General features: G+C 42.3%; 1 non-coding gene and 2 pseudogenes across 1 annotated transcript; 2 read left to right on the top strand and 1 right to left on the bottom strand.

Annotated features, from left to right (window-relative positions):
• LOC131900445 (small ribosomal subunit protein eS8-like) overlaps window positions 1-7,231 on the top strand; it is a 14,521-nt pseudogene extending 7,290 nt beyond the window's left edge.
• Window positions 7,232-21,175: 13,944 nt separating this feature from the next.
• LOC131900813 (zinc finger protein 431-like) lies at window positions 21,176-58,544 on the top strand (annotated as a pseudogene).
• On the bottom strand, window positions 36,798-36,952 carry LOC131900852 (small nucleolar RNA SNORA43). The gene has a single exon (XR_009376295.1). It is a non-coding gene; the product is annotated as a small nucleolar RNA SNORA43 (small nucleolar RNA).
• Window positions 58,545-72,089: the final 13,545 nt, after the last annotated feature.

Raw genomic sequence — 72,089 nt, 5'->3', positions numbered from 1 at the left:
AAATCAAAACGACTCTGAGATACCATCTTACACCTGTCAGAATGGCTATGATCAAAAACAATGGTGGCAGCTTATGTTGGAGAGGATGTGGAGTAAGGGCAACACTGCTCTACTGTTGGTGGGAGTGCAAACTTGTATAGCCATTTGCAAATCAGTATGGCAATTTCTCAGAAAATTGAGAATCAATCTTCCTCAAGACCAAATTATACCACTCTTGGGCATATATCCAAGAAATGCTCTATCATACCACAAGGACACTTGTTCAACTATGTTCATAGTAGCCAGAACCTGGAAACAACCTAGATGCGCCTCAACCAAAGAACGGATAAAGAAAATGTGGTACATATACACAATGGAGTACTACTCAGCAGTAAAAAACAATGACATCATGAAATTTTGAGGCAAATGGATGGAACTAAAAAATATCCTGAGTGAGGTAACCCAGACTCAGAAGGACAAACATGGTATATGCTCACTCTTAAGTAGATACTAGATGTAGAGCAAAGGATAACCAGACTACAACCCACAGCTCCAGAGAAGCTAGCTAACAAGGAGGACCCAAAGAGAGAAGCATGGATCACCCTGGGAAGGGGAAATAGATGAGATTTCCTGAGTAAACTGGGGGTGAGGGTGGGCAACAGAGGGTAAGGGATGGGGGGGATGAAAATATAAGGGAACAGGATGGTTGAGCTGGAACAGGGTCAGAGTGGGAGAGAAATTAAAGAAATATCATGATAGTGGGAGATACCATGGAGATAGGGAGAAACCTGGTGCTAGGGAGGTTCTCAGGAATCCACAGGGATGACCTCAGCTTAGACTACTAGCAATAGTGGAGAGAGTGCCTGAGCTGGCCTACCCCAGCAATCAGATTGGTGAATACCCTAACTGTCATCATAGAGCCTTCATCTAGTAACTGATGGAAGAAGTTGCAGAGATCCACAGCCCAGCACCAGGCTGAGCTCCAGCCGTCCAGTCAAAGAGAAAGAAGAGAGGGATTCTGCAAGCAAGGGGTATCAAGATCATGATGGGGAAATCTACAGAGACAACCAAACCAAGCTAGTAGGAACTCACGAACTTTAGATCAACAGCTCTAAAGCGTACATGGGACTGGACTAGGCCCTCTTCATAAACAAGACAGTTGTGTAGCTTGGTCTATTTAAGGGTCCCCTGGCAGTGGGATCAGGATCTATCCCTGGTGCCTGAGCTGGCTTTTTGGAGCCCATTACCTATGGTTAGGACACCTTGCACAGCCTTGATGCAGAGGTGGGGGGCAGTGGGGAGACCTGCCTCAACTGAATAATGTACTAGGCTTTGCTGACTCCCCATGGGAGGCCTTACCTTTTTGGAGGAGGGGATGGGTTAGGTTGGGGGGAAGACTGGGGGGAGTGGGAGGAGGGATGAGAGGGAGATCTGTGGTTGATATATACAATGAATAAAAAATTTCTTAATAAAGAATTTTTAGTTGCAGTCATCATTGATATCTTCGTGTTTGCAAGTAAGATGGTATAAATAAACATAAGCTTATGCTTTGAAATTTCCAGATGCTTGGTGTGCTGGAATGTATACCCAGTAGTGTCATCTTGGAAAAGAACTCCATCTACAGCCATACATTACCTATTGCTTTCAGTCTTTTAACAACTGTTTATAAATTGTGACAAAATATCACATGCACCTCCAGTCCATCCAGGGGCTGTTTATGAATATCCAACCACTTATGTGACTCCCCCTGCTAGCTTCTAAATTCAAGTATAAATGAGTAGCCCTAGGAAACTAGATTACTGAGCCAGAAATCATATAGTGTGCCAGACTGAACCTGCCAGTCAAGTGTTAGTGTGGCTTTAAAGAACCCTCAGTGGAAGGCCTGCAGGCAGGACACAGGATGAAATTCCTCCACAGAGCAGTGGAGCACAGCAGTAAAGCAGCTGGACAGGGATTCTTCATGCCATTGCCACTGCTGCTGGCTGCTGCTTCAGCACCATCACAGGTTCCAGACAGGGTGTCAAAAAGTAGACAGTGGACTTGGGGACAAAGGTCAGGGTGCCATAATCCCAGGTGGACTCCAAGACAAAAGCTGACACTAATGATCCAAAAAGCTGGGATGTCAGAAGCTGCACATGCCTTTATATTTGCTCTTTTGAGACAGGGTCTCACGTATAATCCAGGCTTGCCTAAATCTCACAGTGATCCTCCTTCCACATTATTCTCAGCACAGAGTACAATAGTGTACCACACCTAGCTTCTGTTGATTTAGTCTATAAATATGCAGAATTAATAGAAGTCAGGCACCTGTCCCATATCTCCCTTACACCAAAGCAGGAGGTTGACCACAGGTGGTTGCCATCTGATTGGAAGCTTTATGGAGATCCCAGTACCATACGTAAGTGTCATTGGCACATGACAGCAGTGTGGAGGATTCATGCATAACATCCAGTACCTTAGACTCTGAGAGAGTTCTGGTGACATTTTATTTGTGCTGAAATGTGGTGATATTTTATTTGTATGTTAATAAATAAAGTTTTCCTGGAGATCAGAGGAATAGCAAGCCATAAACAAAAGTCAGGCAGTTGTAGCACACGTCCTTAATTCGATCACATGGCTGGCAGAGTCTCTATGTGTTCAAGACACACTAGGGAACAGCCAAATGTAGAGACACATGCCTTTAATCCCAGTACCAACCATAGAGATCTGGAGGTCTGTACAGACAGGCAGTGACAAGGAAGTGAGGTAGCTGGGCTAAGAGCCAATGAGAGGGCAGAACAGCAAGGCAATAAAAGCCTGGGTATACAGGAAGTAGCTCTCTTGGGAAGCTAAGGTTAGCTGGTGGCTCTCACTATTTCCCTGATCTCTATGGCTTTCACCCCTGTATTTGGCTTGGTGTTCCTTATTTAATAAGACTGTTTAGAAATTCGGCTACAGGGAGTTGCTGTCCAGATGTATGGTTAATGGCCCACTCTTGAGATCCCATATTCTCAGAGGTGAGATGTGCCCACAATAAACTATTCCTGTCACAAAAGTGCTCAGTAATGATTGGATGGCAGTAGAACAGACTCAGTCTTCAGTCTGGATACTGTGTAAGCACTGCCTGAGCAGGCCTGAGACAAAGTCCACACACAGAGACAGACCTTGGTACATCCCGCTAAGGGATTGGTTTGACAGACCCTCCCTGTATTCATGATTCTTATTATGAATTTCTTTGCTTTCTGTCTTTCTTTGTTTTCCTTTTCTTTGCCAACTCAGAGTAGAGTTGGTTGTTTAATTCAAAGGAAAATTACTAGGAGATAAGTATTTCTGTGAAAAACTCTTCATTTGGTCCCATTTTACCCTAAGGGAGCTCTGCAGTGATAAATTGATGATTTGGGGAAGTTCTGCTTCCTATTTCCATCCTGGTAGTGTCATAAAGGAATTCTATTTTGTTTGAAGGTTGAACTACAACATAGATAGCTGTTTTGCTGGATATTTTAGTTTTGCTGCTTTTTTTTCTTATTGTTTTCGGTTTCCTTTTTAAAAATTCTGAATTTGTGCAATTTGAGACATGTGTGAACACACAAGCCACAGCATGTGTATGAAGATCAGATGACAATATGGAGGAGTAAGTTCTCTCCTGGGTTGACTCAGGTCCCCAGACGTGGCTGCAAGTGCCTTCGCTCACTCAAGCAATTGGCTGGTTCTTATCATAGCAGTTCCTTCTAATCTACCTATTTCAGTATATTGGTGTAGTTGCTCTATTTTTATTTCTGAAGTAGATAAAACTGGATACTCAGTCTAGAGCCCCTCCCATGTCTGACAAGCATCTGTCCACTAAGGTTAAACGAAAAGTTATTTTGAGGTAGGGTGTGTGTAAGTTGCCCAAGATTTTTGTCAACTCAGTCTGTAGCCATACCTTAAACTTGAGATGCACCTGCCCCAACCTCCCATGTAATGGGATTCCACCACTCTCTGCTTGAAATTCATGTGAGAGATTAGCAATTTGAGTATGCCTTCTTTTTAAAAGCAACAGAGCTAAATGTATATCAATTATGGCACATGCCTTTAATCCCAGCACCCAGGAGGCAGAGGCAGGCAGAGATCTGTGAGTTTGAGGCCAGCCTGGTCTACAGAGCAAGTTCCAAGTTCCAGGACAGCCAGGACTGTTATACAGAGAAACCCTGTCTAGAAAACCAAATAAATAACAAACTTTGTATGTCATTTGTATTTTCTTATTCCCTATTATGTTGATATCATCTCCAATCTCTAAACCCTGTCTTTCTATTAATTAATCCTGTTGTCTCCATTTTAATATGTGTTTTTATTTGTGGGGGTTGAAGTTGCTCCTTTTGGAGGCCAGGCCCATGGAAGGCTTTCTCAGGTACCTTGATGAAAGCACCAAGGAAACACTACTTTGGTATCCTGCCCAAAGGCTGACTTGGCAAGTTCTGGTCAGGTGTTTGATCCACCATCTTGAAGGAGTCAAGGGATCCAGGGTCTTCAGCCTAAGAGATTGTTGCTGTCAGTCTCATGGCCACTATGAGCTCACCTGAGTTATCCTTTGTTCTCCTTGCCAACATTACTAAATTATCTTTCTGCTGGCGTTCTCCCCCTGCAAATAGTGTATCAGAGCTGTGCATCTTAATGAACTTGTTTAACACAAGCCATCAGCTTAAGCAAGACATGCTGATCCTAAACTTTCCGTTTTTGACAGCTCATCCAGCATCATCATCTGGTCACTTCCCCTTCAGGGACTCTAATTGTTGGTGTTTATTGTCATAGACCACAGTGGTTTACACTTTTTGTTTGTTTGCTGGTTCACTGGCTTTTTGTTTGTTCGTTTGGTTTGTTTTGTTTTGTTTTCAAGACAGAATTTCTTTGTGTAGTCCTGGTTGTCCTGGAATGAACTCTGTAGACCAGGCTTAAACTTTTGATGTCCTGCCTCCACTTCCCAAATGGTGGCATGATAGCCCACTGCTACCACAGAAGGCTGGAAAGTGTTAGTGTTTGGATGGCAAGGTGCAGCTGAGAGAGGTGTGAGCGATCCTAGGTGTGCCTCATTGAAATTGCTGATGTCTGGTATGTATGAATCTGGTGGTTTATATTTGACCTGGGTGGGTTTAGCATCATTTCAGCCATGAGGCAGGGAGATCACTCCATTCCACATGAAGTAATGCTTTGTGTACGCTAGAGACCTTGTGAATGGGGGGGGGGGAAGAAGAAATAAAAAAGGAAGGGCATGACTGATCTCAGGCTTAGGCACCAGATGAATGAAAAACAGAAATAAAAAAAGGAAACAACATGACTGCTCCCAGGCATGGAGGAGGAGAAAGTTTATTGTAGATATAAGGGAGAGTGTAGAGAGAGGCAGGGACATCTGGGAGAGTCCAGAGTGGACATGAGTCTGAGCTATGTGGTAAGAGGAGGAAGGGGAGAGGGGAGAGGCAGACCAAGGGGGTCAGGAAGGTAAAGGGTAGATGGGAAAAAAACCAGGTTATCAAAATGATTGGATTATATAGGGAATGGAAGTTGGGGGAAGTATAGGCCAGCCCCTGGGCTGGAGAAGTTCAGGGTAGTGGACAGGCTATCCATCCCAGCCATACCCTGCAACAGGTAGGTACTGCAGGATTCATGGAGAATCTGGCAGACAGTGTCTGCTTTGATATGTTAATTAGGCACCTCAGCTTGGGCTTTGGTTTGAGACGGAACACCCTATGCCCAGAAGGAAAAAGCGCAGGGACAACTTTGCAGCCCGGGTGAAAGTTCTGCTGAAATGCCAATCTCTGTAAGTCTGGGGCAGCTCTGTGCCAGCAGTGGAAGCTATGGCTGGGAACCACTATGTTGTGTTTGGAGGAAGCTGCTCTCCTGTCACTCAGGCCTCACTAGCCAATCAGGGCCTCCAGGCAGACTGTCAGAATAAGGGCAGGCACTTCCAGTCTGTCATGCTGCTGGCTTGGCTCCAGAGCTTTTGAGGCAAAGAACAGATGCAGACTAGAGCTACTACTAATAACGTTGGGAATACTCATGAGTGTTATGGTGCGGGAGTGTCAGTTCATATTGATCCATGGAAAGAAGACTCAGAGGCACCTTAAGAATGAATCTAGGGAGGGGTGGTGGTGCCCTGGCCGAGGAGCAGGAGCAGGAGCAGGAGGGGGATGGAGAGGAGAAGTCTCCTGGGTGGCATGGTGCTCCTGCTCCTCCAGGCGCTGCCCAGCCCCCTGTCAGTCAGGGCTGAGCCCCAGCAGGATCAGGAAGCCTGTGTGGGTACCAACAATCAGAGCTACATCTGTGACATGGGATACTGCTGTGGACAGTCTCAGTGCCCGCTGACTGGGCAGCCACCAAAGCCCCTGGAATGGAGTCCAGTGGCTTAGCTGCAAGCCATGGGGAGCTGGACCCAGGGGCCTTCCTGGACAGAGATTTGGAGTGTAAGGAGGAACTACTGAAAGATTCAAGTTTGGAGCATGATGGTGTTACACCCCTCACCCCCCCACCTCCCCACCCTTCCACCCCCCATCCCCCCACCCTCCTACCCTCTCACCCACCCCACCCCATCCCCCACTCCCCCACCCCACCCCCGGCCGACAGCAAAGATAAGACACCTGGCAGACATTGCTGCTTCACGGGTGACTCAGGCATTGAGGTGTGTGTGTGTGTGTGTGTGTGTGTGTGTGTGTGTGTGTGTGTGTGTAACTGGGGCCACCATGATGATGGTCTCAAAGAGTTCAACACTTATAGATGCCCTGGATGGGCCCCTGGACTTCTGTGACAGTTGTCATGTACGGTCTCCCGTTGACGAAGAGGAAAGGCTCTGACTGTCACTGTGGGAAACTTTTCCTGGGGCTCTGAGTGTTATACTCGCAAAACAAGGATCATTGATGTTGTCTACAATGCATCCAATAACGAGCTGGTCCACACCAAGCTCCTGGTGAAAAACTGCATTGTGCTTATTGATGGCACACCATACCAACAGTGATATGAATCTCACTATGCGCTGCCCCTGGACCGCAAGAAAGGGTCCAAGCTGACTCCTGAGGAGGAAGAATATTAAACAAAAAAACGATCAAAGAAAACCTAAAAGAAATATGATGTAAGGAAAAAGAACACCAAAACCAGCAGTCTTCTGGAGGAGCAGTTCCAGCAGGGCAAGCTTCTCGCCTGTATTGCCTCAAGACCAGGCCAAGATGGCAGAGCAGATGGCTATGTGCTAGAAGGCAAGGAGCTGGAGTTCTATCCGAGGAAAATCAAAGCCCAGAAAGGCAAATAAATCATCATTCATAGTTCATATAATAAAAGTGTTTATTCTTCTATATTTTTAAAAAAGAATGAATATAGCCTTTTGAGGCTGCAGGGGAATACAGTCTCTAAGGACTGAATCACTTTCTCTTCACCCAGGCATTTTTGGTTTTCTCCACATTTACACTTTAGCCAGTTGATGTCCATATGCTCAAAACAACCTGAAATAGGCTCCCAAAAATACAATACCAAGTGCAAATTCCTTGATCCATCAGGTATCAGTTTTCCAGGTTTCCTAAACCAAGTTTTTGCATAGGCTTGTATCCTGGGAGACCTTCAGACAAGATTCACAAAGAGAAGATTCACAACAAGAGAAACAAAAGGTACCCGAGAAACAAAAGATGGATTAGGGGTTGGTGCTAACTCTCTGGAGTCAGGCTGGGTGTAGCCCACCGGGAATGCCACCATACTTGAGTCCTTTTCTGAATGAAGAAGTGTGTGCATTTTAAATTTATATTCATGTATATGAGTGTTTTGTCTCCATGTATATATGTATGTTCACCCTGTGCACACCTAATGGCTACAGATCAGAAGAGAGCATAAGATTCCCTGGAACCGGAATTATATTCCTGGAGCTCACAACGTGGAGGGAGAAAACTGATTCCTTCAAGTTCTCTTGTGTTCTCCACACTATGGTAGAGATGCCCACACATGAACACACACACACACACACACACACACACACACACACACACACACACACACTGAATGTAATTTTAAGGGAAGAACATTCACTTTCTGATGCAGCTCAGTTGGTAGGCTGCTTGCCTTTGTGCATGATGCCCTGTGTTCCATCCTCCACAGTGCATACAGCTGGGTATGGCAGCACTTGTCAGTAACCCCAGTTCTTGGGAGATCATGCAGGTATGTGAGTTTAAAAAGTCACTCCTCCCAAGTCCCAAATGTAGAGAACAGTTTGTTCTGCTGTCTCCTAAGTGTAAAGATGTAGCCATTGTAGTATTCTGACCACTCCTTGGAGACCCACCCAGCATCCTGACGTGAAGTCTCCTTTAAAAAAAAACAAACAAACTCCCCCACCCTTGCTTTCCTCTCTGTCTGTCTGTCTGTCTGTCTGTCTGTCTGTCTGTCTTTCTCTCTTTTGCCACATGGTGTGCACCCTCTCTGTCTCTGTCTCTCTCTCTCTCTCCCCCTTTCTCTAACTCTGTCCCTATCTCTCTTTTTCTCTCTCCCCTCTCTCTTCTCCCCACCAAATAAAACTCTTCACTGAGTCCTGTCTGCATGGCATCTCTGTCTCTCACCTGCCGTGAGGCACCTTGGCTCTACCCACTAAAGCCTCCCATGTGCCGTATCATAACATTGGTGCTAGTAACTCAGCAAAGGCCCTTCTGGTGCATTTATCCTGCCTGCTGGCAGTCTGAGACATGCTAGGGTCCCTGGAACCTCAACACTCAACTTAATCCAACACCACCATAATCAGTAAGCCCCTCTTCTGGCCATTTCCCATGAGTGAGGATTCATCGTCTCAACCTTGGTCTCTCACCTTTTGGCCCCATTCATAAGTCTCAGTACTGAGCAACCATGTGTCCACCAGGCTTCTGCCCTCTGGCCTCTGCTCTCTGTTTGACAAAACATTGCAACTGCCTATGCTGCTTCATTTGGACCTCAATGTCCTTCAGACCCCTGCTCTGCGATTAACAAATTGCTCAGCAGCCTGTGTCCTCTGCCTCACTTATGGGGAGTTAGCCAGATCCAAGGATTCTTGGGCTATACACTTGCGTTTCTTCCTCTCTCCCACCTGCAGCCGCTGCCACTCATGGCGTGGGGGCGAGTGGCGCCAGACACAGCCCCTGCTCCCACTGCTGCTGCTTAGAGCACCCAGGATGCCTCCCTTAACTTCTGCTTCTTCTTGGCTTTTTCCCACCCTGCTGCCTCTCAGCCTGCAGTCCTACAGCTTGTTCTTTATAATCTACATTCTTATCTCTGGCTTTTTTAAGTTGGTCAGCTAACTGTTTCCTGGAGTTTTGCCTGTGTGTTGTTGTGTTAAAACGGTTTATTCCATATGTCCAAACGGAAATGTATGACTGAGGTGGCCACCTGACTGATTTTGAATGTTTGAGTTCATGTGTCCTATATTTGTTCTGTATGCTTGCGTTTATGTGTCCCATATATCTACCAAAAACAAAACAAACAAAATGTGAACACATGGTCAGGTGCCAGAGGGCCATCATGTGGTCAGGCAGTGCCTTCTTTACCAAGGTCAAGGCAGACAGGTCATATGACTCCATCACCATATTTGATAAGGGCAAGCACACGGTCAGACGCCATCTTTACTAAGGTCAAAGGCAGCTCATTTGGCTTCATCACTCTCTTTGATGTGGTCGGGGCCTGCCTCTGCCAAGTCTCTGCCCAGACACCGTCTTTCACTCTTTTACTCTTTCACTGTCAACCCTCTTGTGTGAACTCTGTTGCCTGTGGAGTGTTTGTTTAGTCCATTGGGGTTGCCCACTTCATGCCAGCGTCTCATTTGCCTGCAGCAGATCTGCCCTTCCCACCTGTACCAGGTCTGCTTTCCGATTCACTCTCTTACACTCATAACACATTTGCCTTCCTGCTCACCAACAGCTTTACAGTTTGCCACAGCAGGTGAGCCAGAGATGAGGAGGCCAGCTTCCTCCTGCTCAGTACACACTAGTTCTTCCTTTCAAGATTTTAAAAATTCAGATTTTAGCATTAATAGAATTCTGATACTGCTTGGGCCACAAGCTCAGGATTTTAAACTTTCCTTGGCTGTCTTCTAAATATAAACTTAAACTTCTCATCAGGCCAAAGACAACTCTGTCCAATCTGTACGTGGCTCCCTCTAAATAAAAATTGTACATACTTTTTAACCCAAATCCATAATTTTGCTAGGACTCAAAGGTATGAGCCTAGATACTCATTGCCTGCTTTTCTACAATTTAGATTTCAATACTGATTGATAATACCAATATATCTAAAGCTTTCATGTCCTTTTATAAAATAAGAATTCATATAAGCCTCAGAGGATCAAAAGAAGCCATTGGATCCACTTCACAGAGGTCAAAAGGACTCCAGATAAGTAGTACAACAGTACAGCTTGAGTTTTCAAACTCCTCCCCTTCCTGATTACTAAGACTGTGGGCCTAAATATTCCAAATAAATTCATAAATTTTAACTTCTGTCTCTAGTCTATCTGCTTCAACAGGTTTTCCATTTGGCTGGCAGACACACTGAAGCAGCAGTTGTGGACCACAATCTGCAGGGCTAGATGCCAGGTTTCCCAGCTACAGATGCCAGCAGAGACTCTTGTCTATATGATGTGGACCAGTCCAGCCAAATGTAATTGTTCCCTATCTGTACAGCTAGGTCAGACGACCAGATTCTTCTGATAAATGCCCCATTGCCCAAATTCCCTCCTTACCTTTGACTACCCAGGGTTCTGACCACCTGTGCCCCATTTCAGCTTGAAGTAGTTATGGAGGAGAATGCGTAGTCCTATGCTCCCTGTTCCAAAAACAGGCTAAAGGGCTAAGTTAAAGGTAAAATCCCTTTAGTAGGGGACCATATGGCTACCTAATGCCCATTGATTTATGCAGAACCAAAGAGGTATTATATGACCTTAAGAAATAATTATTTCTATATAAATCATTAAGAATGGAATTTCTGGTCCACCAAGAGGGGCCTTTTCCTTTTCTGAGAAGGTCCTTTTCTCAGAGTTGGACCACACCCTGACTCACAAACTCCTTTTCTCTCATTCCCATTTGGCTCTGGGATCTTCCCCCTGTCACTCTCCTTTGCTTTCTCTGGAGACAGTAAGTCCTACCCTTATGGAAGCTGCTAAGATATGGGAGATTTAGGGAAACCTAGCTGATAGTTGGCTATTTATACCTAATAGACAAGCAGACCTCAAAGATCAGAGATCTGCCAAATATGGCATTTAATATGTTAATAAAAAAGATTATATCAGACAGATACTCCCAGATCCTAACAGTGACCCAAGGTCTCCAAAGAAGATTACAAAGCACCATGATAACTTCATCTTGATGATGGCAGTGCTCACCTCTAGGCAAGATGCCCTAATGTGGTGCCTGCCACCAGAACCTGACTCAGACTGTGGATAAACAGCAGGGCATCAGAGAATTGATTGCACCCCTTTTGCCTAGATAAAGTAAGATCAGTCTTCCCTATGTCCCTCTGCTATAGGAAAAACTCCCACCTTATGGTCCTGATGGCTGAAGATTGATGCTGTTCTGATACTTCTGCCTCCAACGATGTGGAGACCTAGGTATGAACTGGTCCCTGTCATTATTAATAGATTCGAAAGCTGCTTGGTCTGCACTCAGATATGATTTATCCTTCTCACGTCTCTGATTCCATTTGCTTCAGCTGCTTTCTCAGTTCTCTATATAAAATTCCCAGGTCCACCTCTCCAAGGGCTACTACTAGGTCTACACATAATTTACCTTGTTACTGGATCAGATAAACTCACAGAACAGATTTCTCTTTAAAAATTTAAAGTTAAAAATAGTAACTTTTTACTATTGACTGCTCTCAGTATATCCTGGTTTGTTTATATGAGTATAGGAAAGCTGTCTTACTTCTGTTCACTTACACATCCTTCTCAGATGTGATGATGTTTAGGGAAGCCTCCCTCCTCCTTCACTCACTCAACCACTTCCAATCAGTAAGTTTCCTCTGGTTATAGATTTAAAGATATGTTTCATTGGGCTGAAGCCAGGAAATGCTCATACCTTTTAACCTAAAGCCATAGCCTTTGCTAAATCTATTCCAGCTATCTTACAGATACCTACAGGTTCCTTGGAAGAGTTCTGCTACTATATCAAGAAACATGATAAAACCTAACAATCTCCAGAGACAGTTTTTTGACCCCACCAATTTTTTGAGCAAATTTTAAAGTTTCACTCTTCCTGCTTGACCTGCAGAGAAACAGCAGATGCTATGGCTTCTGTGCTCCTCATTTGGTGTGCCATTCCCCTAAGCTCCAGGAAAACTCACTGCTGCAACCTGCCTCCTCAGCTGCCTCAAGGAACAAATGCCTGAGATCTCCACACTTGAGATCTGCTTCTTCATTCACACCTCCTGCCTTGACTCCCAACTACCCGCCTCTCTACTTCTCCCCTTGTCAGCATGAAGCAGTCTTGAGAATTCAGTGTCCTCATTCCCCCCACTTGCTATCCACAACTCACCTTTTATAATAACCAAAACAAAGAAGGGTCTCCACCCATTGGAGACCCACCTAGCATGCTGACATAAAGTCCCCTTTAAAAAAGAAAACTCCCCCCATCCCTGCTCTCTCTTTATCTCTATTCCCACGAGGTATACACCCTCTCTCCTTCTCTCTCTACCCTTCTCTCCCTCTCTTTCTCTTTCCCTCTTTTCCTCTCTCCTCTCTCTTCCCTCCACCAAATAAAACTCTTCATTGAGCACTGCCTGCATGGCTTCTCTGACTCTCACCTGCCATGAGGTACCTTGGCTCTACCCAACAAAGCTTCCCATGTACCGTATCATAACAGCCACGAGCCACCAAGCCTGGATTTTTTAAGAAAATTTTTATTCATGTTACATACCAATCACAGATCCCCCTCTTGCCTCCTCCCATGCCTCCAGCTTTCCCCCCTCACCACACCCCTTATTCCCTCCTACAAGAAGGTAAGGCCTCTCATGGGGAGTCAGCAGAGCCTGGTACATTCAGTAGAGGCAGGTCCAAACACCTCAACCTGCTTCAAGGCTGCCTGAGGTGTCCCACCATAGGTAGTGGACTCCCAAAAGCCAGCTCATACACCAGAGATGGATCCTGATCCTGCTGCCAGAGGACCCCCTTAAGCAGATCTAGCTATACAAATGTCTGGCTTTTACAGAGGGCCTAGTCTAGTCCCATGGAGGCTCTACAAGTGTTGGTCTAAATTTCATGAGTTCCCACTAGTTTGGTTTGGTTGTCTTGGTAGATTTCCCCATCATGATCTTGATGCCCCTTGCTTATAGACTCCCTCTTCTCTATCTTCGACTGGACTCCTGAACCTAGGCCTGGTGTTTGGCTGTGGATCTCTGCATCTGCTTCCACCAGTTACTGGAGAAAGTCTCTGTGATGATAGTTAGGGTATTCACCAATCTGATCACTAGAGTAAGCCAGTTCAGGCACCCCACCACTATTGCTAGTAGTTTAAGCTGGGGTCATCCTTATGGACTCCTGGGAACTTCCTTAGCTCCTGGTTTCTCCCTATCCCCATGGTCTCCCATTACCATGATATCTCTTTCATTGTTCTCCCACTCCATCCCCGTTCCAGCTCGACCATCCTGTTCCCTTATGTTCTCATCGTCCACCTCCTACCCTCCATTGCCCCCCATCATCCTTAGTTTACTCATGTAAATCTCATCTATTTCCCCTAACTAGGGCAATCCATGTGTCCCTCTTTGGGTCCTCCTTGTTAGCTAGCTTCTCTGGAACTGTGGGTTATAGTCTGGTTATCCTTTGCTCTACATCTAGTATCCACTTGAGTGAGTACATACCATGTTTGTCCTTCTGAGTCTGGGTTACCTCACTCAGGATGATATTTTCTAGTTCCATCTATTTGCCTGCAAATTGCATGATGTCATTTTTTTTTTTTACTGCTGAATATTACTCCATTGTGTATATGTACCACATTTTCTTAATCCATTCTTCTGTTGAGGGCATCTAGACTGTTTCCAGAAACTGGCTATTATGAATAATGCTGCTATGAACATTGTTGAGCATATGTCTTGTGGTATGATTGAGCATTCCTTGTGTATATGTCCAAGAGTGGTATCATTTGGTCTTGAGGAAGATTGATTCCCAGTTTTCTGAGAAAGTGCCATACTGATTTGCAAGTGGCTGTACAAGTTTGCACTCACACCAATAGTGGAAGAGTATTCTCCTTGCTCCACATCCTCTCCAACTTAAGCTGTTATCAGTGTTTTTGATCTAAGCCATTCTGCATTTTGATTTGCATTTCTCTTATGACTAAGGATGTTGAGCAATTCCATAAATGTCTTTTGGCCATTTGAGATTCTTCTGTTGAGAATTCTGTTTCAATCTGTAGTCCATTTTTTAATTGGATTGTTTTTTATGTTGATGTCTAGTTTCTTGAATTCTTTATATATTTTGGAGATTAGCCCTCTGTCAGATGTGGGGTTGGTGAAGATCTTTTCCCATTCTGTAGGCTGTCATTTTGACTTATTGACTATGTCCTTTGCCTTACAGAAGCTTCTCAGTTTCAGGAGGTCCTGTTTACTAATTGTTGCTCTCAGTGTCTGTGCTACTAGTGTTATATTTAGGAAGTAGTCTCCTGTGCCAATGCATTCAAGATTACTTCCTACTTTCTCTTCTATCAAGTTCAATGTAACTGGTTTTATGTAGAGGTCTTTGACCCACTTGGACTTGTTTTGTGCATGGTAATAGACATGGATCTATTTGCAGCCTTCTACATGTTGACATCCAGTTATGCCGGCATCATTTGTTGAAGATGCTTTCTTTTTACCATTGTGCAGTTTTGGCTTCTTTGTCAAAAATCAGGTGTTCATAGGTGTGTGGATTAATGTCAGGGTCTTCAATTCAATTCCATTGATCCACATGTCAGTTTTTATGCCAATACCAAGCTGTTTTAATTACTATAACTCTATGGTAGAGCTTGAGGTCAGGGAAGGTGATGCCTCCAGATGTGGCTTTATTGTACAGGATTGTTTTAGCCATTCTGGGTTTTCTGTTTTTCAATATGAAGTTCAGTATTGTTCTTTCCAGGTCTGTGAATAATTGTGTTGGGATTTTGATGGGATTGCATTGAGTCTGTAGATTGCTTTTGGTAAGATTGCCATTTTTACTATGTTAACCCTACCTATCCATGAGTGTAGGAGATCTTTCCATTTCCTGATATTTTCTTCAATTTCTTTTTTTCTCATCATACAGGTCTTTCACTTGCTTAGTTAAAGTTACCCCAAGGTATTTTGTATTATTTGTGGCTATTGTAAATGGTGATATTTCTCTGATTTGTCAGCCCATTTATCATTTGTATATAGGAGAGCTACTGATTTTTTGAGTTAATCTTGTATCCCGTCACATTACTGAAGGTGATTATCAGTTGTAGGAGTTCCCTGATCGAATTTTTTGGGGTCACTTATGTATACTATATTGTCTGCAATAGCAAAAGTTTGACTTCTTCATTTCCAATTTGTATCCCCTTGATCTCCTTTTGTTGCCATATTGCTAGAGCTAGAACTTCAAGTACTATATGGAATAGATATGGGGAGAGTGGACAGCCTTGTCTTGTTCCTGATTTTAGTAGATTCACTTTGAGTTTCTCTCCATTTAATTTGATGGTGGCTGTTGGCTTCCTGTAAAATGTCTTTATTATGTTTGGGTATTTTCCTTGTATTCCTGATCTTTCTAAGACCTTTTTCATGAAGGCGTTTTGGATTTTGTCAAAGGCTTTTTCAGCATCTAATGAGATGATCATGTGTTTTCTTTCTTTCAATATGTTTATATGTTGTATTACATTGACAGATTTTCATATGTTGAACCATCCTTGCATATCTGGGATGAAGCTTACTTGATCATGCTGGATAATTTCTTTGATGTGTTCTTGGACTCAGTTTGCTAGTATTTTATTGAGCATTTTTGCACCAATGGTCATGAGGGAGATTGGTCTGTAATCCTCTTTGTTGCATCTTTGTGTGGTTTGAGTATCACGGTACCTGTAGCCTCATGAAAAGAGTTTGGCAATGTTCCTTCTGTTTCTATTATGTGGAACAATTTGAAAAGTATTGGTATTAGCTCTTATTTGAAATTCTGGCTGAATTCTGTGCTGACACCATCTGGTCCTGTGCTTTTTTGGTTGGGACACTTTTAATGTCTGTTTCTATTTCATTAGGATTAAAAGTCTTTTTAAATTGTTTATCTGGTCTTGATTTAATTTTGGCAGGTGATCCCTATCCAGGGAGTTTCCCATTTCTTTTACATTTTCCAATTTGTGGAGTACAGGTGCTTGAAGTATGACCTGATGATTCTCTGTATTTCCTTGTTATCTAGTGTTATGTCTCCCTTTTCATTTCTGATTTTGTTAAATTGGATGTTCTTTTTCTGCCTTTGGTTAGGGCTTGTCTATCTTGCTTATTTTCTCAAAGAACCAACTGTTTGTTTCATTGATTCTTTGTATTGTTCTCTTTGTCTCTTATTTATTTCAGCTCTCAATTTGCTTATTTCCTGGCATCTATTACTCCTGCGTGAGTTTGCTTCTTTTTGTTCTAGAGCTTTTAGATATGATGTTAAGTCTCTAGTGTGAGATTTCTCCAACTTTTTATGTGGGCATTTAGTGCTATGAATTTTCCTCTTAGTACTGCTTTCACAGTGTCTCATGAGTTTGGGTATGTAGTACATTCATTTTCATTGAATTCTAGGAAGTCTTTAATTTCTTCATTTCTTCCTTGACCCACTGGTGATTCAGTTGAGCATTATTCAGTTTCCATGTGATTGTAGGCTTTCTGTAGTTTTTGTTGTTGTTGAAATCTAACTTGAAGCCATGGTGATCTGATAAAATACAGGAGGTTATTCCAGTTTTTTTTGTATGTGTTGAGATTTTCTTTTTGACTGAGTATGTGATCAATTTTAGAGAAGATTCCATGGGCTGCTGAGAAGAAGTTTTATTCTTTTGTGTTAGGGTGGAATGTTCTGTAAATATCTATTAAGTCCATTTGAGTCATAGCATCTGTGAATTCCCTTATTTCTCTGTTAAGTTTCTGTCTGGCAGAGCTGTTTATTGGTGAAATTATTAAGGCCACTCCATGTAGTTAAAAGGAAGATTTATTTAGTGGGTAACTTACAAATGAAGGGATAGGTAGGTCACGGGGTCTGGGGAAGGTGTATCGCAGTCCAGGCGTGTTCTCTGTAGCTCTGCTCGGTCAACCTCCACCGTCTAGGGTCCAGGAACAGAGAGCGCGCTGGTCCATTCAGATCTCTGGGAGCCTCCCTTGGCCCCGCCTTGTAGGTGTGACAGTTGCTGAAGCCTCAATGGGGATTGGAACTTCCAGATCAAAGCTGGAATGGCTACCCACTACAGCTGTTCATTGGTGAGAGTGGGGAGTTGAAGTCTTTCACTAGTAATATGTGGAGTTTGATGTGTGATTTAAGCTTTAGTAATGTTTATTTTACCTGTGTGGATGTCTTTGTATTTGAGGCATAACTGTTTAGAATTGAGATTTCATCTTGGTGAATTTTTCCTGTGATGAATATATAATGTCCTTCTCCATCTTTTTTGACTGATTTTAGTTTGAAGTCTATTTTGTTATATATTTGGGTAGTTATACCAGCTTACTTCTTAAGTCCATTTGATTAGAAAGTCTTTTCCCAGTCTTTTACTCTGAGGTAGTGTCTGTCTTTGAAGTTGAGATGTGTTTCTTGCATGCAGCAGAAGGATGGATCCTGTTTTTGTATCCATTCTGTTAGCCTCTGTCTTTTTACAGGTGAATTGCATTCATTGATATTAAGGGACATTAATGACCAGTGATTGTTTATTCCTGTTATATTTTGGTAGTAGTGTGTGTGTTTCACTTCTGTGGGTTTTGCTGCTGTGGGGTTATCTATTGCCTGTGTTTTCGTGGGTGCATCTGACTTCCTTAAGTTGGAGTTTTCCTTCTTGTTCTTTCTGTAGGGCTGGATTTGTGGATAGGTATTGTTTAAATCTGTTTTTTTCTTGGACTGTCTTGTTAACTCTGTCTATGGTGATTCAAAGTTTTGCTGGGTATAGTAGTGTGGGCTTGCATCTGTGTTCTCTTAGTGTCTACATTCCATCTGTCCAGGACCTTTTGTCTTTCAGAGTCTCCGTTCAGAAGTTGGTGTTCTTCTGATGGTTCTGCCTTTGTAAGTCACTTGGCCTTTTTCCTTGCAGCTCTTAATATTCTTTGCTGATTCTGTATGTTTAGTGGTTTAATTATGTGGTGAGAGGACTTATTTGGGGGGGGGCGTCTAGTCTATTTAGTGTTCTGTAAGCTTCTTGTATCTTCATAGGTATTTCATTCTTTGAGTTGGGAAAGTTTTCTTCCATGATTTTGTTGAATATATTTTCTGTGCCTTTGAGTTGGTATTCTTCTCCTTCTACTCTCCCTATTATTCTTAGGTTTGTCCTTTTCATGGTGTCCCAGATTTCCTGGATATTTTGTTATGACTTTTTGGTTTTAATGTTTTCTTTGACTGATGAATCTATCTCTATTGTATCTTCTATGCCAGAGATTCTCTTTTCCATCTATTATATTCTGTTGGTTATGCTTGCATCTGTAGTTCCTGTCATTTACTTAGAATTTCTATTTTCATCATTCCCTTGGTTTGCATCTTCTTCATTGTTTCTATTTCAATTCTCAAGTCTTGAACTGTTTTCTTCACCTGTTTAATTGCTTTTTCATGGTTTTCTTGGCTTTCTTTAAGGGATTTATTGATTTCTTCCAATTTTTTGTCTTTTCCTCAATTTTTAAGGGAATGTTTCATTTCTTCTTTAAAGACCTCTATCATCTTCATGGTTAGTTTTAAAGTCATTTTCTTCTGCTTCTTCTACATTGTGCTGTTCAGGTCTTGCTGTTATAGAAGTGACAGTTTTTGGTGATGCCATATCGCTCTTTATGTTGTTGTATGCAGTTTTGCATTGGTGTCCACCCATCTCTTCCTCCAATAGGTGGAAAATGTGCCTGTGTCTGAGCAAGCTGCTCTTGGTCCAATCTGTGCTTGCTGTGTCTGTGTCTCAGGAAACCCCTCTGGTCCCAATCTTAGCTCTTGGTCTAAATGGAGCTGGTGCATTCTGTGTCTCAGGGAGCTGCTCTTGGTCCAATCTAAGCTGACTGAATCTGTATCTCAGGGAGCTGCTCTTGGTCCTATCCCGGCTCTTGGTCCAATCAGAGCTGGTGGATGCTGTGTCTCAGGAAGCTGCTTGGGTTTCAGGGGGATGGGTAGGTCTTGTAGATTGCCGGGTCCAATGAGATGTTTTGGTGGGGGAGCCTGCTCACAGGTGTCTTCCCATTTGGCTGGCAACTGGGGCAGTGATGAGTAGGGGTTCCCAGGGAGTGGTTGTGTCCCATGGCCTAGGTCCTAGAGATGGGACTCTCTGAAGTCTGGATATTTTAAGAATTTAGTGAAAACCTGAGAAAACTAGAGTGATAACTCCACACCCTAAGGACCATACATCTTACATACAAAGAAGTGTCAGTTTTTTAATTAAAATTAAATTTAATTAATACAAACTAGACATTAATAGTGGCCTTGTCACATTTCAACATGTGAACATATTTGATGTTTACATCAGGCCACAATCATCTCAACATTTGTCTCTTTCTGCTGACAACTTCCCAAATGCTTTCCTGCAGGTTTTGGAAACATAAAAGTACATTATCATTGTCTATAATCACCCCAATTTGCAGTAGTATAAGGCATTTTTGTGTGATCTAACAGTAACTTAGCAGTCATTCACTGTCTCTTCCTTTCCCTGTTTCATTCCTGTTAGCTCCCACAAGCCTGCCGTGGTGGTGGCAGCAGCAACGGCTTCTTCATCTCCTGCTGCTAGCTGAGGCAAACTTCATACTTCCCTATGTGATATGAGCACCCCTTAAACCTTCTGCGAGCCACAGTTACTCACTTGCTCCTCTTGCTACTGTCTTACTCTTCTCTTGCTCTCTTGTTTATTCTGTCTGCCTATCTCACGCTGCTGCTCTGAGACAGCCGTTCACTCTTTTGCTCCCCCCTTCCCCCCATCTCCACAAACCTCTTACACTAGATCTGTTACCCATGATGTGTTCTCTTAGCACCATTCCTTGGCAGTGCCCACCAAAGGCACCTACCTTGCCCAGTTTAATCCTTTCAATTCCTCTAACAAGAACCAATTTTAAGATCTGATTTGGCTCACAGTATAAAAGAGCTTGCCATGCAAACCTGTTTACCTAAATGCAATCCTGGGACACATGATGACAGATGAAAAGTAACTCCTGAAAGTTACGTCCTGATTCCACTCCCTCAGCAGTTTGTCTTTGCCTGTCTCCGTCTCTGCCTCTCTATTTCTCTCTCCATTCCCTTCTTCTCCCCCACCCCCGAACACCTAAACACTCTATCTTTTTAAATTGGGGTAAAACCCATAAAACTTATCTCAGCATAAAGGCATTTGCCTACAAACCTAGGTATTTAGGAGGCTGAAGGGTGAGAATAACAAATTCAAGGTTAGCCTGGACAACTTAACAAGGCTATATAAAAATCAAACTGTGCTTATGGTGTTAGCTCAGTGCAGATGACTTTCCTAGCATGCTCCTGGACCTGAAACCAACTCCCAGTACTTGAAATTTAAAACGAAAGAGAGAGAGGGGGGAGAGGAGAGAGAGAGAGAGAGAGAGAGAGAGAGAGAGAGAGAGAGAGAGAGAGAGAGAGAGAGAGAGAGAGAGAGAGAGAGAGAGAGAGAACAGGTAACCAAAATGATTGGATTATATAGGGAAGGGCAGTCCAGCCCCTGTGCTGGACTAGTTCAGGGTAGGGTAGGGATGCAAGCCATATCCTGTAACAGGTAGAGACTGAAGGATGCAGGGAGAACTTGGCAGTCAGTGTCTGCTTTAGTACCTTAAATAGGCACCTCAGCCTTTTGTAGTGGATTTGAGATATAATAACCTGTACCCAGGAGGAAGAAGAAATGCCTACTTATTGCATGAATAGTGCAGGGACGACTTTCCAGTCCCAGGTGTAAGTTCTGCTGTAATACCAATCTCTGCAGATCTGGGACAGTTCTGTACTTGGAGTGGTCATCATAGCTGGGAACCACTGTGCTGCGTCCCTTCAAAACACCTTCGCTAAGGGGGGTGGGGGGTGGGGTGTGCCTGTCACTTAGGACGCACTAGCCAATCAGGGCTTCCAGTTTGACCGCTAGTCAGAATAAGGGAGGGCATTTCCGGTCCATCATGCTGCATGCTCGCCGGCTCCAAGACTGAGGGAGGCTCTGTGGTTCCGTGAGCTGCGCTGTGACCCGCTGCCGGGATCTGTGAGGCGAGCGGGGCAGTTCGGAATCCGCCATGGTGAGCAATGGGCCGCCGTCCTCACGCAGGAGGGGCCGCGGGAGCCGGTTTGGGGTCCCAGGGCTGTGGGAACCGGCGGAACTGGCGGAGGCGGTGCCCTGGGAGGTCCGTGAGTTCCCGGAGGTGTCTGCTGTCCCTGCAACTCCCGGATCCTGCGGCCTCTGAACAACCTGCGGCTGCAGCTGCAGCGGCAACTGCACAGAACACCGGGATATGAGTACTGTGTGTGAATAGTTCCTTATTGTGACGTCACCATGCAGTGTACGCGCGTGCGCTGTTTTTACCGTCGCCACAGAAGGCGAATTCGCTACCTCACAGAGCACTCACTGGTCACTCTAGCGTCTTCTAGAAGTTCTGCACTTGGCCCTGAACATTCAGGTGTAGGATCGGTCTGTAGTTAGTTCTTTGCAGGGCATAAAGTCTGTGTCATTAACCCATTTGCATGCGGATGCCAGGGTGGTCCGTCCATTCACGTGTGTCAGTCATGCCATACTCACTGGGTTTCCTGGCCTAATGTGACACAGTTTACTCTATAGTAATTATGCTTTTTATTTCTAACTTTGCTCTCATGCTCTGTTGATTTCTTTATTGTTCCCCAGGTAGTACTGTCTTTATTGCAGTTGTATGAGTTTTGAAGTTGTATGAGTTTTGAAGTCAGATCATGTCACTGTGTGTGCTGTTTACTCAATCTTGTGTTGACCAGTTTTTCATTCATGATGACCTTCTCTCATCAGTTTTCTGTTGATAGCAAAAATTGTTAGACCTTTGTATTGGACTGTTGGTGAATTTATAGCTCAAGTTCTGTACTGAAATAATATTGAGGCTTCCTGTCTACAATCATGGAATTTCTCTCCTTTGATCCAGTTCCTTAATTCTTTTAATTATAAAGTTATAATTTTGGCTACAGATATTTTTCACATTTCTGTGTATTCCTGGCTTATTTACCTCCGATGACATAAAATATGAGGGTATATGTTTTTAATTTTTTCTGTATTTTATTTCATGTGTATGAATGATTTGCTCGCATGTATGTATGTTCACCACATGTGTGTTTTGGGTTCACAGAAGATAGAAGGAGGCATCAGATCATCCATGTTAGTGTTGGGAACCAAATCTGGGACTTCTACAAGAGCAACAAGTGGTGGTAACTGCTGAGCCATCTTTCTAATCCTAAACTTGACCAGTTTATGTGTGTATGTGCACAAGTATATGCCAAAAAGTCTTGTATAATATTAGAGGGACTAGCTTTAATATTATATATCCCAGGGGCTCAGGAGAGAAAACTACAAACGGCAAGGACTATTTTTGGGAAATAGAACCTCAGCACACAGAGCTCTTAGTCCAGTCATTTATTCTTCCAAATCTTCTTCGTCTTCCTGTGCCCTGGGAGTCCCAGTATATATACACTTACAAGTAGTAATCCCTTGACAGTGCAAAGCCAGGCTTCCAGAGTCAAACAGAGGGGTGATAAGAATCACAAAGAGGGGCAGTAATTATTAATTATCATTTGCAAACCGAAAGGGAAGTGGCTAATGGGGAAATGAATTAACTAAAGGCCAAATTTGGGTAATATCTAAGAAGCAGGATCTTATGTGCTCAACTATAATCTTAAACGTGATTGGTAGAAAATGTTAAGAATCTATAAGTTGCTAGGTCAATGGGGGGAAATAAAACTGCCTTCTTTTTTCCTGTGGTTCCTATCTGTCCAAGCTATCTGCTATTTTTCTGCAGGGTGGGGGAAAGTGTGCTTGGTCGCTAGGCAACCTGTGTACAGCTAGATGCCTCTGGTGATAGTTATAGGGAGATCTGGAACTGGAGGAAAGATTTGGGAAAGGAGGTACTTAAGCTTAATTGACACATCCATTAGGCCTTCTCAAACCGGTAGTCTGGACGCTTAAGCCTGTTCTTAGAAAGTACAGAGGTATCTCTGATAAGGTACTTTCCTCCATCTGGGGATGGACCTGGCCAGATGCTGCCAATGAAGATAATTACAGGGAGGCTTGAACTGAGGTTCTGGCTGTGCATAGCTGTCAGTGCATGAGGTTATCTAAATACTCCTTTAGTAGAGGGGAAATGGTGCCCAATGAATGATGGAAAAGCTACAATAGCACACAAGAAACTCATAGCAGGAAACGGCTGATAATCAAAAGCCAAATATCACCAAGGCTCCTTGAGATTCACCTTGACCTCTGGAAGGCCCTTGGCTTCTTCCACGTATTAGCTTTGTCATAATCAGCTGAAATCCTACTTTGTATATTTTTGTGACTTGTAGCAGAAAAGCAAGTGTTAAGAGAGTTGAGATTTGCTTAACAATCTGTTTTTGGGGTTTGGAATATGACTTGGTAGGTATGCTGGTTAGATTTTGTCAACTTGACACAAGTTAGAGTCAGACTGGCCTGTTGGCAAATCTATAGGGTGTTTTCTTGATTTATGTAGTAGGGTCCATCCCACTGTAGTGGTGCTACCCTGGGCAGGTTATTATTCCAAGTGTATAAGTAATCAAACTGAGCAAGCCATGATAGCAGGAGGGCAGTAAACAGCATTCCTCCAGGTTGACAACATATGTGGAATGCATAAGCCTATGGTGTATATAAGTTAGCAAATCTGTTCCTGGCCAGCTCCTCTTTTGTGTGTTAGGTAGAGCTGGAGGCGTATAACTACTGAAGAGACTCTTCTCAATTAATCTCCAAGTGTGTGGCACAATTTCTCATTGGGAAGGCATATTAATTCCAGAGCAGTTGCACCTTCAAGCTTCCAGAAAAATAGTTTGAGACAAGGTTTGTTATGTTGACTCTCTTTGCCTTGGTTTCAGTGTTTTGGTCTATAGGGAATTGACTCTGCTTTCTTCCTTTTTCAACCTTCTCAATTCCACACACTCCTAAAAGTACACATTTGAATCACAGAGTGGGCTGTCCATTGCACTAACAGGAAAAAGTATTTGTATGTGGAGCATGTCTTCTCCATTGAGAGCAGAATAGAAAGAATGGTTTATTATGTACACTGCAGGGGAAACAGGCTAGATTAGAGGTTATTTAAGTCATTGTCCTGCAGGTGTCTGTGTTATAATGAAGGCTCTGATTGTGGGCAGGGTGAGTGCCTTTCTGTGTACTTTCCCAGTATGCATTAATTCATACCATATGAATGAAAGAAAACTAAATTGTTGGTTGTACAATTTGGAGATCTTATCTTGAAACATTGGAAGTTCCAATTGGGCAATCTCTCATGTTGGTAAGTGCAAACCTAGTTGTCTCTCTTTACTCTGCTAAGAGGATTGAGATGCTGAGCGTTTGGCTGTGGCTTGTGTGTCAGCATTCAGCACTCAGCAGCTAACATTTTACACAGGGCAGAGTCATACAGTCTCTTATACATGTGGACTTGAGTTCTGTGCAGGATGATGAGTATAGATCAATTTGCATTCTTCTACATGAAGACAGCCAGTTTGACCAGCACCGTTTGTTGATGAAGCTGTCTTTTCTCCAGTGTGTATTTCCGATATCTTTATCAAAACCCAGGTGTCCTGAGGAGTGTGGGTTCATGCCTGGGTCTCAGTTTGATTGATTGATGTGTCCGTTTTTATGCTAATACTATGTAGTTTTTATTACTATACCTTTGTAGTACAACTTGCAATCTGGAATGGTGAGACCTTTAGCAGTTCTTTTATTCAGAATTGCTTTAGCTATCCTGGGTGTTTTGTTTTTCCATTTTAAGTTGAGAATTGTCTTTTCAGGGTCTGTAAAGAATTGTGTTGGGATTTTGATGGGGATTGCATTGAATCTGTAGATTGCTTTTGGTAGGATTGCCATTTTTTATTAGGTTATTCCTACCGATTCATGTCTATGGGAAGTCTTTCTATTTTCTCATATCTTCTTCAGCTTCTTTCTTCAAAGACTTGAAGTTTATATCATATAAGTCATTCACTGGCTTGGTTAGCATTTACCCCAAGATATTTTATATAAGTTGAGGCTATTTTGAAAGGTGTTCTTTCCCTGTTTTCTTCCTCAGTTCTATTGTCATTTGTACATAGGAGAGCTACTGATTTTTGTGAGTTAATTATGTATCCAGCTACTTTGCTGAAAGTGTTTATCAGCTTTAGGAGTTCCCCTGTGGAATTTTTATGGTTACTTACATATTATCTCTGCAGGACTTTTATCATGAAGGGGGTATTGGATTTTTTCAAAGGCCTTTCCTTCATCTAATGAGATGATCATGTAAATTTTTTCCTTTCTCTTTGTTTATATGGTAAATTATATTCCTTAATATTTGTATATGAACCCATCCCTGCTTCTCTTAGATGAAGCCTACATGGTGGATGATCTTTCTGATGTGTTCTTGGATTTTGTTTTCGGTCTTTTATTGACAAGTTTTACATCTATATTCATAAGGGAAATTGGTCTATAATTTTCTTTCTTTGTTGGTTCTTTAGGTGGTTTGGATTTCACGGTAACAATGGCCTCATAAAATGTATTTGGTACTCTACTGGCTAGTTTTGTGTGTCAACTTGACACAAGGTAGAGTCATCAGAGAGGAAGGAGCCTCAGTTGAGGAAATGCCTTCATGAGATCCAGCTGTAAGACTTTTTTTTCTATTAGTGATCATTAGGGGAGGCCTCAGTCCACTGTGGGTGGTGCCATTCCTAAGCTGGTGGTTTCTATAGAAAGCAGGCTGAGTTAGCCAGGGGAAGCAAGTCAGTAATTAGCACCCTTCCTTGGTCTCTGCATCAGCTTCTGCCTCCAGGATCCTGCCCTGTTTTAGTTCCTGTTCTGACTTCCTTTGGTAGTGATCAGCAATATGGAAGTGTAAACCAAATAAACCCTTTGCTCCCCAACTTGCTTTTTGGTCATGATGTTTTGTTGCAGCAATAGAAACCCTAACTAAGACAGGCAATATTCTTTCAGTTTATATTTTGTGGATAATTTGAGTACAGTAGTATTGGTAATAACTCTTCTTTAACAGTCTGGTAGAATTCCATGGTAAAACAGTCTGGCCCTGGGTGGTTTCTTTATTGTGAGACTTTTAATCTATTTCCTTAGGGGTTATAGGTCTATTTAAGTTATTTATCTGATCTTTATTTAACTTTAGCAAGTGGTACCTATAGGGAAAATTACCCATTTGTTTTAGATTTTCTAATTTGGCTGAGTACAGTTTTAAAGTATGTCCTTATGATTCTCTGGATTTCCTCTGTGTCAGTTGTTATGTCCTCCAGTGCTGATATTAAAATTCCATGCTATTATGCCTAGCCTCAGTGTTTACTATTAAATTGTCACCACCTGGAGCATATAACTTGGCAGGGAAAAAGAAATGCAAGGCTAACCTCAGCTCTTTACTGATGTTGAGGCCAACTGGGCTACTTGAGACAACGTTCTGCCAAAACAAAAAACAGCTGTGTGTGGTGGTGCACAAGTGTAAAGCCAGGGCTCAGGTCACAGAGGCAAAAGGATGGAAGCAAGTTTAACCTAGTGTTCGCATAGAGTTCCAGACCAGTCAGGCCTACGTAGGGAAACCTTAGCCCCATCAACAAAACAACAAAAGATGTCATAACCCATGAAAAAAGAATACCTACAAATGGGCTTGTGAATACGTGCAATACTTCATTGAATACCCAGTGTCTTGAGGATTTTGCTTCATCTGGTGTGGGATATCTGAGGGAAAAAAATCTACATACACTATGCTTTTATGTCTGTTAACTTTATTCCTCTAAGACAAAATTCTATCAATACAGTTATAGCTCCATCAGGCATTCAGGGCAGGAATAACTCTAGATGCACTAAAACTCTTTATCCATCTTCTTTATTTCTCTGGACTGAAATCCTGTCTACATAGTTTCAGTTCCATCTGGTTCCCTCTCATAGTCCCACTAATGACTAAGCTTTTATGCCTCTAGCCTTGTCTTCGTCCTCTGATTCCTTGTTCTCCATTTCTACTACTCTCTATTCCTGGCACTGATGGACTCTACAAGAGTTCTGCCTTATTGTCTACAAAGCCTCTGTCTTCCTCTCTTCTCTCTGCCCACTCTGCTTTCGGTCTGCTCTACGGAAAAATGCCTGCCTCTTCTTTTCCTCGCCACGTGGTTCTCTGCCTCCTCAGGAATGTTCCTCTACCCTAACTTCCACCTTGATATGTAAAAACCTGTTTTATTCTCAGTCAGTTGCTCTGGAGAGCCACTAGGCCTCAAGGTGAGGAGATGGTTTGAGCTTCATTTGCTCAAGAAATAAAGCTATGCGTCTCCCGACAGCTCGTCTTTGCCTACATGACCTTATCCAAGTACTGGCTCCAGCAGGGGAGTTAGTCACCTAGAAGTTCAGCAGGTCTGGGGAGCTGAACTGTTAGCCAAATGGTCTGGAAATATTTGGTCATGCAAGAATTTCATAGCAGAAGACAGCTGAAATATTAAAGGCTGGATAACACCAAATATTCATAATAAATGGCTTGCCTTTTGACAGACCCTTGGCCAGTCAAAGTATAGTTTTAATACACAGCTGAATCTCTATAATATATTCTTGCGGGCTGAAAGAATACTTACGTCATCAAGCATGAAAACCAGCGTGCTGAGGATGTAGGTCAGATGTAGAGCACTTGACCTAGCATATATAAAGCTCTGGGTCCCATTATAGCACCTTACAGAAACATCTTGTTTGAGACAGAATTCCTTTTTGTTGTCCCAGATATTCTGCACCTTCCAGTATAGCCTGTGTTAGTCAAGATGCTTGGATTACAGGCATGTGCCACCTGGTCAGCTTGATATGCTGTTTAAAAGTCTCTTGAAGAGTCTCTTGACTTCCTAATCAAGCAGAAGTACTTAAAGCAGACATATATTTATACTCCTCTAGCCCCAGGAGTTAAATTCAGCAGGACTTAGGTTCTGGCAGCTCCTTTCTGTTCTCCCCCATTCAGAGGTCACTCATCCAGGTTCCCATTTAATCGAATTAAGGCAAATCATCACTGTGCTAGAGAGTTTTATGTCAACTTGACACAAGCTAGAGTCATCTAAGAGGAGGAAGACTCAATTGAGGAAATGCTTCCATAAGATTGGGCTGTAGACAAGCCTGTAAGGGCATTTTCTTAATTTTTCATTGATGGGGACGGACCAGCCCATTATGGGTGGTGTCACCCCTAGACTGGTGATCCTTGGTTCCATAAGAAAGCAGGCTGAGCAAATCACACAGAGCAAGCCAGTCAGCAGCAACCCTCCATGGCCCCTTCATCAGTTCCTACCTCCAGGATCCTGTCCTTGAGTTCCTGTCCTGACTTTCTTCAATGATGGACTATGGTGTGGAAGCGTAAGCCAAATAAACCCTTTCTTATCCACGTTGCTTTTGGTCATGGTATTTATTGCAGCCATAGAAACCCTAAGATAATCAGACACTCCTCCCTCTACTTTGCCAACCCCCCCCCCCAAAACCAAAAAACAAAAAGACAAAAAACCCCACTCCTCTGTGCTGTCCAGATCTTTCTTCACTAACTATCCGAACAGTAGCAGCACATCCCATCTCACAGTCAGATTCATGAGCAGTCAATTCAAGGCCTTGTTGCTGGTAGGTTCTGTTATGATATTGTAAGCTAGAGGTATGTGGGAGGTCCTGGCAGGTAGAGTCCAGTTGCTCCACTGTGGGTGAGAGACAGAGATACCATGCAGACAGTGCTCAGGGAAGAGTTTTATTTGGTGGAGGGGAGAAAGGGGGGAGAGAAAAAGGAAAAGAGAGATAGAGAGAAGGGCAAGGGGTTTAAGAGGTATGTACCTCATGGGAGGAAAACAGAAAGGGGGAGAAGGAAGGGGAGGAGCTTCCCATTAAGAATAGGCTTTTACATCAGGGCACAGGGTGGCCCCAAGGGGCAGGCTAGAATATTAACATTTCTCCATTTTTGATGATTTATTTATTTTATGTGCATTGATGTCTTGTCTGTGTGAGGGTGTAGGATCCTCTAGAACTGGAGTTATAGACAGTTGTAAGCTGCCATGTGGTGCTGGGAATTGAACCCAGGTCCTCTGGAAGAACAGCCAGTACTCTTAACCACTGAGCCATTTCTCCAGCCCTCATTTCTCCATTTTTGATTATTATAAAGAACAGAAGAGTTATAAAAGCAAGTAGGAGAACAAGGGTGCTGAATTCTTGAGGCTATTCTTCAAGCTGGTGAAGGGCAAAATAGGGAGGGGGAAAACCGGGAGCCACTTATGATGGGAGGTGTGAGTGAAGAAGAATCCAGTTATTTGTCATCGTGGAGATCTCAGGTGTCTGTTCCTTGAGTGAGCTGTGTCACTGTGAAAATCTCAGGCATCTGTTCCTTTGAATGTGCTGAGGGGGCAGGTTACTAAAAGAAAAAAATAAATTGTTATCATTAATGAGTGAGACATGAGAGTAGGTATGTCCTTCATTGGGGCATCTTGGAAAGCCAGGTTCCAGTTGCTGGGCAGGTGTCCACCTGGTCCTTGAGAGGTGGTACCAGAAGTGAACTGAGGGATGTGTTCTTCAGAATTGTAGGCGCCATCACATCTGCCATTTCTCTGGAGGTGGGGGTGCATCCATCTCAGTTGGCATCCTCGGTTGAGGGTTGGCATCCTCCGAGCTATTGCCAGTTAGTGCTGGGGCTGGCATATCTGGACAGCCCAGGCAGGAGGTGGGAAACTGCAAAATATGCTAAAAAAAATTAGGCGGGGCCAGAAATGGGCTCAGGAGATGGTTAGTTTTTATCAGACCAGATTTTTTGATGCAGTAGCAAGACTTTTCCCAGGGATCTGTAGGTATCTGTAAGACAGCTAGAATAGATTTACATCATAGCAAAAGGGTTGAAAACCCATAGAAATTTAAGGACTCTTAAGAACTGTTTATAGACCGGGCGGTGGTGGCACACGCCTTTAATCCCAGCACTTGGGAGGCAGAGCCAGGCGTATCTCTGTGAGTTCGAGGCCAGCCTGGTCTCCAAAGCGAGTTCCAGGAAAGGCACAAAGCTACACAGAGAAACCCTGTGTCAAAAAACCACACACACACACACACAAAAGAACTGTTTAAACTCGATGTTTTATCAGTTTATCAAAGCTGCATTTATCAGTATTAAAACTTTAAACCTATGAAGTTATATCTGAAACCAGTCTATCCTGTACCATGAAGTCTGTGAATGGGGCATACCTGTCTGTAATTGGAGAGCATATATATATATATATAATCTTGGGATTGGGGCTGTCAAACTGATATACCCTAGTCATCAAACATTGTCAGATCTGAGAAGGATAAATTTAAGAAGTGGGCAGCAATTCCAAGTCTCTCTGTGGTCATTGTGGGGATAGGGGCAGAAGCCCCAAAGGAAGCATTTGTTCAGCTGATAGGCCCAGAAGATCTGACAGATTTTTTGTGGAGTAGGAATTTGGGGAGGTCATCTTACTTATCTTGGCAGAGAGGACAACCAATCACCATCGCTCCAATAATTCAGTCTGGACAGGATCTCAGCATTTTGCTATGTGGCTAACCTTGCCATAAGCTTCCAGGTGAAGGTTCTGCGACCATCTATCTTCTTGGAAACAATACAGGATGCTGCTGCCAGGAGCTGACATACATGTCTCTTTGCCATAAAAAGCTTTTATATTAAATGCCATATTCTCAGATCTCTACAGGTGTTTGAGGACAGGGCGAACAAAATCTGTTAGATGTATTTATAACTTTGAGAGCATAAATCTGAATATACAGGTTTCCCAGTTAGTTACAGCTTAATGAAGTTAGCAAGGACAGGGGGGCTAACCTTTGAATACAGCCAGATTATAATCCTGGATGATTTATATAAAAATAACTATTTCTTAAGCTGTCTCCTGAGAAGGCAAAGAAGAGTGACAGGGAAAGATCCCAAGGCTGAATGAGAACAAGAAAAAGGGGGCTTGTGAATCAGAGTGTAGCCCAACTCTGAGAAAAGAACCCTCTGAGAAAAGGAAAAAGACCCTCTTGGTGGACTGGAAACTCTATCATGAATGATTTATATAGAAATAATAATTTCTTGCCAGGTGGAGGTGGCTCACACCTTTAATCCCAGCACTCAGGAGGCAGAGCCAGGTGGAACCCTGTGAGTTCGAGGCTAGCCTGGGCTACAGAGTGAGTTCCAGGATAGACACAAAGCTATACAGAGAAACCCTGTCTCAAAAAACCAAAATAATAATAATAATAATAATAATAATAATAATAATAATAATGTGAAAAATAATTTCTTAAGGTCATACAGTATCTCCCTGGTTCTGCATAAAGAAGGTCAAGTGTCTTATCTTATTGCAGAACCATTTTAATTAATAAATATCAATGGACATTAGATAGCCAATTGGTCCTCTATGCCAGGTTTTTGTTTTTTTTTTTTATTACTAATCTACACCTCCAGCCTGTCCTGGGAACAGAGAGCACAGGACGATGTATTCTCCATAGCTACTTCAAGCTGAACTGGGGCTCAGGTGTTCAGGACTCAGGCAATGGGGTATTTGTCAGTATCTGACCCAGCTGCAGAGGCAGGGAATGATTATATTTGGCTGGGCTGATCCACCATCAGCCTTTAACAGGTCCATGTTTCACAGGTTGAAGTCAGTTAGCCATATGGAAGCTTACTGAAACAGAGGCAGACTAGATAGATACAAGATTTAAAATTTATGAACTTATTTGGAACCTCTTGGCCCATGGTCTTAGTAATTGGGAAAAGGGAAACCAGGAGGGAGAGAAATATATAAAAGGACATAAAAGTTTTAGATAAATTAGCATTATCAATCAGTATTGAAATCCAAATTGTAGAAAATCAGGTAATGATTATCCAAGGACAATTTAAAATCTTTTCAAAATCCTGAACTTGTATCAGAATTGCACCAATGTCAAAATCTGAAATTTAAGATCTTAAGCATTAGTGCTGCTACCCTATTCCAGCACAGGAGCATGCCGTCCCCACCTGCAGTAGCTGCAGCTGAGGACCGCCAGGCCAACAAGCCAGCATGTGGCTCCGCTGATGCCCCGAGGGGAGTGCATATGTCTCCGGTCCCATCCACATGAGCAAGTGGTCATGGAGGAACAAACAGCAGACCTTGACTGGACCTCCCTCTACCCACCCGAGCAGCTATGGAGGAAGGAACTCCAGGACAAAGCCAGAGGACTTTTCCTGACTCATAAAACAATGGTGAAACAATGTGCAGCAGGAGGCTATTCCCTAACCTCCTTCCATACTAATGGCGTGAGCACCAGGTGCCTTGCTCACGCTGCCACCAGTAAAGATGGCGGTGAGGTCACATGACCTGCCTATTCTGACCTCAGCCAAGATGGTGGCTAGACCATCTTGTATATACTGGACCCTTAGTAGAGCCTATCCTGCTGGGCCAACATAGGTCAGGTTTTTCTTCTGAAAACCTTGGTAAGAACAGTTGACCATTTCTCTCTAGCTGGGTTATTTCCTAGCAGTGAGATTGTTTGGCTCTGTGTGCTGGAGGCGTCTTGTCATCTCCACATTCACAATTCCAAAACTAAATCAAGGGTCTGCTTCAGCTCACAGTGCTCAAGACTGCACTTGTTCCCCTCTCCACCTGCTCCCCCCATGTGCTTCCTGCCTTACTCCTGCCCCACCTATTCCTCTCCCACCTGCTCCTTCCCCATTTTTTCCTCAAGTGGTTTCCATCTCAATCGGTGAAGCAGCATTGGCCTTTTTGCTCCGGCAACACTCCTTAGCTGTTAGGCATCTCTTCTTTACTTGGAAGTCCAGGGGGGCCCTCCACACTGTGTCCTTCTACAAGGACACCTGGGATGCTCTGCTTGTGTTATCTTACTGACCCACCTTCCCTCCTCAGAATCACTACTGTCATGGCACAAGTAACTATGGATAGTGTATTTGGCGTCATTAAAGTTGTACTGAATCACAGGCAGTGCACTGAGATCATTTGCCCAAGACAGATTTTGTGAAGGAAGGGGACTTTAAGGAATAGGGACTGGAAGAGCTATCTTCTAAAGAGGCTGAATGTCAATAGGCAGAAATGGGTTATCACTTACATTCTGCCAAAATCCTGAAAGTTTCCAAGGAACTGGTATTATTTATTAAGTGACACAATGTCATTTATTAAGTGGTGCTGTTTACTGTGTGAGAAAAGCCATGAGGTACAACAAACCCCCCTATAAGAGTTTATTAAGGGAATAGAGAGGGCGTGTGCGTAGGCCTATGGAATGACCATGCAGAAAGAGAGGGAAGGAATAGGTGGAACCAGCTTCTATAGGTACTCCCCTTGCACATGTGCGTATGGGCTTATGTATATTATAGATATGCCATGCATGTGCATAGATTACGTGATCATGCTGCGCTCAAATTATGTGATTACACAGCACATGGATTACGTAGGATGTAAGGCCCTGGGATAACTAAGCATCTTACCTGGCTGCTGGACAGCACATGTGTGGTCATGAAGCTGGAAGAGTAGCTAGGAAATCTAACAACTGGTAGATTTGAGCAATTTCCATAGTGTAGCAGGGAATTTTCTGTGTTGAGTGAGTGTTTTCAATTCCCTGGAGCTTAATAAATTTTTTTCAGCCAGAAGTGTTCCGATGCATGCATCTCATTCCAGAAGTTGGGGAGACTTATCAGAATTTTGAGGTCTAGTCCCTTAATTTCCTTCCCAGGGGCCCAGAAGAGATGCTGCCAATGGCAGGGGAATGAATCTAGATACACAGAGCCCTTTTGTCCAACTTGTTTATTCATCTGCCACCATAATTCTGTCTATACAGCTTCAGTTCCATCCGGAGTCTCAGTTTCTCTCTGTACCTACTTTTTCTGTCCCCTCATAGCCCTAATAATAACTAAGCCTTATGCTCTTGGTCTCATCTTCGTCCTCTGTTCCTTTGTCCTCCATCTATCCTTCCTAGCTCCTTATTCCTGGCCCTGATAAACTCTACAAGAGATCTGCCTTACTGTCTACAAAGTCTCTGCTTCTCTGTCTTCTCTCTGGCCATGCAGCTCTACCATTTACAGAAAAACTGTCTTGTTCTTTCTGTCCTAGCCATGTGATTCTGTGTGGTCAGGAATTACTCCACCTGGATATGTGAAAACCTCCTTTGTTCTGAGTCAGTAGCTCTGGAATGCCACGAGGCCTGAAGGCTTCATGTGCACAGGAAGCAAAGCTATGCATCTACAGCCTGTTTGTCTCCTAGGCTCTGTGGGGGAGTTAATTACCTAGAGGAATAAGCATCTGAGAAGCTTACACTGTTTGCCAATATGGTCTAGTAGTATATGGGCCCACAAGAATTTCATAGCAGAAGACAGCTGAAATATTAAAAAGTGAATAACATCAAATATTCCATGATAAATGGCTTCCTCTAGGAAAATACCTTGAAATTTCTAGATACAGCTTTAATATCCAGCTGAATCTCTATAATATATTCTTGTGGTCTACAAGAGAGACTGAGGCAAGGGGGCTGCTAGAGCTTATAGCACTGAGCTTACTCCCTAGTTCCAGGAGCACTGTCAGGCATCAAGTCATATGTGTTTGGGAGTTTCTGAAGTTATTTTCTCCTTCCACCTTCACATGTATACCTGGGTTCAAACTCATGTCCTCTGGATTGGACTGGCATGCCAAGCATGTGTACCCACTAAGCCAAATCACTGGTCCACTATTATCTTTTTAAAAGATCCCATGTCTTTCAGAAATATGCTTTGAAATATCTTTGTAGCTCAAGCTGCCCAGTAACTATTTCATCCATGTAGCCTAGACTGACTTTGAACTTAGTCTTCCTGTCTCAGCCTCCAAGTACTGAGATTGCAAATCAATTCTGAGACCAAAGGCTATAAACGCACAAATTTCTCTCTCTCATATTACTTGGGCAAATTCAAAATTAATAATAAAATGCTTTATCATGCAATATTCTGTCATACTCCTTTGGTTTGACTTACCAAAATTTTAAATATATCTAAAGAGTATTTCACAGGAAAAAATAATATATTTACACTACCTGTGATGATGTAAACACAATACAATTGGACAGTGGTCTCTAATAGGAGGAGTGTTCCACCCAATAGTACCACTGAAATAGCTACATGTTACTTGATGAACTAGATTTCTGTTTTCTTGAGTATCTATGTCAGGAATTGGGTGCCTTGAACGAGGCAGATGACAATCAAGCTAAATTGTAAGGTAGAGGTGGGAGAGTATGGAGCATACAAGCTCAAGTGTAAGATGGGATAGGGGTAATGTGGAGCACACTTTCTATCTCTGCAGTGGTGAAGGAAACTGAGGCGGATCTTTGCCAAGTTAGAGGGATTGGTGGCTTTCTTTATGAGAATCTAGATACATTTTAATTTTTAAATGACATGTATTTGTTTACTAGCTCGTATGGAGATGGGTATGTTCATGTCATGGTTCCTGTGTGGATCCCAGATAACAATTTATGTGAGTTGGTTATCTCTTTCCACTATGTGGGTCCTGGGATCAAACAAAGTGAGAATTCCTAGCCTTCAGGAGCTGAGTAGGAAGATCAGGTCTGAGGACAGCAAGCCTATCATCTGATAACCACCCTTTCATATATTTTCATTTCATTGACTTTACTTGCTTCTCACACCCACATAATGCCCTCAGTTCTCCTAGTCAGTCACCTCTACAATTTTAGGCCAAGATCAGTCCCAGTGGATTCTTTTTCCCACATCAATAGTATACTAAGATCTGTCTTAATCATTTTGCCCAGAGTCTGGTTTTACTTTTGACACATTCCAACTCCTAGTCAATTCTCAGGGTTTTCCAAACACAAATCTAATCCTGGAATGTTCCAGATTCCAACCTTGAAATAGCTTCTGATGACTCTAACATAACAAGAAAGTAGGTACCAGTTCAGATTTTACTTGTGGCCACTTTTGATTAAGAATACCAGTGTTGAGTTAATCATGTAAATTCCTTTATTTATATATAGCCCATGGTTTTTGTTTTGTTTTGTTTTTGATTAACAAGGTTTATTTGTGTCATAGTACCTAGTGCCAGTTGCCCCCTCCTACCTTTCATCTCTAAGGCCATGTACAGTTGGGTAAATGAAAATGTTGAGTCTCAGAGGGCCTTCCACCGCTAGTACGACTACCACAGGCCTTCCTTCACCAGTTTTGGAAGTACAGTCAAACTCAAGGCAAGTAAAATGTGGTTCATAATTTAGGACATGGACTACTATGATGGAACTGCCCAAAGCCTGTTTGAGTGCTTCTGCATGTTTTGGGTGAGGTTACAGACATCACGCATGAGGCCCTTGGCCTAAAATCGTATCTGCACCCATCCTGATTAGCCACATGACCAAGAGTTAAGCCTTATCCTTCCTGGCTTCTGGACCTGGAAGGTGAAAAAGGATGGATAGTTGCTTGTATTTTCCTGGCACCCCAGAATACTTCCAAGAACACCCAGTTTCTACTCCTCTCCAACTCCAAATCTTGCTAAAACACTTACTGTGCAACCCTTGGGTTAGCCCTTGAGGTCTGACACTGGGGTCTTGCCAACAGCATCAAAGCTAAACTCAGTGCCACCTCACCATGGCTCTGCAAAATGTTGTGCTATAACCTATTCTTACTGCTCACTGGCTTCTGAACATTGAGGGTAGAAATAGCCTCTTGCTCTCCCCACCCCCCCCACCCCCAATGTCACAGGCACAGCTGAGCAACTGTGCTGTGCCTGTGGTGTTGACAGATCTAGGACAGCATCTTGAAGTAACCAGCCCAGTGATTTTAACAGCATCCGTTTAATCCCAGCACTCTGGAGGCAGAGATGGACAGATTCCTGAGTTCTGAGCCACCTGGTGAGTTTTAGGCCAGCTGAAATACATATTGTGGTACTGTCTCAACAACAAAACCAAACAACAAACAAAACAGGGCACATTAAATTGGATGGGCTGGCCCAAGGAGATGGTTCCATGAGCAAAGGTGTTTGTGGGCATATGAAGAAATGACCACCTGAATTCAGTTCCCAAAGCCAACCTAAAAGCTGTAAGGAGAGACTCCACAAAGTTGTCTTTTGATCCCTCGAAACACTATAGTATGCACATGCTTCCCCCTCCCCTACTCACTTCACACAAACTGATAAAAAAGTATTTTTAAAGTGGGACAGGTTGACCTAGCATTCCTTCTGTAACTTAGGCAGGCTTTGTGATGAGTTTGGATGTATATCCCTGCACCATGGGTGCGGAAGTCATACTGTGTTCCTCTTCTTAAGAGTTTTGTTTATGTGGATAGGAATTTTTCCTATGTGTATGTTTGTGTACCACATGTATACAGTGCCCTGAAGAAGCTAGAAGAGAGTATCTGGGACTGCAATTACAGTTTTGATATGCCATGTGGATGCAAGGAACTAAAATTTGGTCCCCTGTACAAACAGCCAGTGCTCTGAACACAATGAATCATCTCTCCAGCCTTTTTTTCAGATACTTAATGCTGTATTTTTATTCTTAGGAACTTGAGAGTCAAAGTTAGGTCTAAACATTTCACTGCAGGCTGTTTTGAAAACTTACTGCTTCCAGGACTGGAGTGATGGCTTCACAGTTAAAAGTACTGGTTAATCTTCCAGAGCATTGGGGTTCAATTCCCAGCATCCAAATGGTGGCCACCTATTATTTGTAATTCCAGTTCCAAGGGATCCACGAAGTCTCTTCTGACCTCCAAGGCCCTTCACAGACATGGAGGACGGACATGCATACAGGCAAAGTACCTGTACTTATATAATGAAGTTTAAAAAAGACTTCTTTCTATCACTCACTACTTTCTTTTCTCACATGTCAAAGAAACAAGCCTGGGTGCACAGCAGGGCTGGGGAAACGAGCAAGGTATCACTTCACCTGCCAGGCAAGAGAAGTCTTTGAGTGACTTATCTGCATAGTCCTCAGGAAGGGGTGGCCTGTCCTGGGTTTTGACAGTCCAGGATATGGAGACTGTAATACATTGCAGCATGATGACGATGCTTGGTGGTGAGTCGCAGGACTGCAGAGAGAGGTCTGTCAGATGAAAGGCATGCAAGCAAACTCTGGTACCTGTCCTACATCTGTGCACCACCACAGGAGGAGGTTGACCATGGGTGGTTGTCATCTATGCTGCAGCTGTGTGGAAATTCTTGTAGCACATGTAAGTGACATAGGATAGCAGTGTGGAGGAGTCATACATGATATCCAGCACCATAGCCCCTGGGGGAAAGCCACTGCTCAGATGTGTGTTGAACAGCCCACTCTTGAGGTTCCAGATCTTCAGAGGTGAGATGTACCCACAATAAACTGTTCCTGTCACAAAAGTGCTCAGCAATGAGCTGATGGCAGTAGAGGAGACTCAGTCTTGAGTCTGGATGCTGTATAAGCACTGCCTGAGCAGGCCTGAGACAAAGTCCATACACAGAGACAGGCCTTGGTGCATCCTGCTAAGGGGTTGATTTGACAGATCCTGTATTCATGATTCTTACTCATTTTATTACAAATTTCTTTGCTTTCTGTCTTTCTTTCCTTGTTTTTCTTTTCTTTGCTATCTCGGAGTAGAGTTAGTTGTTTAAAGAAAAGTGACCAGAAGATGAGTATTTCCACGAACAACTCCCCAGTTGTTCCCATTTTCCCCTAAGGCAGCTCTGCGGAGATAACTTGATAACTTGGTAGTAAACTGTGCAGGTTTTGCTTCCTGTTGCCCCCCTTGCAGTGTGCTGATAGGAGTTCTGTTTAGTCAGTGGTTGTACTAACACATTACTAGCTATTTTCCTGGATTTATACATTTTGGTGCTTTTTTTGTTTTTCAGTTTTCTTTTTAAAAATTATGAATTTGGGCCATTGAGATGTGTAGACACACATGCCACAGCACATGTGTGAAGGTCAGAGGACAGGTTGGAGGCGTGGGTTCTCTCTTGGGTTGACCTCAGACCCTCAGACTTGGTTGCAAGTGTCTGTACTCACTGAGCCAACCAGCTGGTTCCTGCCGTAGCACTCCCTTCTAACCCACCTATTTCAGTATATTGGTTGTAGTTGCTCTATTTTTATTTTGGGGGTAGAGAACACTGGGTACTCATTTTAGAGCCCCTACCATGCTTGACAAAGATCTGCCCACTGGGGCTTAAACAAAAAGTTATTTGGGGGCAGGGTCCATTTAAGTTGCCCAAGTATTTTGTCAACTCAGTCTGTAGCCATGCCAGGCCTTAAACTCATGACGCTCCTGCCTCAACATTCCATGTGGTGGTTTTCCAGGACTGCACCTCCACCCTCAGCCTTAAATTCATGTGGGAGATTAGAAATTTGATTCTGCGTTATTTTTCAAAATACTGTAGCTGTTATTACTATCATATTCCCTCTAGTATCATTAGCATTTTCTTGTTCTCTATCATATGGATTTTATCTCTAATCTCTACTAGTCTTTCTTTCTAAGCCCTACTTTTCCATGCATTGATACTTATGTTTCCAACTTCATGTGTGTTTTTGTTTGTTTAAGTTGAAGATGGGCCTTTTGGGAGCCAGGCCAGTCCATGTCTTTCTCAGATGCCCTGAGAATGCTCCAAGGGAACAGTGGTTCTGTGTCCTGACCAAGGGCTGACTTGACAAGGTCTGGTCAGATGTTTGAGTGAACATCTTGAAGGAATCAGGGGAACTAAGGTCCTCAGCCTGAGAGGCTGTGGTTATCAGTCTCGTGGCCACTGTGTGCTCAGTCTGGGGTATCTTGTGTTCTTCTTGCCTATATGGATTAATTATATTTCTCCTGACTGCCCCATTCTCCTCCTGCAAATACTGTATCAGCCCTGTACATCTTAATGAAGTTGCTTAGCATGCACCATCAGCTTATGCAAGACATGCTGATCCCAATCTTTCTTTTTTCTAATTAATTAATTAATTTATTAATTAATTTATTAATTTATTTATTTTGGGGGAGTTCGAGACAGGGTTTCTTGGTGTAGCTTTGCACCTTTCCTGGAACTCACTCTGTAGCCCAGGCTGGCCTCAAACTCACAGAAATCCACCTGCCTCTGCCTCCCGAGTGCTGGGATTAAAGGCATGTGCCACCACCACCCAGCCCTAGTCTTTTTGGAGCTTCCTGGGTCCCATAACATGCTGATCCCAATCTTTCTATCTTTAACAACTCATCCCAGGTTGTCACCCTGGTCACCTCCCCTTTGGGGACCCTAATAGGTTGATGTTGGTTGTCATAGACCAAAGTGGTTTAAACTTTTTTGTTTTTTTGGTTGTTTTTTTTTGTTGTTGTTGTTGGTTGGTTGGTTGGTTCATTGGTTTTTTTCAAGACAGAATTTCTTTGTGTAGTCCTGGTTGTCCTGGGATGCGCTTCGTAGATCAGGCTTAAACTTTTGCCTCCATCTCGCAAATGGTGGCATAATAGTCCAGTGCCACCACAGAAGGCTGGAAAGTGTTAGTGTTTTGGATAGTAAGGTGCAGCTGAGAGAGGTGTGAGCAATCCTAGGTGTGATTGCTGATGCCTGGTGAATATCTATCAGGTGGTTTAAATTCGACTAGTGTGGACTAGGTACTCTTTCAGCTGTGAGGCAGGGGGATCGCTCCACTGCACATTGTTTAATGATCTCCTTATGCTTAGAGGAAGAAGTGCTTGGTGTGTTCAGGAAATGTGCAGGGACAAGTTTGCAGTCCAGGTGCAATTCTGCTGCAATACCAATCTCTGCAGGTCTGGGACTGGTCTGTGTCGGGGGTGGAAGCAGGGCTGGGAACTACTGTGCTGTGCCCATTTATTGCACGCTGTCCCTAAGGGAGCTGCTCCTGTCACTCAGGTATCACTAGCCAATCAAGGATTCCAGATGGGCCTGCCAGTCAGAATGGGGAGGGCACTTCTGGTCCCCCACGCTGCGGGTTGGATTCTGGGGTTGAGGGAGGCTCTGTGTTCCTAGTGCTGCACTTTGACCTGCTGCCAGGAGCTGAGGAGAGCCGGGCGTGCTCGGCATCCATGCCAGGGTGAACGAGGGGCTGTCGTTCCCACACCGGGAGGAGCTGTGAGAGCTCATGTGGAGTTCGTTCTGGGGTGCTGTGTGCTGGTGGGAAACCAGGGCCAGACTTAGCCCGGCAGGCTGTGCCTCCACAGAGCATCAGGATTGGGAGTCTTTGTGTGAAAATTTCTTGTCACCATGCTGGGCGTGCGCATGTGCAGCTTTTACTGTTGCCTGGGAAGGCAGATTTTCTAACTTGACAGAGCCCTGGTGTCTCCAGTGTCTTCTAGAAGTTCTGCACTTGTCACTGAACATTCAGGTGTAGATAGATCTGTCTGCAGTTAATTCTGTGCAGGGTGTAAATTCTGTGTCATTAACACATTTGCATGTAGATGACAGGGTGGTCCAGTCATGTGTTAGTTAAGGCCAGACTTAATGGATTTCCTGGCCTCATGTCAAAATCGACTCTATACTAATTGTGGTTTCTGTGTGTGTGTGTGTGTGTGTGTGTGTGTGTGTGTGTGTGTGTTTCCTCACATTTTTTTTTGTTGCTCTCTTTATTGTTTCACAGGCAGTACAGTTTTCTTTCTTTCTTTCTTTCTTTCTTTTTTTTTTCTTTTCTTTTTTTTTCTTTTCTTTTCTTTTCTTTTTTTTAAGACAGGGTTTCTCTGTGCAGCCCTGGCTGTTGTAGAACTCTGTAGACCAGCTGGCTTCAAACTCACAGACATCAGCCTGTCTCTGTCTCCCAAATGTTGGGATTAAAAGCTGTTGGGGATCCCCAACTGGGGCCAAATCCCACGCTCAGGTCTCACTCCTCCCATTCCAGACCCTGTCTCCTAAGAAAGCCAGACATGAGTCAGACCCTCCCGAGGCTGCTCAAGACCATGCATGCCTGCAGGCTGCTTAAGACCTGGCCACCACACCTGCCGTGTGCTCTCCTGCTCTAGTCCCTGCCTTTTTGAGAGACACCCAGGAGGTGCTTTGCCTGCCCAGATTAAATCTGGATTTACTAATTTGGCCTGATCTGACTTACTTCATCAGTGGCAGAGGCTATCCAATAACCGGGGATCCAAAACTTAACAAAGGCCTCTGCTACCGTGACCCGCTTTTGATTGTTAGACTTGTTATTGGACTTTTACTGAATCTGTAGCTCAAATTTTGTATTATTTAAAAATAATATTGACACAATAGTCAAGATGGCAGCAAACCACATTGTTGCTTTTTACTCAAAGTTAGTCCTGCTCCCTGCTATGGTGAGCCCATCCTCCATCAGGTACAGTTCCCAGTTAGGATTTCCATCATTCCAGGGTTAAATGTGCAGTGTTACACCCTTTGCTTTAAAAAAGGACCCTAAGAGAGACACATGGATCTCCCTGGGAAGGGGAAATAGATGAGATCTCTTGGGTAAACTAGGAGTAGAGGGGAGGATATAGGGGATGGGAACGTGAGGGATCAGGATGGTCAAGTTGGGGAAGGTACAGAGAGGAAGAGCAACGAAAGAGATATCTTGATAGAGGGAGCCATTATGGGGTTAGGGAGAAACCTGGTGCCAGGGAAAACCCCAGGAATCCACAAGGATGACCCCAGCTATGACTCCTAGCAATAGTAGAGAGGGTGCCTGAACTGGCCTTCTATAATCAGATTGGTGACTACCCTAATTGTCATCATAGAACCCTCATCCAGTAACTGAAGAAAGCAGATACAGAGATTCAAAGCCAAGCATTGGGCCAAGCTCTGGGAGTCCTCTTGAAGAGAGGGAGGAGGAATTGTATGAGCCGGGCGGGGATGGTAGTGTCAAGATTATGATGGGGAAACCCACAGAGACAGCTGACCGGCAGCTAGGGAGCCTTCATGGGACCGACCTAGGCCCTCTGCATATGGGTGACAGTTGTGTAGCTTGGTCTGTTTGTGGGGCTGTTAGCAGTAGAACCAGGATCTGTTCCTGGCACATGAGTTGCCTTTTTGGAACCTATTCCCTATGATGCGATGCCTTGCTACCTTGATGCAGGGGGGAGGAGCTTAGTCCTGTCTCAACTTGACATGCCATGCATTGTTGACTCCCGTGGGAGGCCTTACCCTTTCTGCAGAGTGAATGTAGAGGTAGAAAGGAGGGCGTGGGGGAATGGGAGGAGAGGAGGTAGGGGAAACTGGTTGTTATGTAAAATAAATTTTAAAAATTAATTAAAAAAAAGACTCTTTAATTAGGTTTGCATGTATGTAGGAGGAGATGGTCCCTGTGTCTAGGCAGGTAGGCCCCATGCAGCTAGGGAACAGAGGAAAGAATTCCATGACCCCAGCCAGAGACAGTTGAGTCCATCCATGTGTTTCCCCAACTGACTATAACTGTTGAAGCCAGTTGTTGTCATCCAGGTCTGTCACCTTCTCCTCAGTCCCCAGACACAAGATGTTGCTTGGCCCATTTTCTCCCTATTGAGTCTGGTCTGGGCTGCGATCAGACAGATTTGTGACTCTTGATTTGGCTGGAATTGAAGACTTTTGTGTTTAATTTGTTAAAATAGTTAAATCAGTGGTGGTATTGCATGCTTTTAATTCTCAGCACTTGGGAAGCAGAGGCAGGTAGATCTCTGAGTTTGAGGCCAGTCTGGTCCATAGAGCAAGTTCCAGGGAAGCCAGTCCTACACAATAGCCAGTAGTTTTTCATCTAAAAACAAACAAACAAACAAAAAAAAGTTAAGTAAAATTTAAAACGTTTGTGCCTTGTGTGGCACTTCTCTTCAGTTAGAAATGCAGCTTCTGATGTCATCGTCTACAGCAGTCACACTTCAGCACACCAGGAGACTGACTGCCTTCATTGTTTCCACCAGACCTGATCCATAGTTTCCCAGGTTCTCTGAGGGACCTGGATAGGGAAGGAAACAAGGGATAATGCCATGCACTCAGGGAAAAGATAGGGACTTAAACCTAAGTTTGGAGGCCTCCAAACATTTAATCTCTTCTTAGATGGGGTAGGGAAGGTTATATTAGGAAGCCTGTAACCCAGCCAGGGGAGTTGGCTCCTCCTATTTGGAGGAAATATTTTTTTCTTTCTCTCTCTCTGTACATCTCTTTCTGTCTCTTTCTTTTTCTTTCCCCCTTCCTCTCTCTGTTTTCCTTAATATCTTTCACTCTTTTCCTTTAGTGCTCTTTCTTTTCTAAGGTTGTATTCCTGTCATGGTTTATATTTGTTCAACAGCCTCAGGCTCATATCTTTGAATGCTTGGTCCCCAATTAATGGAAGTAATTGTGTAAGATTAGGAGGTATGCCCTTGTCAAAGTAGGTGTGTCTTGTTTGTTAAGGTGTGTGACTGTAGGTGGGCTTTGAGGTTTCAAAAAACCAGTGCAAGGCAAGTGTTTCTTTCTGCCTGCCTGCCTGTGTATCAGGATGTAACACTCTGCCCCATGATTGCCTACCAAGATGCTTCCTTTCAAGATGATAATGGACTAATCCTGTTACTATAATCAATTCTGTTACTATAGTAACCTCTGTTACTATAATCAATCCCCAAATTAAAAACCTTTCATTATAATAAGAGTTGTCTTGGTCATAGATCTTCTTCACAGCAAGAGAAGAGTCAGTAAGACGGGTTGGGTAATACTTTGTTATATTATCTCTGTATTCTGTACATTTTCTGTGAAATCAAGTAAGACTAAATGAAAGGGTAATGGACTGATCATATTGGGGGGGGACGGTTTCTAGAAACATTAAATTTTTTAAAGTTTAGTTTTTTATTTTATATATCTGAGTGCTCTATCTGCATGTATGCCTTTATTCCAGAGGAGGGAATTAGATGATTGAGATTCACCATGTGTTTGCTGGAAATGGAACTCAAGATGTCTGGAAGAGCTGCTGGTGCTCTTAACTGCTCTCCAAGCCCATGGAATGTTTTCTTGAGAAAACATTGGGTCTTTGTCCAAGTTATTTCTAGGAAGTCTTTAATTTCTTTCTTTATTTCTATATTGACCCGTTATTCAGTTATTAGAGAGGTGTTCAGATTCCACAAGCTTGTAAGCTTTCTGATGCTTCTGCTGTTGTTGACATCCTGCTTTAGTCTGTGGTGGTCTGATAGGATGCAGGGAGTTATTTCAATTTTCTTGTATCTGTTGAGATTTGCTGGTGTCTGAGTATGTGGTCAATTTTGGAGAAAGTTCTGTGAGGTGTTTGTTGTGGAATATTCACCAGAGAAGCCTGCTGGGACATGGGTTTAAGCCAATAGAAAGTCATTATTATCTGCCTGCAGCTACACTGGGTGCTCTGGATCCCAGTGTAGCCCTAGACCTTTTTCACAATGAGCTTATAAACACAAAAACCATATTTGTGTTGATAATACTTCTGTTAACAGGAACAGTTTAGCCAGAAGCAGAACTACAGACTAAAACACAAGGTTAGTACATTTAGAGGCTTCCTATAACTACGGACTTTGATGGATTAGACCTTGTTTTCCTTTTGGCTGGTGGTACTTTTTATGTGCTGAGTTTTACAGCCTGAATGGCCCTTCCATCTTGGAGTTAGTTGTGCTAAAGTCTGGGGTCCTACTAAGAACTTAGGCCTCTTACATTCCCCACTGGACTTAGTGAATGAGTCAAATCATGGACTCAAGTTGTTTTAGTTAAGATGCAGGGCCCCACCATTAATCCAATCAGAATGAGAATTAAAGGCACAGTCAGTGATGAAAGCAAAGTAGTTATTCAGTGGGTCAAGGAGAACAGAGACTGGTATCAATTATTTCCCCAACCATGGCAATGTTTTTCTAAATTACTCCTGATCAATTAGCATAGGAACAACAGGTTTTTGTTTTTTTTTTTCCAAAGCCATACATAGTTTCTTTCATTTCATGAGAAATAAATCTAAGCCTCTTCAATTTTGTAGGTTCATTTTTATAAGGGAATCTAACTGTTGTTTTAATTCAGAAATTGAACCTTTTAATACCATCAGGTCCTGATCAACCTGTCTGCTTTATTTGGAAAGCATCAGAAGAGACACATTTAGTCAAACCATTGTTACATGCCCACCGAGCAGTCTCACGGGCTTGGTGATATTGTTATCTTTATGAATTAACCCATAAAACAGAACATTAATTTGAGCTTTCCCCATTTACAGTGAGTTTTGTCAGTCAATGGGCTGTCAGTCTGGTTAGTTCCTATCCCTATGTAGTATGACTGGGGCCAAGTGTCTAAACATCTAAACAATCCTGGCCTATTTCTTTCTGGCAATGGTTAACTCCATCCTCAGGGTCCCTTATTGTTTCATAGAGTCTGATTCTGCAGGTTTTTCCTGTTTCCCATAGTTAAAAATCTTTTTGATGAAGTTTTTCAGGACGCCTCAGTTTCACAAACAGTTTTTGTAATAGAAACATCCTTGTTTCTGGAAACCAGAGGGTATAGCTAGAGTTTTCCTGCCTGGCCCACAGTCAGGACAAATCTCTCTCACCTGCCAGTCCCACAGCCGCTCAGACCCGACCAAGTAAACACAGAGACTTATATTGGTTACAAACTGTATGGCCGTGGCAGGCTTCTTACTAACTGTTCTTACAACTTAAATTAATCCATTTCCATAAATCTATACCTTGCCATGTGGCTCGTGGCTTACCGGCATCTTCACATGCTGTTTCTCATCATGGTGGCTGGCAGTGTCTCTCTGACTCAGCCTTCCACTTCCCAGCTTTTTTCTCCTCTTTGTCCCGCCTATACTTCCTGCCTAGCCACTGGCCAATCAGTGATTTATTTAATGACCAATCAGAGCAACACATTTGCCATACAGAACATCCCACAGCAAGGGAGCTCAGCCATGAGATATGCATAGAGTTGTAAACTGTGTTTCTACCTCAAAGGATAAACCCCCACATCTTTCCTTTCTCTAATACAACCAGACATTTAAAGTGGGCATCAGTGGACAGAGGTCAAAATGAATATGGGTTGCTGGTCTGTAGTCATACTAGCTAATAACCTCTTCTGTATCTGTCTTCTTTAGTTCCCAGGTCCAGGCCTAAGGGCAGTGGGGGTTGGATCATGAGCCTGTATTCATACTGATAGAAGATTCAGGAGAAGGTAGAAGGACAGAGAGTGGGAATGCTTTGGGACCCAATGGAACCTAACTTTAATGGGTCCATAATTAGAGACAGTCCATTTGGCAGCATCTGTGGCTTTTGCTTTCTTGATCTGGGTGTGGTGGATTCATGGTATAGTATCAGCTCTCTTCACTGCCATAGGAGTGGAGAGAATCACCTCCTAGGGTTCTTTCTAGGTTAGTTCCAGTGTCCCTTTGGCTGCTTGCTTGACCCAGACAATATTGGACTGGAACAAGGGGATACTGGTGGTGGACTCAGAGGTCATCTAGGTCTTTAGGATAGTCCAAGGAATAGCCTTTATGAAGAACTGGAGTTTCTGTAGTGACTTGAGAAAATAATGATTAGGCTCTTGGTTTCTGAGCCTGGGAAGCAGTTGGAGATGCTTTTCAAGTATCTCATGTATGTGTGGTGGGTAAATCCCTCTGTATGGGGTAGAGCTGGCAGAAGAAAAGCAAAGGAAGAAGGCCTATCTATTCTTTGGTAGACTCTAATGAGAGTTTTGTTAAAGTTTTTTTTTTTTTTTGTCCTGTTTATTCGTTTTAACTGGCCAGAACTCTGAGGTCTCCTTTTGTGCTGGTGTATAGAGGGTTTACCATTTCCACAAGCTCTGTTGTCCAGAGGCTGTACCTAGGAACTGTTGAACTTGTCTCTTAGTCTTTGGAGTTGGAATCTGAAGGATGGCAGCAATCTTATTCTGTGATAGTGTACTCTTACCTTCCTTCATCTGGTAGCCGGGATAGGTAGACTTCTACAAGGTTGGGCTTTCTTAGCCAACATTCTGTAGTCCGAGGACTGTAACTCTTAAAGCAGTCCTTTGGTGGCCTTTTTATAATTTGTTTTCCCAGGAAACATCTGAAGGAACATCAAGAACTCCACATGTGATGTCTTTAGCTCCTGGGGATACCTTGGCCAGCTATGTTGCCCACTGTAGCCTCCCACTGGCTCTGTCCATTTAAAAACAATGATGAGGTGACTCACCTCTGTCAGTGGTACCCTGAAGAATGTATTTTTTTTTTCAGGTCCACGACAATGTACACCTGTTTCACCGGAAGAACCAGACTCATGAGAATCAGAGTTCCCATGTTTCTTCATAGGCAGGAGATGCATATTCCAGGGTAACTGGCTGGGCACCAGGATACTTGTCTCCTCAATGAGGCAACATGGACTTCAGTATTCCCTGTGTTTCCAGGGTCATTGGATATTGTTTATATTTTAATTGGAAGCAGAGCTTTGAATTAGGAGATGTTTTTCTTACAGTATGATACCAAAATTTTGCTGTGTATCTGTAAGTCTAGCTGTGTCTCATTATCAGAGAAGGTGAAGGTGCCTTTCAGTTTATGCTAAAGGTCTTGTCCTGATAAGTTGTTCTGTTGTTATCAAACACCTTTTGAACTACCTCGAGCAACTAGGATCTCCTTATACCTTTACATTTTTTATTTAACTTTTATAACATTTTTTTCTAGTATCTGGGGCCGACTGGATTAAAAAAGGAAATCTTTTTAGCAGCTGTCTTTAATCTTTCCAAAAAGTACTTACTGAAATTGCTTAAAGTCTTCTTGGTTAGTGTTGGACACAATGGCAAATCTGTTCTGTCCAGGCAGCAGTTTCCTTGACCAGCCCATGGGTAGTGTTTTTACTTTTTTTCAAAGAATGGTGGTTTTTATGGATCACTGGTTAAAAAAGAGACATAAACTATGAAAGAGAAAGCAATAGTAGAACTTTCTCTTTTCCTTTGTGCTCAGCCCAGGAGACCTTTTCCCCTTTTCTGGGTCTCCTAAGAGCAGGCACAAAGTGGAGGGAAGGTTCACCTGGGGGAACTATTTACCCCCACCCTGTGTTCATTCTGCTTATATGACAGGGGGTTAGAATCCTGGATGAGAGGCCCAGCCCCTCCATACTTCCACATAGGTACTAACCCTGAATATGACCAAAAGTGAAACAGCATAACAAGCACGTGCTTCTGCTCTTAGATTTTTTTTGTTTCTTTGGTTTGGTTTCTCTGGGTGACCTCACAGAGCCAAAAGGATTCAGGTCCTCAGCAGGAGGGAGAATAGGTCTTCAACCAGGTGGAGGAGAGTTTCACACCAGAGAAAGCCGCTGGTCAATACAAGGAAACAAAACTGATAGAAATATATAGATAGAAATATATAGCATATGGAGACACACATATACATACAGAAAGACATACAGTAAAAACAACCTGGATGTTCATCACATATTTATATACCTGAACAGACAGAGGGATCCAGTGATGTGTCACAAGGTTCCTGGACAAATCAACAGCCATGTCCGACTTCTATGTGTCTAAACAGAAAGTGACTCATCCAGGCCTAACCTCCAGAGGTGATAGAACAGGCAACTTTCTAATTTGTTTCCTTTTGGGGTGGTAGTGTCAGACCCCTCTGAAGCATTAGGCAGTGATTGGTCAAAGGGAAATTTGATGTGCTTTGAATAAGAATGGCCCCATAGACTCATGTGTTTGAATGTTTGGTTATGGGAAGTGGCACTATTAGAACTTGTGGCCTTGTTGGAGGAAGTGTGTCCTGTGGAGACAGGCTTTAAGGTTCCACGTGGTCAGGATAGGCCTAGTGTGTCTCAGTCTCTTTCTGCTTCCTGAGGATCAAGATGTAGAACTCTCAGCTCCTTCTCTAGCAGCATGTCTTACTGCATGCTGCCATGCTTCTCCCCATGATGATAATGGACTAAACCTCTGAACTGTGAGCCAGCCCTAACTATATGTTTTCCTTTATAAGAGTTGCCATGATCATGATAGCTCTTCACAGCAATAAAACTCCAACTAAGAGACTTGGTACCAGGATGGAGGTTATTGTTGTGATAGGCCTGACCATATTTTTGTTTGGAAGAATTTTTACTTTGGGACTTTGAGTTAGGAAAGCAGTGGATGGCTTTAAGTGCTACTTAATGGGCCATACTAGTAGGATCAAGGAAGAAATTTGTGCTGAGGGTGATTTGAACCATGGATCAAAAGGTTTCAGAGGAAAGAAATATTGGTATGTTGTCTAGAGACTGTTTTTGTGATATTTTGGTGAAGAATTTGGCTGCTTTTTGCCCTTCTCTGAAGAGTCTTCCTGAAGTGAAAGTGAAGAGTTTTGAATTAATTCCTTTGGCAGAGGAAATCTCAAAACAGCCTAGTATTCGCTCTGTTATGTGTTTATTAGTCTTCATTGTTATGGTGATTTATAATGAAAAAGAGCAAGCTGAGAAAGTAAAAATATGAAATGTACAATTTGAGGGGAAAAGCACCAGGAAGGAGAATAGAGTTAGTTCTGTTTTCAAAGAGATAAATAAGAAGTGGATTAAAGGGAGTGTGACCCAACTAAGTTTCCAACTTGTGAAAAGAAATCAAAGAAAAGCTTAGAGCCAAGTCTGGTGGTGCAGGTCTTTAATTCTAGCACTGGGAATGCAGAAGAAGCTGCCAGATCTCTGAGTTTGAGGCCAATCTGGTCTACAGAGCAAGTTCCAGGACAGCCAAGTTTAGGCAGTGAAGGAATCCATCTAAAACAGAAAGTTGGTGAAGATATAATTGAATTAGCAGGCCATGTTCCAGCCCCAGAAAGCAGCAGAACTTGGTAGCTTTGGCCATGTGGTTCTGGATTTAGAGTCAAGGATAGAAGAAAGGAATTATGGAATCTCCCTTCATTTCTATGGAAAGCTGTGGAGGCCAGGCATGTGTCAGGAGTGTCTCTGAATGGAGGACTAAAGAGGTTCTTGTGTGAAGCTGTGAAGGTGAAGCCTGGATTTCATTGAAAATCCCAAAATGTTGGCGATACCATGGTCATTGGATATCTACCAAAGAAAACTGCTAATGTGGAGTGGAACCAGCCCAAGAGAAAGAAGTGTGTTGCAGTCAACAAAGCTGAAAGAAGTTGTTTTGGAAGGGTAAAGTTTATTCTATTTCATTGTATGCTAGAAGTATGCGATCTAATTTTTTATTTTGATTTTATAGGAGATTACAGTTAAGAGATTTCATAAATTTCAGGAGAGATTCTTTGAAATGTGGACTTTTAAACAACTTTGAGACTGTTATATACTATGGGGACTTCTGAAATTTGACTAAATGCTTTTTTGCCTGTTGGAGTGAGAAAATTGAATGTGGTGATTTGAATAGGAATAACCCTATCAATTCATATGTTTGAATGCTTGGCCCAAAGGGAGTGGCACTATTAGGAAGTGTAGGCATGTTGAAGTAGATGTGACCTTGTTGGAGGAAGTGTGTCACTATGGAGGTGGGCTTTGATATCTGTATGTCTCAGTCGCCTACTGTAGCTAGAGTTTTCCTGCCTGGCCCACAGTCAGGACAAATCTCTCTCACCTGCCAGTCCCACAGCCGCTCAGACCCGACCAAGTAAACACAGAGACTTATATTGATTACAAACTGTATGTCCGTGGCAGGCTTCTTACTAACTGTTTTTACAGCTCAAATTAATCCATTTCTATAAATCTATACCTTGCCACATGGCTCGTGGCTTACTGGCATCTTCACATGCTGTTTCTCATCATGGTGGCTGGCAGTGTCTCTCTGACTCAGCCTTCCTCTTTCCAGCTTTATTCTCCTCCTGGCCTCTGGCCAATCAGTGATTTATTTATTGACCAATCAGAGCAACACATTTGCCATACAGAACATCCACAGCAGCCTACTGCTGCTGTGGATCAAGATCTAGAACTTCAGCTCCTTCTCCAGCACCATGTCGGCGTGCATGCCATCATGCTTCCTGCCATGATGTTAATGGACTAAACCTTTGAACTGTAAGCCAGCTCCAATTAAATGTTTTCCCTTATAAGAGTTGCTATACTCATGGTGCTTCTTCAGAGCAGTAAAATCCTAACAAACACACCTTGGGACTTGGAATATCTCAGGTTTCCCTCCTACAAGGATTCCCCTGACCATTGCACTCCTCCTCCTTCCAAGGGACTCTGAGACTCCTAGTGTACTGAGGGAACTCAATTGGATCTCCAGAAATGTTGTGGGTATTCACCATAGAAGATGACTAGGACATGGGTTTAAGCCAATAGAATGTCTTTAGTAGCTGGCCTGACACTACACTGAGTTCTCAGGATCCCAGTGTAGCTCCATGCTTCTTTCAGAATGATCCTTAAAGCACAAGAACTATGTTGACATATTCTAGTTAACAAGAACAGTTAGCCAGAAGTGGAAGTGCAGAAGGTAAAAAGCAAGGTTAGTGCATTTAGAGACTTTTCCATAATTGAGGGCATTGATGGATTAGGGCTTTTTTTGTTTTGGAAGACGGTGCTGTATATGTGCTAAGTTTTACAGCTTGAATGACACTTCCATCATAGAGTCAGTTGTGCTAAGGTAAGGGGACCTATTAAGGTATGGGACCCTGTTATACTGCTGAGATGAAGGTGTATTCTTTTGTGTTTCAGTGAAATGTTCTGTAAGTATCACTTTAGGTCCATGTGGTTCATAATATCCGTTAGCTCCAGTGTTTTTCTATTTAGTCTTTGTTTAGATGACCTGTACATGGGTGAGAGTGGGGTATGGAAGTCTCCTACTACCACTGTGTGAGGGTCAATATTAGATTTAAGCTATAGTAGTGTTTCTTTTGCAAATGTAGGTACCCTTGTGGTTGGGGAATAGATATTAGAAATTGAAATGTCCTCACAGCAGATTTTCCTTTGATGAATATCTAGTGTCCTTCCCCATCTCTTTTGATTAATTTTTCATTTGAGGAGCATCTCAAACATTTTATATGCTTATGGGTCCATTGGATAAGCAATGAGGCCACATTAGTTATTTTGTTTTTTCTTTCTGTGCTGGAGATCAAACCCATGCACTTCACACATGAAAGGCAAATAGTCTGCCACTGAGTCAGTTTTATACAGAATTTCATTCAACCAGTCATGATGACTCACACCTGTAATCCCAGCACTTGAAATGCTGAAGTAGAAGGATCTCCACTAGCTTGAGGCCAGACAAGAACATTTAATGAGACCTTGCTGCAAAAATACAAAACAATTATTTCCTCATTATAGGACCAAGATCTCAGCAAGGCATATGCTATGCAAATTCTACAGTGTGTCATTGAGAAATAAAGTACAGAGTGAGTTGTCTTAGGCCACTAGGAAACCAAGTGGTGACACCTGTTACATGGTTAGACTTTCCATTGGCAAGAGTTAAAAGACTTTAAAACTAATCTGTCACTTTCATTTCATTTTTGCCCTTAAAGAAGTTGCCATATATCTCTGTATTATACTTTGATTTAATCAGTACATTTAATTAGCTGAGCATGAGGGCTCACTTCTGTGATCCTAGTATTTTGGAAGCAGATAGAGGAAGTTCAAGACCACCCTGGTCCAGATAGTGAGTTCCAGGCCAGCTAGAGCTACAAAGAGAAACCCTGTCTCAGGAAGCCAACCAAAAAAATAGAGATGTGTTTAAGTATAAGAGTGAGGCCATCTGTGGGTTGAAATTTGACCAAATAGTGCTGGTGAGATGCCTCTCTATCATATTGTATCCTGGGTACTTCAAAATTTTTGTGCTAATTTCAGTCAACTAATCCTTGACTCTGCCCCCTGATTCAAGGTTAACTTCATTACCAGCCTCAGGGTGTCACAGTGTGATCAAATATCTCACAACAAATATGTTCAGATACCTGAGCTTTGAGACACCGGCCATGAAAAGTAGCCAAAGAGAGAGAGAGAGAGAGAGAGAGAGAGAGAGAGAGAGAGAGAGAGAGAGAGAGAGAGAGAGAGAGATGTATGAGAAGGTGCAGAGAGAAAGAAGCCTCAGGTATCTGACATAGAGCTGCAGTATTTGGTGTTTGCAACTGCAAGGTTTCAGTCTTGACTTGTTCCAATATTTCCTTAATTCTTTGAAAGGGAAATGTGTATTCTTTGCCATTGTGTGTTGGGCAGATATAATTTGTGTTTTGATTTTATAAGATCCCACAGTCAAGGGATTGCCTTGTGTGTCTGAAGAAACTTTGGACATTCAAATAGTGTTGGGACTGTGACAAAATATGAGATCTTTGAAATTAGACTAAATGCATTTTACAGCATTGTTTGACTGTGACCCTGTCATGACCTATGTCAAAATGTGGGTTAAATGAAAAGTCTCCTAGGTAGTATAATGTATTTGAGCTTTTGTGTTTGATGTGTGGCCTTCATTGGTGGTTTATGAAACTCTTAGGAAGAGGAGCCTTTCTGGAGGAATGTCATCTATGGGTAAGGGCTTTTGAGTGTTTATATCCCCACCACTCTTCTTTGTGTGGCTGAAACTGAGTAGCACCATTCCTTCTCATGTAGCCATGCCGTCACCAGCATTAGAAACTCCATTCCTAAATAATGTAAGGCAAAATAGAAGCAATTGCATTTTCTTGCTAATGTATTACATTTGCCTGATATTTTTATGTCTATATTTTTAGCTGATTGAATTAGGTTTTAGTACATGTCAAGCATTTGCTCTTGTGCTGAGCTTTACCCATACTATGACTTTTGAACTTTGGCAGAGGGTGTCATTTTTCAGACCAAGAATGCAAGCATTCATGAAATTAATAATGATCTCCCAAGTCACTGATTTGTAGGTGTGTAACATTGTCCCCACCTTTGTGTTTGTTTTAATTTTTTAAGATTTTTTTGAAATGTGTGAATCTTGTGCCTATATATATATATATATATATATATATATATATATATATATATAGAGAGAGAGAGAGAGAGAGAGAGAGAGAGAGAGATGTGTACCACTTGTCTTCCTGGTATTTACTGAAGTCAGAAGAGAGCATTGGATTCTCTTGCCCTCAAACTAGGAAAAGTTGGGTCCCTCCAGTGAGTGCTAGCAACTGATCTAGGACCTCTTCAAAAGCAGCAGGTGATCTTATCTGTTGCTCCAGCTTTATAAACTTCATCCCTTTTGTTGTTGTTGTTTGTTTTACTGTCATAGAATCACCATTTACTTTACTAACGTTTTTGAGAATTCTTTGATCTGTAAGTCAGTGACTTCTTAAAAATACTTTCCTTTCTAGGAATTATTAGCCTAACAGTTTAAAAGAGGTCACGCGCCTGTTTATGATAGACAGTTACAGGATTGGGGTGAATGTTTAACTCCACGGAGGAATTTCAAGTGAGCCCCCTGAGTGCTTTCTGTTTTTTTGGTTTGAGACAATGTCTCACTATGTAACTTTGGCTGTTCTAGAAATCTCTACATAGACGAGGCTGTCTTGGAAATCACAATCTTTGCCTCCTGAGGTTTAGGATTAAAGGAGTGCACCATGGGATTAAAGGAGTGCACCACCGCATCCATATTGTCTCCTTTTTTGAAGTTAAAAATTTTGATAAAATATTGCTGATGTATACTAAATAGTGTTATTCTGTTTACATGTCTTTCTGTATATATTAATTACTAGGCATTTCTCCTGCAATGCCGTATTCTATTCAGTGGGCACAGAAATGGAATGTATCATCCTCCTTTTCTGTTTCCTTCTAAAATGAATTGGTTACTGCATTTGAAATTCTATGACCCATATCACAAAATTTTGTATATATATTCCCAATGAAGTGTACTTTTATAATGCAATCACTCTCACCATTTCTATTATGTACTTATATGGGATATTTTAGGATGCAGTGACCTATGAAGATGTGCATGTAAACTTTACTCATGAAGAATGGGCTTTGCTGGATCCTTCTCAGAAGAGTCTCTACAAAGATGTGATGCTGGACACCTACTGGAACCTCACTTCTATAGGTAAGAATTTGAGCTTTCTATCACTTTTTAACTTAAGGGGACAAGCTTTTCTTTGAGATTTTTAGTCTTCTGTGATTTTCAATGTGAAGGAGTAAGAATCTGGTGAATGAATCAACCATTGTTCTAAGGTTCACCAAAGATAGTAATTTCAATTGAGCCTAATTTCTATTAATATATCATACATGTTCTTGTTCTGTATTTTAGGCTACAAATGGGAAGACTACAATATTGAAGAACATTGTCAAAGTTCTAGAAGACATGGAAGGTAATTTTCACGTGTAAGCTAATACATTTATACCTCTGAAGAAATGTTAATGAACCCTGAAGTTTTAAGGAAAAGCAGCAGTGTAAGTAAGCACAGCTTTGTGGTGATTATTAAATTCTCACAATGCATGTAATCCAATGTCAGGTAGCTGAGCATTGTTTGCAAAGCATTCCTTTAAGAAACAAGAGAAGGAAATGACACCATAATAGATGTCACAATTTTAATTATTGGCCATATGACAGGCATGTTGTAGAACTGTCCATCCACTTAGTTTCATAACATTCAATTATCTTAAAAGGTATACACATTGATAAGGTGATTAGTGTATGTCAAAGATCTTTTATGTGCAAATCTTCCATATTAAAGCTAGTGTTCCTCAAGTATTTGTAGTGAGTGACTTACCATAGTTTAGCAAGAGGCACAGTTTATGAGACAAGGAGGTTGTCATGGTAAAGAAAGCTGAATCCCTATACCACATCTCTATGAGGCACAAAAATTTAGACTGTGAATACAATGTGAAAACCTTTCATTTGTTATTCTTCCTTAATAGGTATATCATCTGTCACCCTGATTACAAGCCATGTGAACATAAGGGATATGGAAAGAAGCATTGTAGTTCTGTCTCTCCCAGAACATTTAGAAGATATGTGGTAGTCCCCACTATGAGAAGACATGATGACTGTGATACAAGTTTACAATTAATTGGTTTTCCAACTTCAGTGGCAATACCTCAACATACTCACATTGGAGAAACACCTTATGAGTACAAGGAATATGGAAATTCATGTGTCTGTACTGGATCACTTTGCATATGTAGTCTTATTTACACTACAGGAAAATGTTATGTATGCAATCAATGTAGTAAAACTCTGAGTTCTTCCAGTTGTCTTCAAAAAAGTAAAACAAATCATATACAAAAAGGAAGTAATAAATGTGGACCTTGTACTAAAGACTTTAAACATCACAGATATTTTCAAAGATACAAAACAACCAATGATGAAGAAGATATTTATGAATGTAAGCAACATGATAAAAAACTTATATCTGATTCCTCTTTAAAAGTACACAAAAAACCTCATTTGGTAGTAAAACCCTATGAATATAACCAAAGTGATAAAGCCTTTCCATGTCACAGTCTTCATCAAGTACATAGAACTAACATTAGAGAGAAAAAGTATAGTTATCATCAATGTGATACAGCCATTTCACATCCCAATTATCTTCTAAAACATGATGATTGTAATCAATGTGGGAAAGCCTTTGCAGAGAAGAGTACTCTTCACAAGCATGGAAGAAGTCATACTGGAGAGAAACCCAATGAATGTAATCAATGTGGTAAAGCCTTTGCACATAAAAATCATCTTCAAATACATGACAGAAGTCATACTGGAGAGAAATGCTCTGGATGTAATCATAGTGGTAAAGCCTTTGTATATAAAAGTCATCATCATGGGCTTGAAAAAAGTCATACCGGAGAGAAGCCCTATGAATGTAATCAATGTGGTAAAACCTTTTCACGTAAAAGTCATCTTTATATACATGAAAGAAGTCATACTGGAGAAAGACCCTATGGATGTAAGCAGTGTGGTAAAGCCTTTGCATATAAAAGTGTTCTTCATAGGCATGAAAGAAGTCATACTGGAGAAAAACCCTATGGATGTAATCAATGTGGTAAAGCCTTCCCATGTATAAGTGATCTTCACAATCATGAAAGAAGTCATACTGGAGAGAAACCCAATGAATGTAACCAATGTGGTAAAGCCTTTTCACGTAAAAGTCATCTTCACAGGCATAAAAGAAGTCATACTGGAGAGAAACCCTACGGATGTAATCAATGTGGTAAAGCCTTTGCATGTAAAAGTGATCTTCACAGGCATGAAAGAAGTCATAGTGGAGAGAAACCCTATGGATGTAATCAGTGTGGTAAAGCATTTGCATATAAAAGTCATCTTCACAGGCATGAAAGAAGACATACTAGAGAAACCCTATGGATGTAATCAATGTGGTAAAGCATTTGCACAGAAGTGTCTTTTCACTCAAGAAAGAAGTCATACTGGAGAGAAACCTTATGAATGTAGTCATTGTCATAAAACCTTTGCATGTGAAAGTCATCTTCAAATACATGAAAGAAGTGATAGTGGAGAGCAATTTGATCCATGTAATCAATGTGGTAAAGCATTTGTATGTAAAAGTGATCTTCACAGGCATAAAACAATAAACTGGAGAGAAACCCTGTGGATATAATCAATGTGGTAAACCCTTTTCACTTAAAAGTCATCTTCAAATACATGAAAGAAGTCATTTTGGAGAGAAACCCTGTGTGGATATAGTCAATGTGGTAAAGCTTTTCAACTAGTTTTATTCCAGCAATATGGGAACACAGGATAATTTGAAGAATAAAACCTATTTGCAAATTAACATAATATTTATGGTATCCTCTATTATTTTTGGATTATGTGACATTATTCTGAGGACTAAATACTTGATCTTTACATTTTTCTCAGATTCACAAATGAATGCCAGAGAATTTTATCAGTGGGTAAACGTGGTTGCTGCTAAACCTGATGACCTGAGTTCATTCTCTGGGAAACCCACATTACTCATACAAGATTTTCTCTGATTACTACACTTAGGTTTTATGCACATCCACACACTAGTACATAAATAGTTTTGAAATTGAAATAAGGGCGAGTGAGTTCACTCACCACCTTAGGCCACTTACTGCCAAACTTGACTACCTCAGTTCATTCTCTAGTGCTCAAACAGATGAAGTAGAGAAAAGAAACCTGTAAGTTGTCCTCTAACTGGCACATCCACACCATAGCACTGCTATTTACATGCATTAATTTATGTGTGTTTGTTTTTGAGACAGTTATATAGCTCTGACTCTCCTGGAATTCTTTTTGTATGTCATGGTGACCTTGAACTCGCATAGATCTGCCTGCCTCTGTCTCAAGTTTGAGGACTAAAGGCATGTGCCACTACTACTCAGCCACAGTTAAATTTTTTTAAAGGAGGAAACTTACAAAGCTAAGAATTTAATCAAAATATTGAGAACATAGTATATGATTTACCCATTGAAATTAATTCATTGAAAAATTTCTAGAAGTATTAGTATTGAAAGAAAAGATGCTTTCTGTTTAAATCTTATATTCTTTCAGTGTCTGATTCAAAGATAGGTCATTTTAAAAAATGTCACTTTGGTGTAGTGCTTCACACTTATAATCCAAGCACTTGGGAGAGGAAGGTCGATCTCTGCATTTGAGGCCAGTCTACCCTGGATATTGAGTGCCTGGATGGCCATAGGTATATAAAAAGATCCTGTCTCAAAAAATCCAAAATAGGTGTCTTGAAAGATGGCTGCTTTCCCAGAGGACCCAGGTTCAATTCTCAGCACCCACCCTCTTGATGATGACTTAGGAGGGCCTGTGGAAAAGCTAATTTCATTTACCAAATCCTTCCTAGCCTCATGAACTAGGATTGTTATTTCCAGTGCAATGTCAGCAAAATCAAAATGTTTGCCATCTAATTGTGCACTAACCATTCTATAAAACTATAGAAGGAGAGATGTTATTGGACTGTCATTGCATATTATCATGAGTGATGAAAATAACTACAGGTATTTGAATTCTGACCAAAACAGGCATTTTTGTATCATGTGAATTCTTTATTGCCTTTAAACTTATTTTTCCCACTAAATTGTCTCCCATGGGTATTGTATCACAAGCACTTATAAACCATTGAAATTGATTTATTTACAGGATAAAGGTCAGAAATTACTAGATAGCCAGTGGGATCTACAGCCTGATTTGTCTTTGACAAAATATCACATTGCTGCACTGTATTGACATTATGTTGAGTGCACCAAATGAGCAGGAGGTAGTAGCCACAAACTCATTGCTAACATATATGAGCATCAGAGGATGGGACATTAACCAAAATTCTAAGTCCTTCTACCTGGTTGAAATTCTTAGGAGTCCAGTGCTGTGTCACATGCAGAGATACTCCTATTGTGAAGGACAAGTTATAACACCGGGCCCCTCCTACCACCAAGAAAGAAGCTCAATATTTAGTAGGTCTATTTGGATTCTGAGAGAGCACATTCCTCTTTTGGTTGTGTTATTTCAGCCCATATAAAAAGTAACTTAGATGGTTGCTAGCTTTGTGTAGGACTGGGAACAAGAGGTCTTCAATTGGTTCTGGCTGCTGTACAGGCTTCTCTACCACTACCAATAGTACTTAAAGTGTCAGTGGTAGATAGCAATGCTCTTAGGAGCCTTTGCTGGTCATCTGTAGTTGAATCAAAAAAGAGACCTTTGTGATCTTGAAGCAAGGCTCTACCACCTTTAGAGACAGTTGTTGGCCTGTTATTCAGTCTTAGTGGAAACTGAACATTTGATGTGCCACCATATTATGCAACCTGAGCTGCCTTCCCATCATGACCTGGGTGTTATCTGACCTATCAAGTCATAAATTAGGATATAAACAACAGCAATCTGTTATCAAATGGAAGTAATATATTTGTGATTTGGCCAAGCATGTCCAGAAGGCAGAAACAAGTCACATGGAAAGTTGCCCAAATGCCTAAGGTATCTACCTTTATTACAATTCCCTCTGCTGATAAGTATTTACCTATAGACTCAGGGAGGTTGGTGGGGCCCAGTAGGGTTGGGGCCAGAGTGTTGGGATGCTGCTATGGATGCACAGACAGAGGCTGGCCAGGGTGGGGGTAGGAACAGAGGCTAGTTGATGCTGGAGACTTGGATGAGGGTTGAAGTTTGGGGAAAGTTGGAGGAGGATTGGGACAAGGTCAAGAGGAGCATTCATCAAGTGGGTGGAGCCAGTATAGGCAGGGTCAGCTTGAGCAGGACCACATCAAAGGAGGGTCCAGCAGTGGGTAGGGCAGAGGCTGGAGCAGAGAAAGGAATGGGAACTACAAGTGCAGCATTGGGTGAAACTAAGGCGGGGGCTATGCTTGATAAGTTTGGCCAAGTCTCTGCCAGTGCCAGGTCAGCCTTGACATACAAGAGATACATGCACCATGATGCATTCACAATACCTCTGCCACACCGAACTCCCGAAAACCAAAACTCATGAAGACTTCTCCAAATACACATGTAAAAATGCCAGCCGTGCTGACACATGCATCTCAGTGCTCTACACCAGTCATACTCTACATACCACAAACATATAGTCCTATGTGCAGTTAGAGTCAGCAAGATGGACTAGCCAATAATGTGGCCTACTACCAACACTAGTGACCTAACTTTGCTCTTCACATGATAGAAGGAGAGAACCAGTTTCCAAGTTGTCCTGTCACCACCACCTATGCACTGTGGCCTAAGTGCACTTGCCTGCAGATACATACGAAAGAAATAAAAATCTTTACAAGTACATAATTACACAAACATCCACAGAGATGATCATCTGTTTTGGAAGGTGCTGGGATTCAAGCTCAGAGCCTTGATCATAATTTGCTCCACCTGAGATGGGGCCAATACAGGCTGGGTACCCTGCCAGACCACATGACCTGGTTTCAGAGGCAGCTGGTGGAGGTGGGATTCAGGTAGGAAAGGACAAGAGCAAGGTCTTGACATGACTGGCTCCTGCCACTAGGCTCTCCTTAAGGTATATTTCCACATAAACATGGTCATCCCTTTCTGTCTGCAAACAAGGTCACTGATCATTAGGCAAGATGAGGAAGTCAGATCCCCTGGAACTTTGGAGTTATATATATGAGCCGCCATGTAAGTGCTGAAACATGAACAGTGTTTTCTGCAAGAGGTACTAAACATCTGAGCAGTCTCTCATTCCTTCCTTCTTTTTTTAAAGATATATTATTCTTGTCTTTGTGCATGCACATGCATAGGACAGTGAAAACATTATGACAGACTCTGAGTCCCACTTAAGGACCAAACCACATCCATCAGTCTTGGCTCTAAGCACCTTTGCCTACCTGCTGTACTGTGGCATGACATCCTCTGAGCTCTAATCTTTTTTGTTAATCATTGTTTTGGGGGTTGTTTTTTAAAACAGGCTCATGAAGTTCAGGCTGACACTGAAATCATGACTTTCCTGCCTCCACCTCCAGTTCCTGGGATGACAGGTTTCAATGTCATGCATTGTTAATGCAGAGGCCAGATGCATGCTGGGCTAGCATTCTACCCAATGTGAGCCATCTGATATGAAAACATTGATACAGCAGACTTAGTGAGACACAAGTCCACACTGAGACCCTGTCTCAAAACAAACTACAAACAAAAACTACAGATTAAAATTTTTGTGTAAAGAGATTATGTGTGTGTGTCTTGAGAGAGTCTCTCTGTTGCCTAGGCTGTCCTTGAACTGATGCTGGAGCCTTTAAAATCCTGACCCTCCTGCCTTGGCCTTCTATGTACCCGGAGAACAGGCCTGCACTATAGAGGCTTAACTACGTATCTAGGAACACAGAGCTAGTAGCTAAGAGGTGCATGGCAATATCAGAATGTTCCTAGGTACAGGTCAGAATCCAGAACTTTCCTTGAGGTGGAATGACATCAGCTCAGCATAGAAGGAGGGAAGAGCCCCAGGATCCAATCCTCTTTGCAGTCTCAATGTCCCGGGAGTCTTATGTGGGCTAGGGCCACAAATGCACTGTGTGGCAGTGTTTATGAAGAGAGTGGTGCACAGAACCAAGGTCCACCTGGCCCTGGCCAAGCTGCAGCTCCACTGGCTTCATATAGAGTCTGAGTAGGCTAAAACTGTGCCCAGGAGATTGTAAAAAAGGACAAGGAGAAGGACAAAAAGGAGGGTTCACTCCTGCTTACTGTCAAAGCACACTAAACCAAACTTTCACAAAACTGAAGAACCTCCCAGATGGCAAGGTATTGCAAAATCCTCCCACTTCTCCCATGGGAAAGAGAGGCACAAAGAAGGAAAAGTCTCAGCTAAAGCAGTTCTGGGTATTGATGCTTCAAGTGGTTATTGTAACCATGGTAACACCTATGGAGTGCTTACTTCTCTCTCATAGTAACAGGCACAGGAGGTGAAGCCACTCACACAAAGTCATACAACCACTAAATGGATCATAAGCCAGAATTTGAACCCAAGTTTCCCATCTATACCCTTAAAGAGTCCTTTTAAAATTGCATGTATTTATTAATGTAGGGGTGAGAGCTTGTATATGTGGAGGTCAGAAGACAACCTGTCTGAATCCATTTTCTCCTTCAACCATGCTGGTCCCAGGGATGGAACTCAGTAAAAAGACAGTCTTGAAACAAGGGTTTTTACCCATGGAGTCATCTTGCTGGCCCCAGTTGTATTGTGTATGTGCTCTTTGTATGCATGTGCATGTGTGGATGTCACAGGTCAATATGGAACATCTCATAAAAAAAATCCAAGTTGACTTTTTGTGTTACTGGACATGACCAGGCATCTCCAGACTGTAGTCTTCCCTGAGATGTACAAAAAGAGACCCTAAGTAAGGGGAGGCATGGTATCTTTCTATGAAGGGCCAAATAAGCAAAGTATTTGCTGAACTGTAGGCTGGGAAGTGTCTGGGTTCTGTGTATTGTGAATACACAGGGCCATGGGTCATTAAGCCTTTATTGATAAACATCAAAATGGGATTTGGAATCCCTTCAAGAGTCACAAAATAATTCATTCTTTGGACTTTGTTCCTTCCCAAACATTTAAAAATATGAGCAACATTTTCAGCATATGGGGTATACAAATACAATTTCTGAGTCATCTCAGATATTGTCCTGAATCTGTAACCCTGTACCAAGCTGCCCAGTAAAAAGGTCCCTGGTTTCTCCTTGGCTCAAGGTGGCCACTTATAAAGCCCCTTCCCCTTACAGATTAAAGAACTTTCCAAAGAAGTCTTTCTGCTAAAGGAGGTTTTGAAGGTGCAGCAGGCTATCCTGGCCAGCTCTGAGGAGGAGGCACTGAGAGGCCAAATGACAGTCTTGCTGCAGAAGATGAAGACACTTCTGACTTTAGAGCAGGGTCAGGTGATGGGACAGATGTACAACAGTCAGGGTACAGACTGACTGCTGATAGCTAGCTGGATCCAGCCTGGGCAAGGTGCTTCAGGGAAACATCCCTGCTTCAGCCATCTGTGGCCACTGGATGTGGGGTTTTGATTCAGGCACAGAGGAGTGGTGAGGGTGTGTCTTGTAGATGCAGCTGATGTAGGCCCAGGGCCGTTGAGGACACAGCTCAGCTCTTCGGCCTCCATCCTTCACCTCTGCAAACTTCCTTCCATAAGAGATCACCTTCCATAACCTGCAGGGTGATGAATGGGACTCATTATGCACTGGGAGGCCAGCTTTACCCTGTCACACCATGACTCCCTACACTCTGACCCTCTGATTCCCATCATTCTGCAACTCCTGACATGTAACAACTTCCTATATGCCACCTACCACACAACCACCCAGGAGTATAAGCTTTCTATGAAAGTGAAACAAGCTGGAACACTGGGAGAGGGCAGAAATTGCACAGGTGGCCTCAGAGCCTAGTCTGAGCTTCTGGGCCCAAAACTCAGTTATGACAATAAACATAAGTGCAATATAATATTTAATTTTATTTCAGTGGCTAAAAATGTACTGCCAGAGTAGAAAGATATGAGAAATCCTTGCAATGCTCCAATAAAACCATTGGTCACTTGAGCACATAGGGCCATGAAGCTTGATCCAATATTTTAAACATTTTTTTTAGATTATAATTGTTATATCTCAAACTTTTTACAAATGGCTAACTGAGGTACCTATCAACATATCAAAGCAGTGGTTTTTTGTTTTTTCCTGCTTGCTTCTGCCACCCACCAAATTTGATTATAAATTCTATTTATTTGTTTATTTATAAAAACAGCCCTGTGTAACAGCCCTGGCTGTCCTAGAACTTACTTTGTACACCACACTGGCCTAGAACTCAGAGAGTTCTGTCCACTTCTGCCTCCTGAGTGGTGGGATTAAAGGGCTGCACCACCACAACTTAGCTTGATTATAAATTCTCAATTCTGAGTACTGAGTAGCTTCTCTCCACTTCCTCTTCTCCATAAGTGTCTCTCCCAACTAGCCTGGACTTTCTACTCACTCCTGGGTGATCCACCTGGGAAATCATTGTACATCTCTCTGATCTGGGCTGCTATATTCATCTGGGTATTAATGGCACACAGGTAAAGCCATGGAACATGTGGTGACATATAGATTAACAGAAATGGGCTGAGTTTAAGTGTAAGAGCTAGTAGTGAGCCTGCCATGGCCATAGTTTAAAAAGAATATAAGCCTGTGTGCATTTATTTGGGACCAAGAGGCTGCAGGACCAGCAGGTGAGAGAGATTTGTCCTAACCGTGGGCCAGGCGGAGACACAGGAAAACTTCCAGCTATGGGGTATCTATCTACACTCAGGTGGGCATCTACTAAATACACTTACCATCTTCTTTTTCCAAAAGCCTCAGCTGCCTTTTCTCCTCCTCCTCTAGTGGAAAGATGTCACTCTGGAGCGACCTGCTGTGCCTGCTGTTATTACAAACATAACAATTCTTTTGTTCTTAGCTGCCCTCTGCAATCCTGCAACTCCCTTAAGCCTGGCTGGGGCACTGTGACCCTTTCCTACTCTTCTTCTTGGAGCTTCCTGGGTCCCATAACTTCTCTAAGCCCATTTGGGCTACTACAGTTTCTCTCAGCTCCTACTTGCAGTCCCAAAGTTTCTACTTTCAGCGTGTTCCTACAGCTTCTCTGCCATCCTAGGCTTTTGCTCTCTCTCTTTCTGTCTTTCTCTCTCTGACCTCTGTCCTGGAACTTAAAGAAGTGCCCCTTGTGGAGTTCCATGTTGCAACCCTCTGTCCTCTTTGGTTTGCAAACAACTTGACCTCAATCTCATATCTAACCTTTCCTTGCTCTACACTTCAAAGTCTATTACTCTAAGATTTTCTCTACTTCCCCCTGCTAAAAATCTTTTATCACTACAATTTCTCTGTGCTCTGCTCTCAAAGAGGACATTTTGATCTGTCAGTAACTTATTATAATGCATTCCTATATATAAATATCATATTAGCCTTATCGTTCAGTCACTCCAGTTTTTTGTAAGACAAGTACAGAGCTTGAGTGAATGTTTAACTCTTTGGAAGAATTTCAAGTCAGCTCCTGAGTGGTCTCTGTCCTTTTATATTGGTATGTTTCAAACAAGATCTCACTGTGTATTTCTATCCTGCAAATCACTACATAGACCATGGTGACCTGGTAATCATAGAGATTCATCTGTTTCTGTCCCTTGAGGCCTTGTATTAATGGTATTCACCACCATACCCATCTTGTCTATCCCCTTTTGAAGTTAATGATTTTGATAGGTTTTGCTTATATGTACTCCATAGTGTTGCTGTGTTTGCATGTTTCTCTGTAGATGCTACTAGGGATTTTCCCTACAATGCCATCTAGTCAGTGGGCTAGAAATGAGAGGTATCATCCTCTTTTCTGTTTCCTTGTGAAATGAGTTGATAACTACACTGAAGTTCAGTGACATGGAATTAATATGTCAAGCATGCAGAATTATGTAAATATGTTCTCAATGCAGTATACATTTACAATGAATGCATTCAGTCTCACCATTTCTATTACATATGTATATGGGATATTATAAGATATAGTGACCTATGATAAATATCATTATATTAACCATAGCCCTGTGAGAGCTACTCTGTAAAACTGTTAATCCATTTAGTTTCATATCATTCAGGAATCACAAACATATACACATTGATTAGGGGATCAGTGTTATGTTCAAGACCTTCTGTAAGTGTGGTGTTTTGAATTTAATTGGTCCCCATAAGCTCATGGGGGTAGCACTATTAGGATGTGTGGCTTTGTTGGAGCAGTTGTGACTTTGTTGGAGGAAGTATGTCACTGTGGGGGTGAGCTTTGAGGTCTCATATATGCTCAAGCCATGACCATGTTCAGACTACTTCCTGATGCCTGTGGGTCAAGATGTATTAACTTTCAGGTCCTGCTCCAGTACCATGTCTGCCTAAATGCTGCTATGTCTCACCATGATGATAATTGACTAAACCTCTGAAACTGTAAGCCACCCAGTTAAATGTTTTCCTTTTTAAGAGTTGTCATGGTCATGATGTCTTCACAGCAACAGAAACCCAAACTAAGACAGAAGTTGGTACTAGGGACTGGGGCATTGTTGTGATAGGCCTGACCATGCTTTTGTTTGAAGGAATATGGACCTTGAGTTGTGGATTAGAAAAGCAGTTGAACATCTTAAGTGCTGCTTAATCAGCTAGACTAGTTAACACATGAAAGACAGTCATGCTGGGTGTGGTTTGAACTGTGGGGGCCTGCTCAAGAGGTTTCAGAGGAGAATATTTTAGTATGTTGCCTAACATTCTTGTGATATTTTGGTGAAGAAAGTAGCTGCTTTTTGCCCTTGTCTAAAAAGTATGCCTGAGGCTTAACTGAAGAGTTTTGGGTTAATTCTGTAGGCAGAGAAGATCTCAAAAGAGCCTAGTATAGACTTTGTTGTATGGTTACTAGTTTTAACTCTAATGAAGATTTATCATAAAAAGGAGAAAGAAAAATACAGAATGTACAATTTGAGAAGAAAAGACCAGAAAGTACAATGGAGCTAAGTCTTGTGTTCATGGAGATAAACAAATTAAGAAATGGAATAAAGGGAGTGGAGACCTCAGGGCTAGATCTCAACCAGGCAAATTTCCAACTTGTGAAAGGAATTAAAGAAAAGTTTAGAGCTGGTTGTGGTGGTGCATACCTTTAATCTAAGCACTCCAGAGGCACAGGCAGGCAGATTTCTGAGTTTGAGGCAAGCCTGGACAACAGATTCAGTTTCAGGACATCCAAGTGCTGGAAACCTGCTTTGTTGGGGGTTCAAGTCCCAAAGAGGCTGGCAGGGATAAAGTGAAGATGGACATAATCTGAGGGTGAATCAGAATGCCTGTCTGTGCATTTATTGAAAAATGAATACATCTTTAAACTCTATAGTTGCACATAGAAATAAATGTGAGAAAGGAAGCCTATGAGCTGGGATGTGGCTTGACATCAGAAGTTGAAGAAGCTAGCATTGAACTAGACATGTTTGAATGGCAAGAAGTGGTAAGTCTAACGTTGATGTTTTGAATTTGATTTCCTATGAATAAGACTGCTTCCTCCAGAGCATTAAATGTATCCACAAGCTTTCTATCTGTTCCTGTTCTAACTGAGGCCAAAGAACTATTTTAGATAGTTGATTAATATAGGAGGAGGACAGCCAGCTAGCCTAATAAAACTACAGCTGCCCTGTTCTGGGTTGTGTGCATAGGCATGTGTGCTAGCTACTTCTCATTGAGCCAACTTAGAGTCTGCCACTGTACCTGGTGATTGGTGACACATGACCATCAGAATGCTGGGGGCCAATGAGAAAGAGACAACACAGCTAAGAGAGTCTCTGGCTGCCAATGGGAGATTGGGAGGGGTTATATAGGTTTGCACCATATCTGCAATAAACAAGTCCACTGCTTGCTTCTCACCTGACTCCCAGTGTCTGTGTCATTGATGCCATGCCTTCTCACCCCCTCCCCCAGGGGTGTCCAGGTAGGGTGACCTGCAAAATATGGCACCCAATGTGGGGCTGGTGCCCATGCATGCATGAGTACTGATCCCATGTTGGTCAGAGTCTATCCTTTTTTGGGTCCTGATTTTTGCCCTTTGCTGTGGAAACTGTATCAATTGTTCCTAGTCCTGGTGCACACCCTGTCTCTGTTCCTCTGGATGTCCCCTTCCTCCTGTGGCACAGTTTAGCACTGCTTGCTTGGTGATTGTTTGGTGAGTTGCCCCCCTTGGTGTTTTGTGGTTTTGGTCCCTTCATAGGTAAGTGCTGGGCCCCCTTCTCTCTTTCCCTTTTCTTGTTTGTTTGTCCAGTTAGGGAGGTATGTCTTTTATTTTCAGTTCACCCAGCACCTCCATATAAGGGCTGAACCCCCAGGGGTTGGAATCCAGGAACAGCTCCCAACTGCGGCTCCCCATCCAGAGACACTGTGTGGGCATATGGCCATGGCCTAACAAACTATGGAAGTCCCCCACTAAGCATCAGACATCTGGGTCCAACACATTCTCTGTCACCATTTGGCCTTCCTGTTTATTATTATTATTTTCAAGTGTCTGTTACAGCATGTGTTATGACAATGGTCCATCAACAAGACCACCCTCCAGGTGCTCATGGCACTAGAATCTCCTGAGCATGGGCTTCCCCATCTGGTTATACAATCTTGGCTTATGGAAATACATAAGGCTGCCACATAACTATTGCTTTATCCACCTTGGCATGCCTCCCAGAGTAGCAATTCCTCAAGGGCTGGTAGTCAATGACAGGTATGGACCTCTTCTGGCAGGCAAACCTAATATAGGCACAATCCATTATGCTGAATGCTCTCTGATGTGGATACAAAAGGGCCAAGGCATAGAACCTCAGCTCCCATGAGCTGCCAAAGAAAACAAATTAAAAGGTGGATATATAGGAGGAGTGCAGCCAGCTAGCCTGATAAAACCGCAACTGCCCTTTCTGGGTAGTGTGCATAGGCATGCAAGCTAGCTACTTCCTGCTGAGCCAACTTGGAGTCTGCCACTGCACCTGGCAATTGGTGACACATGGCCATCAGAATGCTGGGGACCTCCTCTCTTGCCTCAGCCTTGGCAGTACTACACTACTGTTTTCTAGGTCCTAGCCTGCTCCATTTGATAAAGTTTATTTTTGTACATTTCTGCATATGAGTACATGAAGATACAGATTTAATATCTTATTAAACAAACATTGTTTTTAAATTGTATCTTTCATAAACTTTGTTTTCAGCACAGGACAGAAATTGTCATACAAAAATCTATCCTAGTCCCAAATGTCCTGGAGACCTGTAGTTGCCTTCTTAGTTGGTCACCTTTAATCAAGATGGTGGTAAAGTCACATGACATCTGTCCTCTCCAAGCATAACAAAGATAGCAACCAGTCACATGTTGTTTATATATGAAAATGGAATTATATCACATGGCTTCTTTAATATTACCTATGCATAGATTTTTGACTATCAACCCTGTGTTACTAGTTTTAAGTTAACCCTTTTTCATAGATTTTACAGATTTTTAACCATACCCAATTAACTCATAAATCCTGGAGTACAGAATGTTCACATAAACCAAGTCATTATTTTTGACTGTTCTTCTTTGCATTATTTTCCTCATCAGTATCAGATGCATCAACTTGACACAGGTCACAGAGGAAACTTTTAAGTATTCCTGGGTATAGAGAAGGGAGAGCCATAATCCAACTCTAGAGCCAGCTTTCTAATGAAATAGAATTGCATAAAACAACTTTAATGTTATCCATACCAAAAAAGATATCTGAACTGCTAACCCAAATCCAGTGACCAGAGAACTCAGAGATAAATTCTGACCTCCTGTCAAAAGAAGCCACAGCTGTGGTGGAGACTGGTGACTGGCAGCATCAGAGACAGCAAAATTATGTGACCCATTTCTGTCTCTGTGCCATGTTTAAACAACATTTACAGACACACAAGAAAACACAGACCAATCCACATATGTAAAATAGACAGACAAGAATTTTCAACAACAAAACAAACAAGCAAAAATTTCTGAGCAAAAATTTTTTTTTCTTAATTTGTATTTTTTTATTTTCTTTTGGGTGGGAGGTTACAAGGGTAGAGGGCAGAATTTGGGGGTTGGGAGATGACTGGGGTTGGGGAGAATGATATGAAATTCACAAAGAATCAATCAAAATTATGTTAAACAATAAATAAAAATTTTGAAAAACTATATTTTTTAAAGAACAGCTTTTAAAATATTTAAATATATAAGGCTATGGGACATTTGTGTTTATAAAATGTTTTCTATTATGGTATCTTTATCAATTTGCTATCTTAATAATAAATATAAGTAAATAAATAATAGGCCAAAGAGTTAGGGCCATAGCTGTGAGCACCAAACACCTAACACCAGAAACTAGGATATTTCCACCTCATTATGCAACAAGAAAATGGCTTAAGCAGTCTGGCAAAGAGCACATAGAACATTTCTCCTTATGTAATTCTATTCAGGCTGATTCTGGTTTGATGGTGCATGTCTAACCTCCTTATCTTTGCTACCCTTGTTAGCATTAGCTATTTAGTTATCTCAGTCATACCAGAAACTCTGATATTTTGTGATGTTGCACTATGTAACAATGAGGAAATCAAAGATGTCAGTCTCCCTTTGGACTGTATTTATAATTTAAAGTTCTATTTTGATACTAAAAGAACTTCAATTTCAAAAATTTTTATTTTTAAAAATGCTACTAACTTACTGTAAACTGTTAAAGATGATTAAAACATGCAACTTAATGACCAGTCACCTTATTAATGATGAAATTCTTTAATGTTCTTAGAACTCTGCTTGTAGCCATGCTGAGTTCAATGTATTTAATTTCCAAAGACAAGCTTTATCTAGCCTCTTGAATATATTTTCAAGGTTAAGCTTAAAGCTACTAACTACAAACACTGTTTAAATCAGGGATACTTACTTGTCATCAAACTCTTCAGAGATATGCTGAATGTGGCATTTAACATGTGTAATGACAAAAACTTCCCACAGTAGAGAGAAATGCCAACTAACTCCTAGGAGAAACTGTAGCTAGAGTTTTCCTGCCTGGCCCACAGTCAGGGCAAATCTCTTTCACCTGCCAGTCCCACAGCCTCTCAAACCCGACCAAGTAAACACAGAGACTTATATTGCTTACAAACTGTATGGCCGTGGCAGGCTTCTTGCTAACTGTTCTTATATCTTAAATTAGTCCATTTCCATTAATCTATGCCTTGCCACATGGCTCGTGGCTTACCGGCATCTTCACATGCT

The sequence above is a fragment of the Peromyscus eremicus genome, unplaced genomic scaffold (assembly GCF_949786415.1).
Source record: "Peromyscus eremicus unplaced genomic scaffold, PerEre_H2_v1 PerEre#2#chr22_unloc_1, whole genome shotgun sequence".
Taxonomy (NCBI): Eukaryota; Metazoa; Chordata; class Mammalia; order Rodentia; family Cricetidae; genus Peromyscus; species Peromyscus eremicus.
This window is presented reverse-complemented; position numbering and strand designations above follow the sequence as displayed.